Source organism: Sapajus apella, unplaced genomic scaffold, assembly GCF_009761245.1.
Source record: "Sapajus apella isolate SASKATOON/1434 unplaced genomic scaffold, GSC_monkey_1.0 scaffold47, whole genome shotgun sequence".
NCBI lineage: Eukaryota > Metazoa > Chordata > Mammalia > Primates > Cebidae > Sapajus > Sapajus apella.
Window position 1 is genome coordinate 16,955,145 of NW_022436987.1, and position 72,089 is coordinate 17,027,233.

At 36.0% G+C, this 72,089-nt stretch overlaps 1 protein-coding gene across 1 annotated transcript; it reads left to right on the forward strand.

Moving 5' to 3' along the window:
• The first annotated feature begins 4,050 nt into the window (after positions 1-4,050).
• SLC17A6 (solute carrier family 17 member 6) lies at positions 4,051-48,025 on the forward strand. The gene is made up of 12 exons (XM_032240995.1): positions 4,051-5,002; positions 7,804-8,056; positions 9,526-9,644; positions 27,077-27,191; positions 29,613-29,700; positions 31,421-31,507; positions 34,202-34,344; positions 38,787-38,936; positions 43,882-44,014; positions 44,456-44,566; positions 45,023-45,150; positions 45,883-48,025. Exons 1-12 carry the CDS (start codon positions 4,917-4,919, stop codon positions 46,216-46,218), a joined length of 1,749 nt encoding a protein of 582 aa, XP_032096886.1. The 5' UTR covers positions 4,051-4,916; the 3' UTR covers positions 46,219-48,025.
• Positions 48,026-72,089: the final 24,064 nt, after the last annotated feature.

Consider the following 72,089-nt stretch of genomic DNA (forward strand, 5'->3'; position numbering starts at 1 on the left):
TTTTTGAGGTGAGGTCTGGCTATGTTTCCCAGGCTAACTTCAAACTTCTGGGGTCCAGCAAATCCTCTTGCATCTGCCTTCCCAGTAACTGGAACTACAGAGGCACACCACCACCTTGAGTTATTTTTTGAAATCAATTTGCCCTAAAAATATTCCAGAAATAGTTTTCGAAAGACCTTAAAGATAATGCCTTTAGAATATATTTGTATTTTTGGTAATAGCGAAATATCAAATTTATATTACTATTTCAAAATATTTATAAAATTATCACAATTGATTCTACTGGGATTAGAAAATGTATGCCATTTTTACCTGTGTGATTATCATACCATTATTCAATCTTAACCTGTGTGATTATCATACCATTATTCAATCTTAATACATTAAAGCTTCCTTTAGTACTAGCTTTTTGGTTAACTGAGAGAGTCTCAGATAATCAACTTATTTCTAAATATATTTTGTAGTAAAACAATGGCAAATGTGTTGCCCACAAAAATACTTTATAGTTATAGATGTAGATTTAATTTAACAAATACTCAAAAGAGGAAAGAAAGAAAGAGAGAGAGAGAAAAGAAAGTGTAATTACGTAATTAAGGACCACAATTGTCTCTAAAATATTAACATATCCTTCCACCAGAGGGCAACATTTGCAAGATATTTAAATTATTTCTCAAAAGTATTTCCTCACACATTTGTTTATTTCCACACAGGGATATAAACAAATGGAAATCTATTACATTGCTGTTGGCTAATACCTTATGTGTATCTTAAAAAATACTATAACTTCAATTATTTAAACAATTGCATATAAAATTCAACATATACAGTAAAGCAACAAAGTTTTATTTAAATATGTAAGAAGGTAGAACTTTCAGAAATGAGTACATTTCTCTATATCAGTATTTTTTCAGTTTATTATTAACCATTTAACTCAAATATAATAGAAAAACCTTAGGATGGAAGAAACAAAAGAAAAGTAGTTTTACATCAGTTAATAAAGTTACGAAAAGGCATAAAATTTGACAAGCAGAACAGATGATAGAAATCACCCAATACAAGCCTTCATTTGTGCCAGTAAGAAAACTGGTTTATTAGTGTTTGATGATTGATACAAAATTGGAGAGATGATAATCAGTAGCATCAGGGCCCACTCAGGTAAACTGATTTCACATTTCATACTCTGAACTGTTGATGTTCAAAGTGTGATTCTTGGGCAAGTAGTCCTGGAAACATGTTACAATTGCTGAATCTTGGGCTTTCGTCTAGACCTACTGAATCAGAACCTGTATTTTAACAAGATCTTAAACTGTGAGAAGCTACTCTAACCTGTGCTGTTTTCTCATCACCAGTTACATTGCTTCAGACAATTATTAAATCTCACTTTCTTCCTCAGTAACATGGAAACACAACTATTTTAGTCTAAGGAATAATTATAAGGAATAAATGAGATTATCGTGTAAATAAAAGCTACTCATAAATTATAATATGCTACCCTACATTAGTTATATTCAGTGAAAACCTCTCCTTTTATTGTTCACAGTTCTTGGCAAGAGGGACATTTCTTCCTCTAGAAATGAAGTTGTCTAATGATGCAATTTAGAGTTTGTTAAAATTGGATATAAGGTATTGGGGATAAAGGAGGGTGTCAAGAGAAAGGAAGTCATTTTTGATATGCTTAAGTTAATATCCTACATATAACTACTAGTGTATCTTTACATAAAGATGAAACTGATTAATTTAGGGTTGCGAAAGTACATGTTCAGTGTTTCCAGTTTGTGTCCGCCCATGAAGAAAATCTGTTGTGTTAGCAAATGGTGTCTGAATATATGTTTCATACATTGGGAGCTGCTATGAGTTTAAAGATAGCGTAAATGGCATTTTTAAGTCCCAGGTGGCCTAGTAACATTTCTTGTAATTTTCCACATACAATATTTTTCAATTGTTTATGGAAATACCATTAAATATACCCCTCTGGCTGTAGTGCTATCCAAATAACACCCCTCCACCCTGCCAAACTCCACTGGGCTGCCATTGTCTTTGTAGAACTACATTTCTTTTAACTATTAAGACAGACAAGAAAACATTGTCTCCTGAAATACATTCTGTACATTTTAACTCCCAGGATGAGTTATTTAACTTGTATAATTTCATTCATAATTATTTGTAATTGTATTTATGTGTCTATTTCCCATGTAGCTTGTGAGATTTCAGGGAGAATTCCCAGATCTAGTATTATTCTTGGCACTCAATGAATATTTTTAGAATGAATAAATCAATATTAGCAGTTATTCTGATTCGGTTGCTCATGCTATTTATTATCAAGAGAGTGGAAGACAGAGGCAGATGACATTCATTTCAATAAAAGTGAATGTAATTGTTTTACCCTAGAAACAATGCTTTTATGTTGGATTTATATTTCTTAGTTTCCCCTCATATTTGCATAATTGCGACCTAGCTATCATACTTATTGATGGTTTAGATACATCTCCAGTTATCTGAGGTTCAACTTAAGATGGAATGTTTAGGAAAATCATTTCTGCATTATCACCTCAGCTTCACAAATATTTGTTGTAAATTCTATTTTTTAAATAACTTTCCAAAATTTCAAAATCATTAATATCCCTAAATAAATATAATTTAATGAACTTAGTTACTAAAAATTTGAAAAATATGGATATTTAGAAAACACCTAGATAAGTCAAGTCCTGAGTAGCTTGAATCTTTTAATCTTTTTGTTTGTTTGTTTTTTAGCAAGGAAGTAGTTTTGTCTCTTTATACTTGATCTTGAGAAATAGATATTATTCTAAGCCATTCCATAGTGCTAGAGAAAAACCAAATTCACTGTTTTACTGAGGATATATATTTTAGACAAATTTATCCAAAAAAAGAGAAAAATTTCTTTATTATCCTTTTCTTTATCATATTTCAAAATGGAATATAATTTGACAACTATCAAACTTAATAATGGTAGGTGGTTTTAGATATTTTTGAATTTTTTTTCCAGGTATCCATTCAGTGAATACAGAGCCATTATACCATTTGAACTATTCAGGGGAATATTCTTACTTGATTCTGAATTTAGATCCATACTTTTGAGATATTTTTCCAGCATCTTAATTAAAATCGACTCCCCCTGTTGACTTATATGACAGCCAAGGTTTTGACCTTGAAAATCTGCTTCAAGGCCAATCTGTTTTATAAGCATTGGCCTGAATCATACATGAGAAGTTTGTGATTCATGTAAAAGAGATTAATAGTTTACCTTAATCTAGCATAGTTTGCTTGCTTTGCTTAATGAAATAAATTCATTGATACTGTACTTATATACATAAAACCAAAAGTATTACATGAATGTCTTTCAAAACGTATGCTTTAGGAGAAGGTGATACAAAGAAAAAAATATATATAAGTTTTGAATGGAATATATGTAAATTAAAATAAATCTTTAAATCATCATCATCATAATTTGTCGGCAAGCACAAGGTATAGCCACATATTTCATCAGTATACTGGCATTTGAGTAGTGTACTGTAAATTCTTTAAACAAAGATGCTTAAAATTCCAAGGAATTTATCTTAAACTTCCTGTCTTTTATTTAACCTTGTTCACTGAGTTTACAGCTATTCTTTTATTTTCTCCTCTCCCTACCTCGCACCTCTTTTTCTTTATTCTTCCCTTCCTCCATTCTTCTTTTCTTCTCTCCCTTTCTTTTTTTATTTCTTTCATTCATCTTTTTCCTGTCAGGGGTTAAAACAAGCATATGAGTAATGTAATTATGCATTTTGTGTGCATAGATTTTACATTCAAGGGAGCCTAGGTGTCTTGAAACATTACAAGCATAAGTGAAATATGTTGAAATCTTTCTTCCCTGCAATATTGGCATCAGTGTGCTGGACAAAATGTAGCAAACTGGAAGTAACTTGTCAATTTTTAATAAAGTTGTCTTCCCTAGCAGAGTTAAATGCACCATTCTCCCTGCAAACTCTGGAGATGATGACATCTTCCCACATGGTTTCCATAGCATCCATTCCTGAAGAGCCCCAGTATGGTCCTTGGTCAGGGAGATCCGCCCAGCCCCCCTAGAAAGTTGGCAACCTAGCTAGCCAAAAGAAGCGTCCCCTTTTCCTGAAACTTACTCTGTCCGTGGTGCTGAACCATTCTATCGAGACCCGCCCAGACGGGTGCTGTCAGCCGCTGAAAAAAAATCTTGCCTGACGCTGCCCAAATCAGAACTGTGTATCTTTTATTTACTCACGTCCTCAAAGAGCAGCAAGCCTTCTCCATCTTAATTTGACTCTACCGCAGAGCACAGTTACGCTGGCGTGATGGGAGGAGATCATGGGCAAAGAGGAAAAACTAATAGCAGCACTGCTCACCTGAGACCTGAGGTGCTACCATGAGTTTTGAATATGCTCTGCTCTTTACAGCAAATACACCATTTTTAAAAGTACTATTCTTTTGACTTTGCTGTTACCCAAGGGTTCTGTGATATTCCGGCCTCTCCGTTTAAAAGCCAGCAGACTTGAGAGCAGTAAGTCTTCAAAACCGGGAATTTGCATTGTTTTTCAGCTGACCGACTTCCAGGACAAGGACTCAACCGCATCTACCCAAATACCATGGCACTGCTTGCACCCTTTGCCACCGGATCCTCCCCTTCCAATGAGACTTTCTGATTGTGTCTACCAACTCTCCTATTAGGAAACCCGTGGGTTGCATGCAGCTATTCTGTTGTATTCTCATTCTCACTCTCCCTCCCTTCTCTCACTCTCACTCTTGCTGGAGGCAAGCCACTACCATTCTGCTAAGAAGGAAAAGCCCACAACTGCCTTAAGAGATTAAGGCAGCATGCGCAATCCTCGCCTTTCCTAGCAATCACTGTTTAAATCTGGCAAGAGCTGACAACAGTCTTTGAAAGAATGGAATCGGTAAAACAAAGGATTTTGGCCCCAGGAAAAGAGGGGCTAAAGAATTTTGCTGGAAAATCCCTCGGCCAGATCTACAGGTAAGACAAAGCAAATCCTTGCTTACCTGGGGCTCAGCATGAAAAAACCTGCAGGGCCATTTCCGCAAACCATGGTGGCTCAGGAACATTGTAATATGATCGGAAAGTCTTTTTGTTGCCCATTGCTTGGAGCAGGGGTGCTCTGGAAACCTGCTTATTAATGCAGGAATGTTGCACTAAATGAACCTGTCTGGTGTGTGTGTGTGTGTGTGTGTGTGTGTGTGTGTGTAATTTTGGTATCTGCAGAGTTTTATTCTTTACTACATAGGATTTATCTTCTTTACAATTTAGAAATGACCAGCACCTGCTCAAACAGTCATTCTTTTAGTGCTTATATATAACCCGAATTAAACTCCTTTGATGCAGACAAACGAATATAAAGCACAACCCTCTGAAAATTAGCCAAGAAATTCCAAAGAATAATGGTTTTAATATATATACATACAAGTAAGAGAGAGAGATCTCAGCTTCAAAAGCATAGTAGAGAATCCCCTAGTGGAATCTTTCTTCTCTATTGAATAAAGAAGCATCAAAATATATCAATAATTGATAGTTGAAGCAATTCCTTTCTCTGAGCCTGAAACAATGTATATGCATTTTTAATTATTTTCAGTCTCCTAGAGTCTATTTCTTGCATAGGAAATGTCACAATGCCCGGAAGAACAGCCATAAAAATAACAAGCAACATTGCTTTGAAAGTCCTAGAAATGATTTAATTTTTTAATCCTTCTGTAGTCACTATACTAATTATGCTACAATCTGCAAAACTTTAAATCATTTCAGGTATGCTACATGGATACAGCTTTTTAAAAATAATTAGAGCAAAATAAAGAAGACAGGGAAGACATAAAAGAAAAAACAATTCCAAAGGAGCATTAATTTTAATATTTGGGAAATTGAGGTCTCTGTAAATGCATGAGAAATATAAGGAAAATGACCAAACCACTCCCAAATTTTCCAAATCTTTTTAGGTTTGGCGGGCTTTATGTAGGCACGATTATGCACCTATGCGGCAGTAGATACTGCAAGGGCCCTGCAGTCCCACAGCTACCCTGTAAAGGGCTGTTCTTTCCCGGTACAACTGCCATCCTGTGCAGAGTTCAACGTTGTATATTTGGGCACACAAAGCCAATGCAAAAAAAAAAAAAAAAAGAAAGAAAGAAAGAAAGAAAAGAAAGAGAGAAAGAAAAAACACATCAGCTGATTTTTTTCTCCCAGTGAAAATAAACTGCAATGTTTTCTAACATTATGATCAGACTTTAAGAATAAACATTAACCTAGCCACAAATACCTTTAAGTCCTATTGTCCAGGTACTATTTTATAGAATTCGGAAGTCTGACATTTTTTTCTGGTAGCCTCAAACTACTTGACAGCAATATCCCAAGCTATGCGTATTTGAAATTAAATTAAAATTTTCACTTGCTTCACCCTTGTGTGGTAAAACAATTGGGTGTGCACATAGCATTCAAAACGGCACAGGTCAAAATTACATGGTAGTTTGGAAAAATATTTGCGAATTGTAAACGGAGAGGCTTTTTGTTTAAATATCAAAAGTATCAATCCCAAGGGGCTCCATACAGAGATGTTACCGTATGCATTCCTTTTGTTTGTTTGTTTGGTTTTTGTTAATAGAAATTTCATGAACATGTTGTAGACTAGAACACCACCACCTTTTAGTGAAATCATTCCTTTTCTCCGCGTTCCCCTTTCCGTTTGGCCCTTCTCCCAAGGACAAAAGCCAGAAATGAATTGATTCAAATGGGTGAAATCTTATGAAACACTATGCAAAAACAAATTTTTACATGAGATCTTCCACTTTGATGTGGAATATCTTACAAAAGTTGATTTGGGGACTCGTTTGTATATCTGGGAGTCACATTTTGTGTCTCGGGAAATGGACTCTTGACATTTTTCGGTGTTTGTAAGAGAGATAGTAATGACGCAAGATTGTGAATAATTAATTATTCATGTTCTGTCAGTAGGAAGCTTAGGTGTCGCCCATATGCTGTGGAGGTCTTTGTCTCCAACTCGAGTAAAAAGAAAAAAAAAATAGTATGAGGTGTAACGGGGTTAAGCATTGAACCAGAGCCCTGGGGGCGGGATGAAGGGGAAGGAGAGTGTTTGACACTCTCAGCGAGAGTTCTCAGGCCTTCTCTTCAGGCACAGGCAATGGCCTAGAGAGGCCTTAGTCTCAGGGGTGCCCCAGGCTCAGCTGGGGGTGGGGTGGGGAGGGGGTTTGGAATACTAGCATCCTCAACCTGCAAAGCTTCCGCTTGCCAAAAACGGAAAAGGCAGCACGGGTGGAAAAGGCTCTCTGGTTGGGCCCGCCTGCAGCGGAGCAGCCCTCGGGCGCTGGATTGCAGGAGCACAGGGTAGCCAGGGGAAAGCCCTGGGGAGCGCAGGTCGGCAGGGGAGGCGCCTACACAGGTGCGGAGGAGGCTCTGGTAACCCCTGTCCTCACAAAATGCAGACCCTGCAAGAAAGTTAGACCCAAGCAGCCCGTGTTTCTGAATCAAAGCTTTCAGAGGTGGATCCCGAGATGGGGACTCGCTGCCTTAGGCCTAAAGGTGTTAAAGTTGAAGGGACGCTGCCTCTGAGGCGAGGAGCAAGGGCAGAATGCGTGAGAGCCTGGGAAGTCTTGCAGTTTGGTGTCATGCCACCAGCCTAATCCCTGAGGGAGGGCTGAGGTCGACGGCCCTCCTCCCAACCCCTATGGATCCTGAAATATGGGAATGGGTCAGAGTCAGGGGTGCCTGAGCTGCCACGCACGTCCTTGACTGGCCCCTGCTCTGCCGCGCAGGGTGCTGGAGAAGAAGCAAGACACCGGGGAGACTATCGAGCTGACAGAAGATGGGAAGCCCCTAGAGGTGCCTGAGAGGAAGGCGCCGCTGTGCGACTGCACGTGCTTTGGTCTGCCGCGCCGCTACATCATCGCCATCATGAGCGGCCTGGGCTTCTGCATCTCCTTCGGCATCCGCTGCAACCTGGGCGTGGCCATCGTGGACATGGTCAACAACAGCACCATCCACCGCGGGGGCAAGGTCATCAAGGAGGTGGGCAACGGGTGGCCACCCTGGCTCCCGCCCTTCAGCCATGTGGGCTTGCAAAGCTGCATCTCCTGTTTGAGCCCCATTTCCCCCCTCAATGGAAAGGAAGGCTTGGATGCTCCCTAAGTTCCTCTCTAGCTCTGCCCTTCTAGAATGGACTCCAATAGTGTTATCACCTCCTTTTTCGCTCTGCGGTCCAGGCCTTCCCTTCCCCATCTGCAAAGTGGAAAAGAGCGTCTAGCTCACTAGGCTTTGTGAACTGTTGGTGACTGGCAATATCCACTAAATCTAAATAGAAATGTATTTGTTTTATTTGAATGAATAGTGTAGCATATTAATTATAGTTTTCCCGGGACTTTATTCGGTCCCTCCGAAACATTCTTAATAATCAAAATGAAACAAACTAGAAAACAAATAAAATCAGCTGTGTCCATATTAGCAGGTTTGGCTGAGGAGTCTATCGGAAGGTTTATGTCTCCACAGGAGGAGCTGCAACGCTGGAGGGTCCCAGGGTGGCAGGGAATCGAGCTCAGAGAGGGGAGGGTCACGTCAAGGTCACAGAACCCCTGGGTCCCTACTTAGAAACTCCAGCTGCGGTAGAGGAGACAAAGCAGGAATTGAGAGAAGAAACTGGGGAAGGATCTTGGAATCCGGGAGACCTTGAAAAAGTCCGCTGTGTGTCAAAATATTATTCGAAGGAGAAAACGGGTTCCCAGTTACCTGACAGGAAAAGTACACTCCTATCTTTCGGAACTTAATATTTGCGCCCCAGTTTACTTTGAGGCTCCCTTGGGGAGTCACCCAGGCTGACCAGGGCAGAATTGGACCTCTACCTTCAGAAATACCCCTGCCCCATTTTATTGCAACCCCTGAGCAATGCCTCCCACTCCCTTTACTCCCCCCAATTCACGGATGACTCCAAACCCTTCAGGCCCATATCCGTCTCCATTTGTGAGGACACCCTTTCTCCTGGCCACTCTGAGCCCTGCACCTTTCATCCTTCGCTCCCCACCTTCCTTTCCCAGAACTTCCCTATTTATGTCTCCAGGGTTGGATTCCGTTCTTAAAGTCACTACACTACTGCATTCGCATTGGCCGGATCCGTTAAGTGGATCCCTGCCAGGAGTCTCCATCTGGCTAACAAATCTCTTCATGGGGAGTTCGAATTTCCAAGACTGGGGCCCTCTAGATTCCTAGTTCATTCAGAGGATCCGATCTGCCTACCAGCAGTCGAGGAGGAAAGCCAGTGCTCCCGGTCTCACTGTTAATCACAATATATTTCGTTAATGAGCAAGGTTTTTCCGTTGCAAGAGGCAATTTTGTTAGGAAACGAAAATGAAGCCACCCTTATCCCCAGAATGCGTGAAGTGTCCAAGCACTGGGGGCTGTTTGGCTTGTGAACCACTGAAAGTGAGCCTTTGGCACTGACTCTATCTACTCTTTCCCTTCACCCCTTTTTTTCCTACCCCCCATAGAAAGCCAAATTCAACTGGGACCCGGAAACCGTGGGGATGATCCACGGTTCCTTCTTTTGGGGCTACATCATCACCCAGATTCCGGGAGGCTACATCGCATCTCGGCTGGCAGCCAACAGGTAAAGCGCCAGGAGGGACTGGGGCTCGGGGAGTGGTGTTGGTTCCCTCCGAAGGGGCGGCAGAAGCTGGGAGCAGAGACGACAGCCCCAGGGGGTTTGAGGGCTCCCGGGAGAGATCTTCTAGTCCCTTGACACTCCGTCTTAGGGCTGGAGCTGCTGGTGACTCCTTCCAGAATTAGTCGCCTAAATGGATGTAGGCTCTCTGGGACTGGCGCACGCGGCCTCCTTCCCTCTGCAGTGGCTGAACCGGCTTTCGGAGAAATGATCGACGTGCCTTTTGGCCTGACGGGAGCTGAGGGCAGGCGGGGAGCAGGCAGAGCAGGGAAAGTGCGGCAGTGTGCACAAAGGGGTGGTCGGCGGCAGATGCTGCGCTCTCCCCTGCACTCCCCGCGGGCGCCCAGGCTCCCCGAGGGTCTGCCCCGACCCTGCCCAGATGGTGCTCTGGGTCTAAAGGATTTGTTTCTAGAGGGGCTGGCACAAGGGAGGCAATTCCACCTGTTAATGAACTGCGCAGAGGCGGAGGTTGGGGAGCCCTCAGCTGCTTTCAGTGGCCTCCGGCCTCTCTGTGGAGTCCACAACCAAGGTCCTAGCGCCAGTTCCCAGAAGCGCCACCAGCAAAACCTGCAGAGACACCCCTAAAGCAAAAGACGTAAGGACTGATGGGATGGGGTGTCGAGGGTGACGGCCTGTCCACCAGAGGGTGAGGGGCAGTTTCCTTTGCTTCATTGTGTGTATACTGAGAAACAAAACTAAATGTTCTTTACATCTGAATTGTTGAGCCGACATAGAACACAAGCACCATCTCTTCCTGTTCTTTCTGCTTAGATACCGCGAATAAAGATTTCCAGTCTTTATTCAGATCTTGTACCTAAAACTTCACTTCTCTTCCTACACTCAAAAGTCATATTTTAACGAAAGAAGACTAGAACTTGTCACCTCCATAATCATGGTCATATGCAACTTAGCCCTTTGTAATTTGGGCACAGCTCATCTCTCAGGCCCCATCCGGGGGCTTTTGTCAATTACAATCCCTTTCACTAGCGGTGTCTTTTCTGCCCAAAGCTTCTCAGAGTCCTCAGAGCCTGGGGAGGAATTCTTGGAAATGTATTTTTGGCTTAAGAATCTCTAGAGTGAGGATTTGGGGACAGTGTTTTAAAACGTCGAGAGGAGAGTGCCATACATTAGGAATAATGCCTTTCGAGTATTGTCTTTACTTGACAACACGGATGGTCGACACTAAGACCAAGTAGTAGACAATAATTCCTTTAAAAAATCAATTTATTGCTTATATGTAGCACATTATTTTTATCCATTCATCTGCTGATGGACACTTGATGAAACTCACTATGTAGAGAACTCTTTTTTATAGATGTGATAAAGAAAACATTGATATTAGACAAAACATTAAATATTCTGTTAAATATTATTGATAATGAACACGTTACATTTTTTTTGATTTTCAGATCCCCAATATATACAGTCTTCACTCCTTTTTTGTTTGTTTGTTTTCCTAAAAAGTATTTCCTAAAATAAAGCAACGTATTTAGAAAGATACTCCAAACATACATGCATGAAATGTTTGCACTGCAGGGGGGGAAATATTCAACAATTCACCAAAAAGCAAAAATGATACAAGAACTTAATATGATGTCAAATGAAAATATAATGGTGGTGACTTTAAGGTTATTTTCGGAGTCAAAATATTCACCTTGCCAAATATGAAAATGCTAGCATTTGTCTGCCAGGAAAAACCACCAGGGATGCTCCAGCTTTTCCTCTGTAACACTAGGAGGTCAGTAACTGGTTTTTCTGATTTAAAAACTGCAAACTCATGAATATCTGTGACACGTTTAGCAATGAAAACAGTGATGCTGACTCAGGTTCTAACTGACTCAGGTTCTAATTTATTTGGCAGATTTTCCTCAAAGAAAATTAATAAAATTTTTTTTTTTTTTTTTTGAGACGGAGTCTGGCTTCCTCTCCCAGGCTGGAGTGCAATGGCGCCATCTCGGCTCACTGCAACCTTGGCCTCTGGGTTCAAGTGATTTTGCTGCCTCAGTTTCCCCAGTAGCTGGGACTACAGGCATGCACCATCATGCCCAGCTAAGTTTCATAGAGAAAAAGTTTTAAATTCTGGAATTCTTATTTGGATCCAAATTTAATCTTGCCATTAAATGGGTATTCAAGAGAGAGGGCTTAATGTTTTCATATATAATATGCTATGTTCTATGAGACTCAGAAAATTAAAAATGTATTGTAAAATATCATGGCCCTATAGAAAATTATATAGATCAACTTGCTTATCATGCCTGAAGATTCTGACATATTTGCTTCATTTTTAAAATATAGCAAAACATTGCAAAATGTAATTGAAGCCTTGCGTGAAAATGGTTTTTAAACATGTATAATATTTTCTTTTGAGATTATAACAGTATTGCATATTAATTTAAAAATCATAAAAACAACAAATAATTTAATCATCTTGATATCCCTACTATTAACATGGTAAATGTCCAACTTGTAATACAAATGCTACATAAAATTTTACCTTAGAAGGCTTTTAATAAATATAAAATGAGAGATTTTTATAAGTTGTTTGAAAGATATTCTTATTACGATCTCTTTTTCAAAAACAGTAAAAACAAAGCAGCAAGACCAATCTTTCACTTATAAGCATCGTGTACCCATTCAAATCAGCTTGTCTATATTGATCACTTAATAGTAGAATGAGATTTCCCTTGGGTAGGAGATTGGGGACAGATTCCTTTCCCTCCAGTGCAAAGGAGGCTTATTTTGGAAAGTGTTTGCCATCACTGTTGTGGGTGGAACTGAGGAAGAAAAACTGAGGTGTGTGGAGACAGAGTCTCAAGAGAGAAAGACTTCTGGCTACACCTCCTGGCAAATTTCTCAATGAAAAACAAAGAACAACTACTTGGCTTCTTCATTTTATTGATTAAGCAAAGAGAGCCCCACTCTTGGTCACAATGCAGACTCTTGGTTCTTATACCAGTCAGATTCTAAGTACATGTACTTTCCTGATCATGGAGAGGAGGAGTTGGAAGAGTCAGTGGGGGAGCATATCCAGTCTCAGAGGAGGGAGGGCTCTTGCATCACTTTTTCCTTTGTCTTCCCTTAAAGAGCTATTGCACATTATGGGTGGGAGAATTTAGTCTCCACCAGGAAAGGCCTTTGTGTGGGGGGGGGCGGGGTGTCAAAGGAGGATTTCTTACAAAATATTTAATGTTTTAAGATGAGAACGTATTAATATAGTAATAAAAATATGTGGGGAGTGCAAATTATTTTTGTCTTTAAATAATACAGGATATGGACTTATAGTAATCCATGTGTTTACAAATATGAAATTTCTAAGGACTGGTTTTACCCTGTATTTAAATTGCTCTGAGGTACTTGAAATGTTTAATAGCATAAATAACATGCATATGTGAAATATATAAAAGTATATATATGAAATATGTAAAAGTATAAATATGAAATATATAAATATGTAATTTTTTTGGAAAAGACGTTACCATGGAAGATCAGATACAGCAAAGGGAGTTTGATGAACCTTATATCTTTAATGTATAGCACTCTATCACAAAAACTGTTTTTGCCTTTATTTAGGTGGTGATATTATTTAAACTCTATTTAATATTTTTAATACCCTGATCCTTTCCTCTAGATTTCTCAATGCTGCTTTAATTTTAATTTTTTACATACTACTTATCACCACCTGTCATACCAATATTTTATTTATTTATCTGTTTGTCTAACATCTTCCGTTCTACCACAAAATGCAAGCTCCCCGAGTGATGGTAGTTTTGCCCATGTTTTTTTTTTTTTTTGCTGTTGTATTACCAGAATCTCAGAGAGTACCTGACTCATGATGCGTATTTGTTGAATAAATGAAATAAATATCACAACAAGGCGTTTGGGAAAAGCAAACAAACAAACAAAAGCCAGCAGTAAGATTTAGGCTATAAAGCCAAACTGTAGGTACAGGCTCTCGAATGTGTTATTTAGTAACTGAATAATATACATTGGTATTTAACCCACCTCAGTATTTCTGTAAAAGAGGGCTAATTAAAGTACCTACCTCATATGGGTTGTAACAGCTAAATATATGTAAAGGTTTTCGAAGCGCCTGGAACCAGGTAATTGCTGGCTATCATTTATTATTTAAAAAATAATAAATGATATTTATTAAAACTTCTGTGACTATTCAGTTTATTTTTGTCTAAATTTACCTTAAACATTAGTAATTCAAATGGTTTATTTCCAATGTGATAAAAATGCCTCTTTTCATGAGTCACATTTCTACATTTAAAATTGTTTTCCCATGTACATTATTCAAATTGAAATTATTGTTCAGTAAAAATTCCATAAATATTACTTGAAGGCTTTTAAAGAGCTGTCCTAAAAAATATTTTTAGCCAAGTGTATAAAGTGCTAGTAATTCAGTGTAGGCAGTCTTTGAATTCTAGCCAAGCATAAATACACTTAGAGAAATCCATTTAAGCTTTAGGTTAGCCTTCTGTATTCAGAGTTATAGTTTATCTTCCCCTACAGTAATCCTGTATTTTTGTCTTTTCAGGTATTTCTTTAATTTCTAACTTGGCTTTTTCTAAGGAAAAATACTTCTTTATTTGAATAAGACACTTAGGATCACCCTTGGTTGCAGCATAGAGTGAACCCCCTATAACAGAAAGAACCCATATTATTGGTGGACAGAGCTCATCTAATCCAGCCCTTTCATTTTACAGAGCAGGAAATGAAATAGAGAATGAGGGAATAGTGATTTATCTGAGGTCACAAAGGGATTGTGACTAGAACTCAGGTGTCTGGTAATATATGATGGCAAGGTACCTCTACAATGAAATTGAACATCTCTGTCTGATGCTATGTGCTTCCTTGCAAAGTTAGCTTTCAGCAGTAGGTTGAGCCTTCTGCTATCAGAATGAATGATTACAATCTATCATGCCCCAAATCCAGGGAAGAATTCCACGAATTAGAGAGAGAAGCCTTTAGCTGGCCCAAGGGATCCTTAGATTTTATTTTGGCAGGAGAAACATATTGTATATTTTGTGTGTGTGTACTGGCTCCCAAGCTGTTTGGCTGCAACATAGGCGATCCAGCCCTTTTCTCTGCAAAAGGCAAGCTTCACACTTGAGAATGACTAAAACAAAGAATGTGATATTCTACACCAGAAAACATGGCATTTATAACTTTTTCTGCCACTCAGACACTTTGGCAGTTTGGGCTCTTAGAACTAAGATTCCAGAGATTTGAACATGACTGGCTGTAGGTTAGACTTTGGTCTGCAAAAACAAAGGGATTTATCCTTGGGGTTTTGACTGATGCAACTCAATTTATATGCTGTATAAAATAGAAAGTAATTTATACTTAAAAGTGAGCAAATCCAAAAGCTTGGTTTTAAAATTTGCTAGTGCACATTTATATTTATAAAAATAAAATTTTATAAACTTTAGGTAAATATTCTGGCTGGCATAATTATAAAAAAACTCTTGTTAGAGTAATTTTCTAAAAGAGAAGAAGACAGACATTTTAAACATAATATCTTCATGTGGTAAGCCCAGAAAGGAGCAATTTTACTGGTGCTATTCTTTTTTCTTCAGAAAGATAAAACAATAAGGATGTTATTTATTTATTTGTTGGAATAAGCATTTGAAATGAATTTCTAAGCACAATCACACACACGCACACACATATACACAGTTACACACAAACACACTGTTGGTCTGTCTATATAATTTTTTTTCCTCTCTACTTACCTATCCATTGCAACATCCATTGCAAGGAGGAGTTCCTCAACCCTTGTAGTGAGAAATAATTTGTGACTTCCTTATGTGTGAGAAAATAATTCAGACTATGAACTTAAATCCTGATGAAAGGGACCACCATCCCTTTCCGGTGGAAATGGTTTATAAGCATCCAGTCTTTTAGGGCCAGAGGTGACTTTCTCTAGCTCATGCATCTAGCTGCCAATCAAACATCTAGCCGCCTTCCTATTGTGTGTCCTATATGTTAGGTATCTGGGGTAATGCAGGAGAAGTCTGCACTCTCCTGACAAAAGAAAATACCCTTTACGATAAGATGTATAGACAGATTGAGGAGGGAGGGGTCTCCAAGGGCTTGCAGGTGTTTTCATGATATGAGTTTCTCTTTCTCTCCTTTTTCATTCTCCAATCCCCTTACCCCTCACTAGCTCTGGCTTTTCCTGCTGCTACAGCATTCTGCTACTGCAGTGCAGAGGCAGCTTCTGGAGGGGAGGGACATGATTTGAGAAAGGAGAGAGTCAGGTGGGCAGCTGGTAGAGTGATGCTCTCGCTGCCATATGCTACCACTGGGGCTGTGTAATCTCTCTGTCATGAGTGATGAAGTCATTTTTACAACTTAATGATGTATCAAGGGACCCAGAGGGTTGGCTCGTGCCTGTGTATTCCCTTTTTAATATGGGAGTGGGGGCATCAGATGTGACAAAGGGAGGCATCCAAGCCCTGATTTGATTAGATTAAATAGATTAAACAGCCTGAGTCAGTCTACTCCTGCAGACCCTCCAGGAAAGAATTAGTCCCACACCTGGAGTGAGGAACACTAGTTTCCTGTGAAGTGACAATCCACTGCCCAAATGGAAGTGGATTGATTGATTCAGGGAAAACGAACATCATCTATAGAAGTGACAAGTCACCAGTGTTCCTGTTACCTCTTCTGGGCAAATCATTTTGGGGTGGACTTGATATATGAGGGTGTTTGTGGCTGTGGGTCATAGAAAATATGACTAGCAATATCAAAGCTAACTCATTATGGGCCCTATTGAATGCTAATCATCAGGCAGTTTGTGATGCAGGTTTTCAGCAGCTGCATTTGCCTTTCCAAACATTTCTATGTCATGATTACTATTACACCTCTTGATCCTGGCAATCTCTATAGTGGTATAGAGATTCCTGCCATTTAAGAACATTAGTGTTTATAAAATAATGGTACACGATCCTTTCATACTGTAAAAGAGGAAAGCGTACGTGTGTGACAAGTAGAAGAAAAATAGAAATTAGGCTTTAATCTGAAAATAACCAGTAAATTTATTTAAGAATGTTATTTGCTGCAGAGGAAATCATGAAGAAAACAATTTTAACTGGTTTTCAAATGGTTTATTATTTTGAAAACAACTTTAATAAGCAAATGGGCCTTATTTTATTTCAGAGACTGTAACACTGTTCTTTGAAAAATTAGAAACACCCATCAATTTCTATGTCTTTTCTTAAGAAATTATAAAATTATTATTTTACACAGTAATTTGCACATTTCTTTCATTTTTTCCCCACCCCGATTATTAATGGCCTATCTCTGACTTATATTCACGCTAGGAGTGGGTTTTAAAATTAGCACCTTAGGTGTCAATTATAAGAAGGAAGACATTAAATGAAATGAAATACCAGATTGCTTGAGATTCAGCTTACTATTTAGCACTTTACATATATTTAGAACTATATATATGTATATAGCTAAAAATGATATATATATGTGTTTATTAGTATCTACAACATGATTATTTCTTCTGAGAAAGTCATGTTTTACTGAGTTTATTGCTAAAAATTGTGTAATTTGCTAGAGTATTTCACTGATAGTTTTAATATGTAGTAATGACATAAATATACTGCCTGATATTATACAAAACTAACTTTTACAATTTAAAAAATCAAAAAATTCAAAATATAAACAAGTATTTAGTTTGAAGAAATACATTTCTAGAAAATGCTTTTTCTAGAGTGGAAAGAGAGAAGATATGAATTATACTATAAAATTGTCTTCATAATTGCCTTAGTTTTCCATTTTGGGAGGGAGGTGAAATTAGAATTGAATAATATGCATACATATAAATAAATAAATATATATATATATATATATATATCACAAAATGTATAATGTACATTATCTTTATCCCTCACAGTGACTCTATAAGGCAGGCATTCTTTTTTAAAATTTTCTTTATTATACATTAAGTTCTGGGGTACATGTGTAGAACTTGTAGGTTTGTTACATAAATATACACTTGCCATGGTGGTTTGCTGCACCCACCAACTCATCATCTACATTTAGCATTTCTCCTAATGCTTTCCCTCCCCTACCCCCCTACCCACAAACAGACCCCAGTGTGTGATGTTCTCCTCCCTGTGTCCATGTGGTCTCATTGTTCAACTCACACTTATCAGTGAGAGCATGTGGTGCTTGGTTTTCTGTTCCTGTGTTAGTTAGCTGAGAATGATGGTTTCCAGCTTTATCCATGTCCCTGCAAAGGACATGAACTCATCATTTTTTATGGCTGCATAGTATTCCATGGTATATATGTGCCACATTTTCTTTATCCATTCTGTCATTGATGGACATTTGAGTTGGTTTCAAATCTTTGCTATTGTGAACAGTGCCACCATAAACGTGTGTGTGTGTATGTGTCTTTATAGTAGAATGAATTATAATACTTAGGGTATATACCCAGTAATGGGATTGCTGGGTCAAATGGTATTTCTGGTTCTAGATCCTTGAATAATTGCCACATTGTCTTCCACAATGGTGGAACTAATTTACACTCCCATCAACAGTGTAAAAGCATTCCTATTTCTCCACATCCTTTCCAGCATCTGTTGTTTCCTGACTTTTTATTGATCACCATTCTAACTGGCGTGAGACGGTATCACACTGTGGTTTTGATTTGCATTTCTCTAATGACCAGTGATGATGAGCTTTTGTTCACATGTTTGTTGGCTGCATAAATGTCTTCTTTTGAGAAGTGTCTGTTCATATCCTTCTCCCACTTTTTGATGAGGTTGTTTGTTTTTTTCTTGTAAACTTATTTAAGTTATTTGTAGATTCTGGGTATTAGCCTTTTGTCAGATGGATAGATTGCAAAAATTTTTCTCCCATGCTGTAGGTTGCCTTTTCACTCGGATGATAGTTTCTTTTGCTGTGAAGAAGCTCTTTAGTTTAATTACATCCCATTTGTCAATTTTGGCTTCTGTTGCCATTGCTTTCAGTGTTTTAGTCAGGAAGTCTTTGCCCACGACTATGTCCTGAATGGTATTGCCTAGGTTTTCCTCTAAGGTTTTTATGTTTTAAGTCTTACATTTAATTCTTCTTCCATCTTGAGCTATTTTTTGTATAAGATGTAAGGAAAGGGTCCAGTTTCAGTTTTCTGTGTATGGATAGCCAGTTTTCCCAATTCCTTTTATTAAGTAGGGAATCCTTTCCCTATCGCTTGTTTTTGTCAGGTTTGTCAAAGACTAGATTGTTGCAGATGTGTGGCATTATTTCTGAGGCCTCTGTTCTGTTCCATTGGTCTATGTATCTGTTTTGGTACCAGTACTGTGCTGTTTTGATTACTGTAGTACAGTTTGTAGTATAGTTTGAAGTCAGGTAGCGTGATGCCTCCAGTTTTTTTTTTTTTTTTTTTTTTTTTTTTTTTTCTTAGGATTGTCTTGGCTATGCATGCTCCTTTTTGGTTCCATATGAAATTTAGAGTAGTTTTCCTAATTCTGTGAAGAAAGTCAATGGTAGCTTGACGGGGATAGCATTGAATGTATAGATTACTTTGGGCAATATGGCCATTTTCATGATGTTGATTCTTCCTATCCATGAGCATGGAATGTTTCTCTATTTGTTTGTGTCCTCTCTTATTTTCTGGAGCAGTGGTTTGTAGTTCTCCTTGAAGAGGTCCTTCACATCCCTTATAAGGTGTACTTTTAGATATTTTATTCTCTTTGTAGCAATTGTGAATAGGAGTTCACTCATAATTTCGCTCTCTGTTATTGGTGTATAGGAATGCTTGTGATTTTGGCACATTGATTTTTTTATCTGGAGACTTTGCTGAAGCTGCTTATCAGCTTAAGGAGATTTGGGGCTGAAACGATGGGGTTTTCTAAATATATGATCATGTTATCTGCAAACAGAGACAATTTGACCTGTACAGGCTTGTCATGTAGATATATTGTGTAATGGTGAGGTTTAGGCTTCTACTGTACCCATCACCTAAATAGATAATTATACCTAAGAGATAATTTTTCAGCCTCACTCCCCCCACCCAGCACTTTCACACTCCTCTCTTTAGAGTCCCCAGTGTCTATTATTTTTGTCTTTATGTCCAGGAAGGCAAGCAGACTGATGCTTCTTTTATTCATGAAGAAACTGAATACAGAATTGTTTTCCCAAATACCACTAGATGGTATTAGGCAGAACTGGGTTATAGACCCCAGGCTGTCTGATTTCAAATTATATCATTCTTTACTAAACACATTTCTTCTGTTAAATATCTTTACTTTTTTAAAATCGTATTTTACAGCTTTGTAAAAAAATCACTATATTATTTAGTGCTGGGCTAGGTCAATAGGAAAAGAACTTGCCTGTGGAACAATTTTAAGAATTGATTTACTTGTGTGGTTTTCATTGCTAGACAAGTCTTTCAATCAGAGAATAACTTTAAAAAGTTTTAATGATGACCATCATTTTCAGGGCAGTAGTGCTGTGAAACTCAATTATAAGTGTCAAAGTTAAGAGCAATCCTAGGGACAATAAAACTCACTTGAACATTAAATGTTTTTTGTTATATACTCTATTTCCTTCTGTCTGTTAATATACTGAAAATATATTTAATGCTTCTGAATTCTAGCATCAGACCAAACAAAAATGATGACTGTCAAGCATAATATAATATATATGACTACATTAAATATTAATAAATGATGAGGTTCTTTAAGATGACACTATATCACCTCTGAAGCATTATTTCCTAATTTAATTTTAAAAGCAGAGCTTCAGAGGCAGTAGTTTCAGAGGCTGATGAGGATGCAGTGATGGACAGACACTGTGATGACTATTAGTTTCAGGGGAATCCAGTGTTCTTTGTAAGGCATAAGAATGAGGCCAGACTGGGCCATGTACTTGAACTCAGCAAGTATCTCAAGTGAGGATTTATCTACAGGAGTATTCTAAGTTATTGTCCGTAGCTGTCAACCTACAGTTATTCTATGAAAATAACTCAGCTTCCTAGGATTGATAGGATACCCAGAACAGCAGTCTGTCCCCATTAAAAGCTCAAGAACAAATAAATTGTCAGTTGCTTGAAATAAATATTAAAAGAAGAAATATCTGTTATCACCTACATATACATCAGAAAAGGAAGTTATGATTACCCTCAGTTGAGAGTCTTTACACAAAAGAATTGGATGCTCATTCCTAAGAACATGCCATATCAAAAGCATTCCGTTAGTGCCATGAGGTTTAAAGAAGTGGAGACCTGGACCCAATTCTCCAAGAGAAAAAACACTGGGAGGGCTTGGAGAACATATGACTTCATGATTTAAGTCTTATAAAAGTGATCTACAGTAGTTCAGCAATATCCGAGAGAGGAGACTAGTTGAAAAAGAGGTATATTTTTGAGGGTGGGGACGTAAGTGAGTATTGAAAGATAATGTGGAAGGATACTGTGACAGTTATTGATTTAAAGAAGACTGTGAATTTTCTTTTCTGGTTGTTTCCCATCAGATATTTTAGATGGACTATTGAGACACAGGTTAAGAGACTGATGCATTTCAATCAATTCTGTGTGAATTCAGAGTGGGAGATAAAATTCCCACTACATGTATTCATGCACTTCACGAAAGCTGCTAGAATTTCAGCCTGATATGGAACAACCGTGTGTTCATGGGAACAGAATTAACACTATTTAATCAGTGCAAAATCACTCTGGAGAAAGAGATGAAGAATAACCATTCTTTAAAAAGCCTATTAAAAGTTAGGAAATTTCTGTATAATAATAGCTAATCTTGACAAGCCGTTTATTATGAACTAGACAGTGTCCCCTTTCATAATCGATTTAACCTTCATGATACTTTTTTTTTTTGAAGTATGGAAAGATTATTTCCATTATACAGACCAAGAAATGAGGCTAAGAGAACTTAGGGAATGACAACTTGCCCAAAGTTATACTTTGCAAGAAATTGGAATTTGGATTTTTCACAGTGTAATTAAAAAAACCCTCTAATTCTCATTCTTAACTAATGCTGTATCATACTATTTAAATGTCTGCAAGAAACAGACAAATAAATGAGGCTAAAAGAAGTTTAGTAATGACACCTTGCTCAAAGTCACACTGAGCAAGAAACTGGAGTTGAAATTTGGATTTTCACAGTGTAATTAAAAATATTCTCATATTCTTAACTAATACTATATCATGCTATTTAAATGTCCCGAAGAAAAATATGTCAGCTGCTCAGTCAACTTCGTCAATAAGAATGGTCAAAAGTGGGACAGAGAACTTCGGTTTCATTTTTGAACTAACAATCTAATATAAAATTGTGTTTTTTAAAGGACATCTTCCCTTTTAGCAGTGGTTCTATTCTATCCTTGCCTCTCCTCTCTGTAATAAAAGGTAAACCCTTTGTTTCCACTATGTCCAGCTTATTCTCAGTCTGGTCTTCACCCCATATCTGTCTCTTTTGTGATGTCCTGGGGGAATACCTGGCATGGTACTGCTAAGCCAATGATTCTCAAAGCAGGACAAGCAATACCAGCACCACCTGGGAACTAGTTAGAAATACAAATTCTCAGGCCCCAAACATGTCTACTGAGTGAGAAACTCCAACACCTACCAATCTGTATTTCAAAAAGCCCCTGGTTTACATGATGCATGTGAAAGTCAACAAACTACTGTGCTAAATGATTTTATATTCTTAAATTTCTTTTTCATATTTAGTTCCACTACTTCTTTCATTTCTTTATAGAAACCTAGACTTTGTTCAAGAAAATACAAAACTTTCATAAGTGAACCTCTCCTTTTAATTACTTACTTCAAAACATATGAGAGAGATAGGGTAGAATTCTGGTTTCACTTCCCACTGCTGCTACCATCCATCTTTTTATAACATTTTCATCTTTCAAAGTTTACGTTATTTTATATATTGCTGTTGGTATTGTTAATGCCAATACTAGTGTTGCTGCTATTGCAGTAAGTAGATCTTAGTGGCGAGACATCCAGGATCTACACCAGATAAGTAATAGAAACTGTAGTTCTCTACCTACTATCTTTATGACCTTGACAAGTTATTTTAATTCATTTGGACATAGTTACATCATCTGTGAAGTAAGGATAGCAGTAAGAGCTTTCTAATATTGTTGTTCTCTAAAAATGAGAATCTGGAAGTAATCTCCACACTAACAATTCCATAACCATTGACTAATGCTGTCTTTATCTGACCGGCTCACAGTTATGAATTTATTTTCATGTGTCAAGCATCAGACTAAGTCTTTTAGATTATTTTGTTTAGCCTTATAGCAGTCGTAAGAGAGAAAATACATTAGTACTGTTATCGTGCAAGTTCTAACATTCTTTAAATGCTTGAAGTGTGACAGTCATTCTTCTGGGTTTTTTACTTCTAATAACTCATAGGTTCCCGTTAATACTCCCATTGCTTAGATGAGAAATGAGGCACAGAAAGCTACATAAAATGCTCAAGGTTACTCAAGTAATAAGTGACAGATGAACCGTGAACCCAGGCAGTCTGGCTGAAGAATCCATGCTCTGAATCGTTACCTACTGATGTCCTTTTTACAGACAAGGAAGTAGAAGTTTAGGGAAGTTAAACAACTTACCAGTTACATAATTATTAAGTGACAAAGCTGGGGTCCTACAAAAATTACTGTAGCATATTTATGTCAGCCTTTTCCCCCTCTCCTACCATCAGTGACTTTGACCCCTTGCTCCTCTGCAAGCCATCATCCTGCCTGAACTTACATGCATTTTAACCACCTCCTGCTTCCTGCCTTTTAGATCCCTTTCTCCTCAATCCCAGTCAGCTTTATATTTACTTCACTTGAAGAGCATAATTGTCACTTACCCTCTGTGTTCACCCCAGACTCGATTGTCTCCAAGATGTCACAAACAGATGAATTTCAACCTTCAGCTTTTTGGATTATCTACACTTCCTCAAAGAGGCTTTGATGTTTTTCCTTCTCCTAAGCACTTGAGCCACTATGTTCAGCCATTTTCAATACTGCCATAGTTTCTGGTACATAAGGTAACCCCTTCCATTTGTGAAGCTTTGCTGAGCCATTCCTTCTTTTTGGAAAGTCTTTCTTCTTTTTGATATTAATCGTTCAAAGTTTCCCTACCAAAGGTTTGTGACTTGGTCAACTCAGCTGAAATGAGGATTTTTCTCCACTGTTTTCGATTTGTGCTTCTGCTGTGGCCTTTGGCGTACATTGTTCCTGGACTACTTGTCTCTCTTTCCCTCTCCTACTACACTGAGACCCATCCTCTTTTTTTTTCTAAGTGCCTGCTGACATCATGTGAATGAAAGAGCACAGATTTTTAGGTCAGAGAGCACTGGATTTAAATCTGAGCTCTACTACTTGATTTTTTTCTTGGCCATACCACTTTATTTCCGTTTCCTTATTTATGAAATGAGAGGAAAGTCTAACAACTCAGAGAGTTGTTGTGAGGATTAAATGAGTCAATATAAATGGAGAAGCTACAGTAAGTGATCTCTAACTCTTACCTTCTCCGCCACACAAGACTCTCCTCTGAATACAGTCTAACAGGGGTTCGAAGTGTGAATGCATGAATGGATACTGAATGCGGAGGCTGCTTCAGTTTTGGCTGTGTGGCAAGACAAAGTATAAAGGCTTTCCATTTAGGGCAAGAATTTTGATAATCAGAATTTTAATTACTTAGATATTAATTAGGATAACAATTCTATAAAATTAAGAAGGTGAGATTTCTAAAGTTTGATAGATTCTATTCTCAACTAGATACAAGAAAAATCAGTGGATTTTGAGGTGCAGTGGTCACTAATAATAATAATAATAAAAGGGATAGATAAAGAAATTAAGAGGTCAGGCACGGTGGCTTACATCTCTAATCCCAGTACTTTTGGAGGCTGAAACAGGCAGCTCACTTGAGGGCAGGAGTTCAAGACCAGCCTGGTCTACATGACAAAACCCCATCTCTACTAAAAATACAAAAAAATTAGCCGGGCATGGTGGCACAGGCCTGTAGCCCCAGCTACTCAGGAGGCTGAGGCCTGAGAATTGCTTGAACCCAGGAGGCAGAAGTGAACAAAGATAGTGCCACTGCACTGCAGCCTGGGTGACAGAGTGAGACTCTAGAAATTAAGGAACTTAAAATTAAAACCATTTCAATTATGCCATGATACTGTATAATTAGAAACATTATTCAGGGCAAGAATGAAAAGTAAAAATTGAAGTGATCTATTGGCATTTTATTTCAGAAATCATAGTGTAATTTCAAGTGGCTTTTTAAAGATTATTATTTAAATTTACAGTTAGAATGCTGAAGCATATTACTAACTACCTAATATATGTATAATCAGGTATAAATCCTTGTGGCAAAACTCAATGGGTTTTAAATAAAACAGAACTGTATCTGAAAAAGGTATCCTCTATTTAAAACTAAACAACCTGAACTTGTGATTTTTCTTACCTTAGGTTTAGTTTCTTCATCTATAACATTGGTATATGGATAATACCCATGTCTCTGGGTTGTTAGGTGCTTGTGGAGTTTATGGCATGGGAGGTGTTAATGTAGCAAGTCGAAAACACTCATTAAATTTAGTTCTGACTATAGTGTGCACTCAACAAATAGTTCATACTTGATTCAGCTTTACTAAGGGAGTGATTTTTCTCACAGGGAACATTCAGCAATTGCTGGAGACATTTTTTGTTGTCGTAACTTAGAGGAGGGGTGTGTGCTACTGGCATCTAGCAAATAAATGCCAGAGATGGTGCTAATCATCATGTAGTACACAGGACAGCACCCCACAACAAAGGGTTATCTAGCCCCAAATCTCAATCATGAACAGGTTGAAAAACTCTAAGCTAAAGAGTGGATAATATTCATCTTTCACCAGCTTATCACAAGATAATCATATTTGCAAACCCTTTAAAAAGGGAGAGAAAGTGATGATATAATGTTACATTAATAGAAAATAAAATTTATGGGTCATACCTCTAAAATAATTATAAGAAAATAAGACACACATATTACATAAACCTGGATTAAAAAGTTTTTCCTCAAACCTTAGCATACAAAATTATCTTTGGCTTACAACAAAAGAACATCTATTTTGAGCAAACAGCACAGAGGAAAAATGGAGCAGAATATTCACTTCATGAGTGACAGCTTACCTCAGTGGAGAGAAGCCACCAAGGGAGGGCAGGTACAGGCTACATATACTTTTGCACAAAATTATTTGACCAGTATATGATCTATAGAAAAAGAGTTGTTTTAATTAGCTCCTTTTGTGATATCATTTCTCACCTTTCTGTAGCAGATTAATAATTGTCATAGATGGCCCTTTGCAGAAATCCAGGTCTTAAACAGTAACATTTAAAAGTGCCCACAAGAAAGATCAGAACTTCTATGAGGGAACCAACATTGACTGAATTCAAGGCTCAGGTTTGACTTGATAAAATTTGCATAAAACACATAGATTAGTTCATTGGAGATAGCATGTTCCAAAACATCTTTGCAAGAGAATAGTTATAAAGTAACCCAGTTAAAGGAATATTTTTCTTCCTCAGTATAAACATTATAGAAGTTTTTTTTTTTTTAACTATAGAATGGAATGGAATGGAATTTTTACTTGTACATGGATAAAAGCTTTAGCATTGTATTTCCAGCAATTTTTTCTTGAATTGTTGTGTGTAGGTGTGCTGCTAGAGATGTGTCTCAAACAGAATCTGCCCATTTACCCACTGGAAAAAAAGGAAAATAGTGAAAAACTTGACAGCAATATATTAAGTATAGTTATTTTCATTATTTCAAGAACATGTGCTAAGTGATCTAATCATGAAGTTTTTGGGGACATTCAAAATACAAGTTTGTTTATAAAATTTCTATGTATGTGCAGCTTCTAGGGAGGTTACAAATAGCTGCAAAATGTGAGGAACAAGTTCATTTATGCGTTCATTATTTTTAACAACTCTTCAGTTATTACCAACCGTGTGCCAGGCACTGTGCTAAGTGTCAAGGATACAATGGATGTGAAAAACAACTCTTACACTAAGCAGTTTACATTGTAGGCTGAAATAGAGTCCAAAACATATATTGATTTATTAAATATTTATGATTTGTAATTAAGTCTATAAAGAAAGTAACAGTATAACAAAATATATTGGCTCCTTTTATTTTCTGTGCATCAAATGTAGAATTTCTAGATGGCTCATGTATGTATTTACAATGGGTAGCCAGTTAAGTCCAGAAGACGTTTTAGAAAAAACAATCTATCCTAAAATTACTCGTAATTTTTTATTACTTTAAATGTTTAACTTCACATGATAAATTTAAATGTATATATGTAAGATGCTGAATCGTTTAAACAGTGTTCCCATCTTTTCTATTTCAGGGTGTTTGGAGCTGCCATACTTCTTACCTCTACCTTAAATATGCTAATTCCGTCAGCAGCCAGAGTACACTATGGATGTGTCATATTTGTTAGAATACTGCAGGGACTTGTTGAGGTATGAAACTTCAGGTTGATGTCATTTTAAGATTGGCATGTAGTTGAGAACGCCAGTTTATCTTTGTCTTTATCTAGAAATAAACATATTGTATTAGGTTGTATCTAAATAGAGTTAAAATAAAAAATGAAACTCTGGAAATGTTAGGCAATCATATATTTTGTCTATGAATGATACGAAACTATAAATGTCACTGCTTACCTCCTTCTCTGTAGAATTGAGCAGGATTGAAGAAATACTTTAATGCCTATTTGACTTTAAAAAAGAAAAAAAGCAAGAATTTTTGTTAACATACCACGGTAAGTATTTTAGAATCTGTCTTTTGCTGGTAATATCATGAATTAATATCTTGAAAGTTTTATAGTAAGTAAGTTCCTTTTGGCCTTGAATCATGACATGAGTTTTCACTGAAATATTTCATTGAATACATTTTTGGGGCATCTAATTCTAATGATCAACTCTTGCTCCATCAGTCTGCAAACTTTGCAAGAATTCCACTTAAAAACTTGAGTTTGGCTTACACATTTCCCCTTCTCTTTCCATGGAGTATAATGGAAATAGACAAATAACAAAATATTAAGGCACTAAAAAAAAAAAAAAAAAACTTTTCTCATACTATGCAGCCATAAAAAGGAATAAGATCATGTCCTTTGCAGGGACATAGATGGAGCTGGAAGCCATCATTCTCAACAAACTAACGTGGAAACAGAAAACCAAACACTGCATATTCTCAGTTATGAGTGGGAGCTGAACAATGAGAACACGTGGACACAGGGAGAGGAACAACCCACACTGCAGCCGAGTGGGGAAGGGTGGGGTGGGGAAAGCATGAGGGAAAAGGGCTAATGAATGCTGGGCTTAATACCTAGGTGACGAGTTGATAGGTCCAGTTAACCACCATGGCACACGTCTACCTATGTAACAAACCTGCACATCCTGCACATGTTCCCCAGAACTTAAAAAATAAAATAATAAAAAACAAAAACAAAAATCCCTCTCTCCCTCCAAAAATAAAAAAATATGTATAGGCTCAAAATAATAGAAAAAGACCAATTATTTTAAAGGTCTTAAATTCTACACATTGCTTTAAGGAAGTGTGGGCTCCAAGGATCTAAACTTGACTTTTCTCTGAATAGATATTTATTTTGGGGATTTATTGAATTTAATGGCCTACAAAAAGATCTCCCTAATTTTTCAAACTGTTCAGAATTACAGATAAATTGATTAATATACAGTCTTTTCTTTTACCTTAATCAGAAAAAAAAAAAAATGAGATGGAAAGATGTCTGAAGGGCGGGGAGGATTTGAACAGGATACTAAAAAGACTCTTTTTTTAAATTGCATTTTAGGTTTTGGGGTACATGTGAAGAACATGCAAGATTGTTGCATAGGTACACATGTGGCAGTGTGATTTGCTGCCTTCCTCCCCCTCACCTATATCTGGCATTTGTCCCCATGCCATCCCCCCCAACTCCCCACCCCCCACTGTCCCTCCCCTATTTCCCTCCAACAGACCCCAGTGTGTGATGCTCCCCTCCTTGTGTCCATGTGTTCTCATTGTTCAACATCCGCCTATGAGTGAGAACATGCAGTGTTGATTTTCTGCTCCTGTGTCAGTTTGCTGAGAATGATGGCGTCCAGGTTCATCCATGTCCCTACAAAGGATACAAACTCCTCATTTTTGATGACTGTGTAATATTCCATGGTGTATATGTGCCACATTTTCCCTGTCCAGCCTATCATCGATGGGCATTTGGGTAGGTTCCAGGTCTTTGCTATTGTAAACTGTGCTGCAATGAACATTTGTGTACATGTGTACTTATAGTAGAACGATTTATAATCCTTTGGATATATAACCAGTAATGGGATTCCTGGGTCAAATGGAATTTCTATTTCTAGGTCCTTGAGGAATCGCCACACTGTCTTCCACAATGGTTGAACTAATTTACACTCCCACCAACAGTGTAAAAGCGTTCCTATTTCTCCACATCCTCTCAAGCATCTGTTGTCTCCAGATTTTTTAATGATCACCATTCTAACTGGCGTGAGATGGTATCTCAATGTAGTTTTGATTTGCATTTCTCTAATGACCAGTGATGATGAGCATTTTTTCATATGTTTGTTGGCCTCATGTATGTCTTCTTTTGTAAAGTGTCTGTTCATATCTTTTGCCCACCTTTGAATGGGCTTGTTTGTTTTTTTCTTGTAAATGTGTTTCAGTTCTTTGTAAATTCTGGATATTAGCCCTTTGTCAGATGAGTAAACTGCAATAATTTTTTCCCATTCTGTTGGTTGCCGATTCACTCTAATGAATGTTTCTTTTGCTGTGCAGAAGCTGTGGAGTTTGATTAGGTCCCATTTGTCTATTTTGGCTTTTTAAAAAGACTCTTGATCCTAAATGAATATCTTCCCCCAACACAGGGTGTTACCTACCCAGCATGTCATGGGATATGGAGCAAATGGGCCCCACCTCTAGAGAGGAGTAGACTGGCAACCACCTCCTTTTGTGGTGAGTACTGTGTGCAGATGCAGTTATGGTGGGTAAAAGTTTAGGAACAACTTAATTAGAAGTGAAAGTTTGGTCAACTCATCTGTAAAACCATCTGGGTTTTGTATGTGCATCTATGAGTGGTAAGGTTTTTGACCACCATTTCCATTTCTTTTGTTTTATTATTTTGCTTAATTATATTTATTATTATGTTTGTATTTTTCTAGGAATTGATCCATTTCATCTAGAATTTCAAATATATTCATGGGTGGTGGTGTTTTTTATAATACTCATACTGCAGTACATATTTTTGAGAGCCTAAATGTTTTCTTTTTACTATACCTAGACACAGAGATATAAAAATACAAATTTTAAATACATTTACAGAGATTTAAAAAATATTATGTAATTATGTTTACAAATAAATATTACATTTACTTTGAATTCTGTCTGGTGTTAAAATCTAACAGTTTCTCAGAACTTGTATTTGATACAGCTATATGTTTGAATTATAGTGAATAAAATGCCTATAGAAAATAACTATTATAATTTAAATCAACAAGATCTTTAAGTATTCTCCTAAGTACTATGGCTATAATTTCCCATTCATTAGAATTTTTATTTTAGGTATCATAACTGACCTTACTGCTATTTTGGGAAATAGAATTAATGAACATGTATTAAAGCTTCAGCCCCAACTTTTAAAGTGTAGAGCTATTTCTGCTAATCTAAAGCTACTTTTTGTTCACTGCTAACTTTTAAAACATTTTAAGACAATCACTGTGATTTAAGATCATTTAATGCCTGCAGAATGCTCATGTTATTCTCTTTCTACCAAAGCAGTAAGGCAAAAAAGCAATTCCTTTTCCAAATCAGCTATTAGAACTGCTATGAATCATCCTAATAATAGGAAATTAAGGCTGCTGTGATTTTGCTGTATATTTAAGCCATAAGATTAACAGTATTATTACCTATAGAGGTTGAATTTACATGCATTTGGGTCTAAATCACAGGGCATAAATATTGCCATTTCTGTCAATATGTCTAAGGATTTTTTTTTTACAATTGCCTTTAATAATCCACTATATAAAAATCAAAGGGATATAAATTAGGTGATACTCACTAGAAAAGCTAATGAATGCTACCTATTATCATGAGAATTGCCAGTATGTTTTAAACTGTTTTATGGGACAGAAAAGAGAACAAATTTGCCATAGTGGAAAAACGTGATAACTTACCATGATGACATCTTCTGGCCATGCGTTGAGAACTGAAGCAATATGCCCTCAATCATGGATACTAATAAAGAGACCTTTGGCAGAAAAATAAAATAAAATGAAGTCAGAGAAAACTACACAAACTTGAAACCGCATGATTTTGAACATGCTTGTGGTAGCAAGAATAGATTTCGGGTGTCTGGTTTGTGTTGGCACACTCTGTCCCAAGTCCAGCACACACACCTGCACAACACATGTTAGTCAGCATGGCTCCATTGTTATCTTTCAATCTCTATTGTGTCTTGGGTTGGAAGTAGATGGTATCCATTTGTGTAATCCTGTGTTCCTGTGTATGTATGTAGACATATATGTGTTTGGTGGTGGTGGGTATGTGTATGGGTGTGAGGCACATGTACGTGAATGTGCAAGTGTCTGTCTGTGTGAATCAACCAAGGAACATGAGATGAAATCAAGAATTTCTACTGATTTCACTCACCTTTCTCCCATTCTTCCTTGTTCCTTAGGTTCCTATGCCGGAGCTGTGATTGCAATGCCTTTAGCTGGCATTCTTGTACAGTATACTGGCTGGTCTTCAGTATTTTATGTCTATGGTATGTTACATTTCTATACAATAGAGTTAAGTGAAATGTGCATAGGCTAAAAGAAAAGTGGTTGAAGACAATGAGATCAATCACTAAATATATTTCTGTGTTTACTTACTTATTTTCTTCTCTTATGAATCATTTCATTGTATTCTGAAGATTAGGAAAATATTTAATCTCTGTTATTTTTCTTAGATTGCCATTTCTTGTTTTAAAAAGCAAACACATTGCTGACAGGAACTTTGTCATGTAGTAAATCTATGTCCTTGATTATGAAAAAATATTAAATTAGCTCTTGATTAAAAGCTAATGAATAGGAAAGAGTAGGCTGCACCCACCTTTCTTTGCTATTACCTTCTTGGTCATTTTGCTGATTCTGCATCTTCACGACTGAATGGGGGTGTGAAGCTGAAAGGCGGTGGTGCTGCTAGTGCAACGATTCAATTCTTTGATGAAATATCAGCAGTTAGCTGCTGTGGCAGCACATCTGAGTCCTCATTTCCCCTGAAATAAAGGCAAGTAAGCCCCCACGTTGAAACAAAATATGTAATCCTAAGTCTAAAACACTCTTGATATTCACTTTCTAACCATTTCAAAATATCCCTACAGTCTTCCTTTCTAAGATGCACTTTTTAATAATGAGGAAAGGAAAAATATAAGAGAGCTGGATTCCAACCGATATTGTCACTGATTAATATCATCTTTGAACATTGCCATGAGAATCTGAAATATTAATGAAGTCATGTGGTAGAACAGTATCTGGCTGCTTCCAAATTTGCACTGATTCATTCCCATTTTGAAATGTTCTCATCAGAACAAATTATTCAGCCTGTAGAATGTCATTAAATGTCACTTATCGTAGGGATTCTTTTTGTGGTTCAAAAGTCATGAATGGGTTTTGGACCCATGAATGTCCTAAATTGCAAGCCATGTATATATTTGTGAGTATTTTCCTCCTTAGGGAGATTTTTTGAAATCAGATTTTAATTTATACCCTTCATTAGATTTTCAAAAGAGTGCATAATTCAACGAAGTTTAACAGCACTTGATTTACAGGGTGTATTGTTCAAGCTGATATAGCTATCCGTTAAATACTTTAATTTGTGCCTTAGTCCATTACTTCATTGAAGATGTGTGACATTAAAGTAAGAATACAAATTTAAACAAGGCACTCATAAACAACTAGTATCATTATTTCAAGTTACATCTCGTTTGATATTTATCATTGTATGATACAAAGTGTAAACAGATAGTCTGAAAATATCCTATCATAATACTTGCTTACTTGCTGTGTGAAACAATAATTTGGTCTGGAGTCACATATTCAGTTTTCATATTTCAAATATTAAAGAGATAAGATCAGTATAGTGGAGTAAGTTAATAATACACATGAAGTAATTAGCAGTGTGTCTGGCACTTTGGGTGAATTCAGTTAGCAGTAATGATAATTATTACAAAATTACAAGATTTCTCATTTTTGAGTGCTTATTTTGCACCATCCACTGTGTTTGTCGGTTTATACATTACCTCCTTTAACTTTTCCACAATTCCATAAAAATGAATTATTACATCATTTTATAGTGGAGGTTTAGCGAGATTCAGTTACTGATTGGATCACATAGCGTATGAGTTACACAGTCAGGATTTGAATCTAGGAGTTATATTCTGTAACCACTATATTATACTAAATTTTTAAGCCCTATCTGAACCTAAATCATGTTTGCTGCAATATTTGGTAATTAAAAGGAACACAGCCCATCAGAAGCTATGTATGGTGTTAAGGATCACTTCTTAGAGATTGAATAGGCAAAAGAGAAAGTGTTGTAGGGATCAGTAGCATTTAGGTTGTTACCCAAGTGAAAGAGAACAGTGTGAGGGAAAAATGAAACGGCCAACTGCTGGGAAACCAGAATAAATCACTTGAAATTCTTGCTATTATTAATGCTTACAGATTTATATTGCACAAAAAGGACATGTTTTAATGGTGTGAGTGTTAAATGAAGAAGAGGATGAAAAAGAATTTAGCTTATGGCCTTGGAATTTATAATTTTCGTCTTCCCAAAGAACAATCAATAGGCAATAGTATGTGCTGAAAATAATATCATATACAGTCATGTAAACATTAAGTACAGAGGCCCACTTTTTATGTAATATAGCCACTGAAGCTAAAATAAGTAGGTTTTCTTTAATAGTCTGTTTACTAGATCTGGAAGTGCTAACAGGAGAGGGAAATGAGCAATTATTTTCTCTGGAAATGCAACCAATTTTATATATTACAGGCAGGGAAGAAGGAAAGGGATTCAATCCCAGAAAAATTCTTTGACAGCAGGAATTTTGTTTTGTTCATTATATTTCTCTACCTTAACTAGAGTACCTAGAATACTAACTGCTCAGTATTGTTGGATGAATGAATACCTTCCAAACTACACCATTCAATAATTATTTACGGCTTGTTGTGTATCAGTGCTATTTAATATAGACAAAGAGATAAAACCACAGGACTAGCCTTTAAGAAGTTTGAAGCTTAATGGCAAAAGAGAAGAAAAGATGGCCAATGTCAGTTGAAGAAACATAAGCTTGAATTCTTCTTTCTAATAGAATATGTTTGTCATGAGATGATTGCAGTTTTATTCCAGCACATCACTGTTAAATTGAAGTATTTGTGGTAGATTTGACTTTCTCCTTCTGAACTGTTGCTTGCAGGAAGCTTTGGAATGGTCTGGTACATGTTTTGGCTTTTGGTGTCTTATGAAAGTCCTGCAAAGCATCCTACTATTACAGATGAAGAACGTAGGTACATAGAAGAAAGCATTGGAGAGAGTGCAAATCTTTTAGGTGCAATGGAAGTAAGAACTTTATTATGGTGTATATTCCTATCTTATTCCCACCTTGTTCCCCCTTGACCAACCAAACTATCTTACAACTTCTTCCTCAACAAAACTAATTTTATATCAATCATAACTTTTTTTGTGTCCATCCATATTCTCTGACTTAGGAATAATAGCTATTTCCTCCATCTGTCATTTAATTTTTCCTTTACCCTTTCTTAAGCCTTTTAAAATGTACACTGGATTATAACCATGACTGTAAATCTAAACAAGATTTTTAAACAGCTCAATATGGTCTATAATTTAAACAAATACAATAAATAGTTGTCAATTTTAAATTTAAAAAAAATCCAAAACAGTCCATGAAAAGGGCAATTTTTGGTTTATTGAATACTGTAGTACCCCCTCATCCTCAACAGATCTATTACAAGACCCCCAGTGTTGCTTAAAACTGTGGCTAGTACTGAACCCTATATATAAGGTTTTTCCTATACACACATACCTATGATAAAATTTAATGCATACATACACATACATACACATCCTATACACACATACCTATGATAAAATTTAATAAACTAGATATAGTAATGACTAACCACAGTGACTAATACAAAAACAGAAGAATTATAACAGTATACTGTAAGGAAACTTAACTGAATGTGCCCCTCCCTGCAAAATATCTTATTATACTGTTTAAGGAGTAACCAAAACCTCAGAAAATGAAACCGTGGTTAAGGGGGATCTACTATATTCTAAATGTAGGTTTAATACATGTGTATTTACGTTATATATGGTTTAGGAGATACTGAAGCATTAGAACACCAATAGTAGCTGACATAAAATAATTATTAACAACATTTATTTTATTCATGAAATGTCATTATCTTTCAGGATTATTATTATGAATATCAAGTATTATAAAGACAATGTTGTGAAGCCTTTTTTTTTCTGATGATTTGATTTCTTAGGATTTATCTAAAGAGAGAGAAAACGTAGTTCTATTCCAATAATCCGAATATTTTATTCCACGTAACATTGATATGTTGTACATATTAATTAATACAAAGCCACCTTATATTATGTTTAAAAAAGCAGGCCAGGCGTGGTGGCTCACGCCTGTAATCTCAGCACTTTGGGAGGCCAAGGTGGGTGCATTGTCTGAGCTCAGGAGTTTGAGACCAGTCTGGCCAACATGGTGAAACACCTTCTCTACTAAGAAAACAAAATAATATTAACCAGGCATGGTGGCCTATGCCGATAATCCTAGCTACTCCGGAGGCTGAGGCAGGGAAATGGCTTGAACCAGGGAGATGGAGGTTACAGTGAGCCGAGATTGCACTGCAGCCTGGGAGACAGAGTGAGATTCAATCTAAAAAAAAAAAAAAAAAAAAAAAAAAACGGAAAACACTGGTTAGTAAAAGCAGTGTATTCAGAAAGATTCAGTCATTTGGTGATCTGAACTATGAATGCATTTTCCTTATGCTAAGAGTTGGAAAGTGTCAGACACTAGTTGTAGAATCAATGACTCTTGCATATTATGCATGTGTTCTTTTAAAACAAACACCTCCCTCTCCTTATTCGAGGTGTGTTTGATTCCAGCTTAGATTCTCTGCTTCATTTGTTAAAGAATGCCTTTCTTTGACATCTCATCCTAAGTTAAAAATAAAAAATTCTATCACCCATTATTACTGAGCTATATTGGCCCTTAATGAATAAGAAAAATCCCATATCATGTATAATTTCAGAAGTTAAACTTTCAAAGTTTAAAAAATCTTTACATTGTAGTGGTTCCATGAGTTAACTTGGTATTAGAATCTTCCCCTTCGTGTTTCCTTCTGTAAATATACGAATAATTTCTTATGGTGGCTATTGAGAAATGAGAGGTGATATGGGAGTGGGTGGAATATTGGTAGTATGCACTGGTGCCCATTAGCTGCAGTTATTTTGAGCAGAAGGTAATAGAGGCTGATTTATGGCAAATTCTGAGGTTAGCCTGGATTTCTAGTTCCAACATAATCTGATCAGCCTATATCCTATTTATTCATTATGTTCTATTATTTGCCAGTTCTTGAGAGGTCATATGTCGAGATTAGAAATAAATTCAAAACAAAATCAGAAATTATGTCTAAGTAAAAACTAATTCCAACAAATGACCCCAGAAAGAACAACAGGAGGATGGAAAAAAACAGCATAATCTTCAGCTCCCCACTTCCTATACCTCACTGCTTTTCTAAACACAGTATTTTACTTTTTACTGATGTTTCACATGTTCCTGTAGCTTCAAAGTAAATTTAAAAATGAGATTATGTGGGAATAGAATTTGTATTTTAGCTAATTTGAACTTTTTTATTGTGAAAGAAATTTAATATATGGCAAAAGAGGAAGAATCAGGAATATCATATACCCACCACATAGGTGTAACAATTTTCATCTTGCCATATTTATTTCACTTTTGTCTTGATGAACTATTTCAAAGTAAATGAAACCTCAAAACAATTTATCCATGAATACTTCATATGTATCTCTAGAAAACTAATATTCTTCTTCACATTCTCAGGGCTACTATTATACCTAATTACAAACAATTCTCTATTATCATTTAACACCCACATCATATTCAAATTTCTGTTACCATCTATATTCTAATATCTAACCTATATTCAAATTTACTTCTAACTATTTGTTTTGAATCTGAATCTGATTAAGAATCACACATTGCAACTGATTGCAATGTCTTTTAAATGTCTTTTTTAAAATATATATATTTAAATATAATGTATGTACAGAAAAATTTGCAAATAATAAATATTCTGCTTCTTTAATTTGTATAAACTAAACATAAACAGCCAATTCAATAAATAGAACATTATCAAATTACCATAAACTCCCCTTTAATACCTCAGCAATTTTTTAAAGATATGAAATGAGATATTTCTCTCTTGCATTTGATGAAGTATTTTAGCATCAGAATAAAGAATAAAGTTCTTAGTAAAGATGATCCTGGTATGAATGAAAGGATCTTTGCCCAGCAGGGAAAAGTTTTTTTTTTTTTTTTTTTTTTTTTTACTTCTAATAATATTCTGGAGTCATTTCTTATGCTAACATAACACCATAATGCAGACATTTCTGTCTTCTGGCATTTTTATTATCTGTGAAATAACTGTACTCATCTAGAATCATTTTCCTAGAACATATTGATTACTTTTTAAAAACTGCATTTTTAAACCCATTTATGATGCCGCCACTAAATTTTTTTGTCCAAAGCCACAGTATTCATTACATATTATCAGGGCAGATTTTTGTTTTCGTTTTCTTTCTTTTTTGTCTTTCATATATTTATGATCACCACATCATAACTTCCTACTGTGTTGCATTTAAAGTGATCTTTAAAAGGCTTAATTACAGCCACAACCAATACTAGCAATTATGAGGTTTTACACTCAGGAATAATTGCTAAATCCATGTGAAATATGTTTGCCTTCTCTTTCAGTAATTTAGTTAGGTCAAGGATCCCAAGTTAGCTTTTAACAAAGTTATTTTAGGCTACTGTTTCCTCACCAAGCAGTATTTTGGTGTTCCAAACAACGTAATTGAGAAATAATTGGAGAATATGAGGGCTATTTTAAGGTCTAAAAATATTAGTCTTGAGGGTGAATACATACTTGGTTACATTTGGGCATATACAGAAACTTTAAGTACAATTAGGTTTAATTTTTTAAAGGGGTCATATACACAGCTGATCATATTTATGTTGTTAATTTTGAATGCTTTAAATATTGTAAGTAGCTAGTTGTATGCCTAAGGTATGCTAGGGGAATGGACAAATGCTTTCACCCAGCTGTTCTGAGTTTCATAGAACCTTGAACTCCAATGTCACAGAATTCATAGTTATAGCTACTATCTCTCAAGAGAATTTATAGATTGATTGATAGCAGAATAATTGACTTAGATTGATTAATAGTAGAATAATTGACATCAGGTAGGGTCTAGAATACTGTACTCTTCCCTTTTTGTATCTTTCTCTTCATGAATACATTGAATTTTCAATGTTGTAAATAAAATATTTTGGCTATCACAAGCCCACTGATGTGGTAGAGAGTTTTAGCTGAGATATGATCTATCACCACTAAAAAGGAAAAGAAAAAAACCTTAAAAGTAGGATCTATGCTTTTTGAATCAATTTTCTATAATTGATTCAAAAATTATTGAAATTTTTGTATATTCCTAAAGCTATAATAATTGAATCAGTAGCAGCGATTGAGATCTTTCATTTTCTCTTTCAATGATTATTTATGTAGTTAAGGTAAACTTTGTGGTTATAATTAATGCTTCACTACATCTTCCTACATCCAACTTATGACCTGTTATATACATCCTTAAAATGCAAAGCACTGGTTATTCCCATTTAAGTTTGAAAATATGTAAAATGGTCATAATATCTGTTTTTGAAATTTCAGAAATTCAAGACTCCATGGAGGAAATTTTTTACATCCATGCCAGTCTATGCAATAATTGTTGCAAACTTCTGCAGAAGCTGGACTTTTTATTTATTGCTCATTAGTCAGCCAGCATATTTCGAGGAAGTCTTTGGATTTGAAATTAGCAAGGTACGTGAAATTTATTCTTATATAAATTGTGGATTACCTATGTATTTAAGTGAATATTAACTTCATTTGCAAAAATTGTTACCTTTGAATTTTCAGAGCTTATTCATTTATTCATTAAAGAAATAACTGCCAGGGATTAGAAGAAAATTAAAATGTTTCAGTATCTACTGTATTCTATTGCCAGCTAGAATTGCTCTCTGGTACTGAGAATACAAGCAAAACAAACCTAGTATCTGCCTTCATGGAACTTACAGCCCAATTGGGGCAAGCAGCAGTGTAATCTTTTCCCTGTAAATATGCATAATTTGCTGTAAGGGTCAGGTCACAGACAATGTAAATGCGAAAAAAAAGGTATTCCATTCAAATAGGATTCTACTTACTAATTGCCTATCTAATTATTCTTCAGTGATCCTAGAACTCTTGAACAGCTAAAATATATGAGAATTGTAAAAAGAAAATCTGCAAACACCCTTGTATTTTGTCCATACAATTTATTAATTTAACTATTTATTGCACACAATGTGCAGAACTTTATGTTAGATGCAGAAATAAAAATATGATTTTGAGCCTCAAAGTGTTCACAGCTTAGTGGTATAAACATGAAAGTAAGTTACCAATTACAACACAGCATGCTAAATTCCACAGACATTTGTTCATAGTTATGGGAATATAATCATTTTGAGATTTTCTATAAGAGTAAAATGAACACAAAAATACTATACTATATTTATATAGGAACTCAAAATTTAGAAAATATTCTCATATTCATTAACAACCTTTGCTGGTTGACCTTTTGAACAACAACCGTCATTTCTGTTGAAACAATGGGAAGGCCAGGTACAGTGGCTCACGCCTGTAACCCTAGCACTTTGGGAGGCCGAGATGGGTGGATCACTTGAGGTCAGGAGTTTGAGACCAGCTTGGCCAAAATGGTGAAACCCCATCTTTACTAAAAATACAAAAATTAGCTACTCAGGAGGCTGAGACAGGAGAATTACTTGAACCTGGGAGGCTGAGGTTGCAGTGAGCCAAAATCACACCGTGGCACTCCAGCCTGGGTGACAGAGGCAAGACTCCGTCTAAAAAAAGTAATAATAAAATAAAATAAAATTTTAAAATCATGGGAAAACAGAAACTAGGGAAAATATTTAAATTGCTTAAAGCCATGCTAGTAATACATAACAAAATCAAGTTCAGACAAAGACTCTTTGATTTCCGTTCAATTATCTTTACTATGCCATTCAAATTCAGGTAAATCATGTATCCATTCAAGCATTTAGTGAGTATCTGCTCAATGCCATCTCTATGCCAAGCCCTTTGCTGAGTCCTGAATGCATTGTCTGTGCTGGCAATGGTCTTGCTATCTCTCTTCATGTCATTACATAAGTCCAGCTGGGCTCGCTATTCATATTCTGTCTCTACTTGAAAGACTATCTGAGACCTGGGACTTAAGAAAACCTCAGTTTAGGAGTAGCTATTCTAAGAGCTCTTTTGTAATTCCTGTTTCTAAGGAAACTGTTTCCTCCATCCCTGAGAAGAATGGCTGCTTTAGTCAGAGCTCTTGTCTCTGGAGCTGATCAAATATTCCAGGGTAGCCTTTGGGAACTCTGAGAGGTGTTATACATCTCAACAAAGACTGCTGGAGGTGTGAGTCCATTTTCATAATCTAGGACAAATATGACACTGAGAGGCTATTAATAAAGCCAGGTCTCAGAGGGGAGAGCGAGGAAGCCAACTGATGTTAATGAAACTGTGATCATTTTGCTCCTGTACGTCCGATAATTGAGAATGCTTAAGTAAAAGCAATGGTATTTTGCAAAAACTAATTATAAATTAACCAGATGGGTTGATTTATTTTCTTTATTAGTTATATTTTTAACTAAAATTGTGGATAAATTCACACACCACAGATTGGTCCTCAGATATGAATTAGATTGGTTTAAAAAATTCTGACTTAGCTGAAAAATTTGTATAGGAGATGCTGGAGAACAGAGAGAATTTGCTTTGGGTCTAGGCTGACATGGTTTCAAATACAAGCTCTACAGCAAAGTATTGGTATATAATCTTGAGCAGACTTTTGAATAATTATCAGCTGCAATTTTCTCATCTCTAAATAATGGTATTAATACCATCTTTAAGAAGTGCAGCCAAATTTAGGTAAAGTAAATAAAATATTTACATGGAAGGTCATTCTCTGCAACTTTAGTTAAATTGGGTATCCTACAAAAAAAAAAAAAACACAAGTGCAATGGCTTCATCTTCGTTCTGAGTATACTGACTTAGTTAAGATAGTAACATATATATAAATAAAATTATAACATATATTTTATATCAAAGTATATAAGTTAATTATATTAGTTAACTGATACATATATGTATAGTAATATATATTTATATTAGCATAGGCCAATACAATATATGTCAAGTATATATATTATTTATTTATTTTTTTAATCAAGTGTGTGTGTGTGTATATATATATATATATAATTTAATATATTATATTAGCCTGTGCTTATATGCAACATTTTCAGGACCTCGAAAATGGCATATCAGTAGGTCAGTGCTAGGGTTAACCAGCACTTTGAAAGGTGAGGTTATGGGGACAAGCCAAATGAGAATAGATATCCATTCCTTTTGAGTTTCCTACTTAGGGGAGGAGAATAATACTGTTGGCGGGCTGTGCTTTGCTGCTATTTCTGAACAGAACATGGATCAGATAGGAAGAGATACGATCTAGACTGTGACCCAGAAAAGCAAAAAGAAGGATGGGCAAAAATCTAGTTACCTGGAGTTTCTATGAAGATTAAAGCAGTACTAATCTCAAAAACATTTAGCCTATCCTGCAAAACCTTAAAATAATAAGCAAACTTTTATGCGATTGACATAAATGATCCTTAGGAAGGTTCTGATCATTTTGATCATGTGGCAAGTTATTACTCATGATAAGTCACCAAAAGCCAAGAAGATCGCTGAATAACTCATAAACTTTTGAAACCTCTTTGGCCCTTTTGAGGTCAAATACAGAGAATATCTACATATTGTTTAAGAAGCTAGGATATTCAATACCGTCAGCTGTTAAATAATATGCCAAAATAGTCTAAAACTTCTGTCTCATTAACCCTCTAGATTGTTAACACCTTGCATTTTCCATAGAGCTTTGCACACCCTTTGCTGAAAGTGTTAAAAAATAACCATAGCTTTGTTCTTTCCTTATCCAAAGTAATCAAGATGATTGTTTGAATAGATAGCAAATAACAGAGAATTTTCAATTAAAAAACTTTTCAGGTGTATCAAATACTGCGTCAAAATGCAAGTTGTTTATGTGGACTTAGGCAATGTGGTTACTCCCAAGCTTTTAGCCTGCCTTTAAAAATGCCAAACCATGCCATGTAATTCTATACAAATCCTAACATAGAGTGTTCCATAATTTTTTTTAATTCAAAGCTTTCTTTCTATACATTGACTGCTTGAAATATATCTACTCCCTATGAAGAATAAAAATCCCTGTACTTTTCTCAAGATGCTGGTCTCAAAGCAATAATTTTTTTTCTAATGTCAGTTTATCTGACATCTTTATTTAGCTCACTGTTGAACCCCTGCTACATACCAAGTTTTGTACTAGACTAAGTGCATTAACATATATTGTCTGATTGTATTTGATTTTTCCTTCTAGCGGTAGTGGTGCTAAACATAGTGGCTAAGATCCCAGTGTTTGGACTCAGGTAGAACTGATTTAATATTTAGCTCTCATGATCGCTTAAGACTTCTGAGTCTCAATTTCTTTATTTAAGAAGAATATTAAAATCTTCCATATGGGATGGGAGAGATCATTAAATAGCCTGAACGGTTAAGCTATCATGGAATATTTACTCTCACAAGTAATCATTATGACAACTCAAATCCGTGATTGTGATACCATACTATATACCAGTAAAATAAAATAGAATCTTTGTCTCAAACCTTCAATAATCTAATTGAAAAGACATACTTAAACATAAATAATAAACACTATCTGCCAGGAATTGTTCTTCAATATATACTTAGTAAGAAAATAAACAAAACAAAAAACAAAAAATCTTCCTTATATGTTTCCATTCAAAGTTTATTAAGTCCACGTATGTGGTAATACATAATTTAAATGCATTTTATTTATACTTCTGGTCCCCAAAATGCTTAGAACACAGTGCTTTGTGTGTAATTAATACTTAAAAATGTGTGTTTAACTGATCCTGGTGGGTAAAGTTTTAAATTAGGCACGAAAGTAATGAAAAAACTATATGCAATTACTAAGTGTGATAATATCAATACCTGATCACATTTTTGTATGGTCAAATGTATTTTTTTTCATTAATTTCATATAAAAATGTGATCAAGTATTGATATTTGATGTAGAAAATACTTAAACCTGAAGAACTTATCTGCATTATCTGGGATCTTACTCTATAGAAATTATGTCTGTGCTATAAAACTCATAAGAGATATATATTTAAAATGCAAATATGCATTTGTCCCATATGAATTAAAAATGAATTTTAAATACAGGCTCTTTGAGATGTGTCAAATGTATTTTTCCTTACTCTGTCTCTCTCTCTATTGCCACTTTCCCTCTCTTTCACTAAGGATGTATTTGTGCCAACACATTTAATGATGTCAGAATAGTTGATTCATACTCAAAATTTACTGACTCGTAACATAGCAAAAAAAAAAAAAATTACCTTCTCATAGAAGGTAGAAAGGGGTCAAAGTAAATTCACTTAGCTTTTCTCATTTATTCTGTGGAAGGCATTACTTATTCTAGAAATGAGTAAGTGGTCATTTGGAAACAGCATTTTCCTTCCTTTGTTAGTAAAGATTTGATGACAGATTCAGAAAACCAAGGCCATTAAACTGCTCACATTATTCATGGCTATGTCTATTTCTCCCCTTTCTTGTTTTTCATCAGGTTGGCATGCTATCTGCTGTGCCACACTTAGTAATGACAATTATTGTGCCTATTGGAGGGCAAATTGCAGATTTTCTAAGAAGCAAGCAGATTCTTTCAACTACTACAGTGAGAAAGATCATGAATTGTGGTGGTAAGTACATAAGTGGCACTAAGATCATATTTTTAGTTCAATCAGTTTAGCCTACATGAGTGAATAACTTTTTCTACATGTATCAAATTACTCAGATGCAGTTACATTTGTGCCTTCATTGTTCATTTAAAACAACTTTTTCATCTTCAAACTTTTTGTAACTCCTAGTTTTAAGTAATTGCTTAATAATACCATTTGTAGTTTTTGTAACTAACTTACCTCTTCCCATTATTGAAACTATAGGATGTTTTGGATGTCTTAACTAAAACGTAAGGAAAGCTTCACAAATCTCTATGATAAATTATTACTATTATTATTTTTGAAGATAGGCTCTCTGAAGTGGAATTTCTAGGTCAACAAGTTGGAACATTTTTAGCAATTTTGGCTCATTGGTAAAATTTCAAAAATTTCTGAAGAATTTCTATGTGTTTGCTTCTAAAGGTTTTGGCATGGAAGCCACACTGCTCCTGGTCGTTGGCTATTCTCATACTAGAGGGGTAGCAATCTCATTCTTGGTACTTGCAGTGGGGTTCAGTGGATTTGCTATATCTGGTAAGATATAATTTTGTTTTTCTTTGTTCTTGTGGCATTCTGATCTTGACTGCTGATAACAGATACATACGTGTATCTTTTTATAGACATCTTCATATACATCTTTGATACATTGAATAATAGTCAAATATTTCCACTGGAAAATGAAGACAATAAAATATTTAGAAAACATTTAGATTTGTTAATACTCAATTTCCTCCTGACCTGCCTTTTTTGTTGTTGTTGTTAAGAGAACATTACCTCCTCTCTGTGGACTTAGCATCACATATTAAGGATTGGATAATAATTCAGACATCATTCCATTCTCATTATATCCCCAAGAGAAAATATCACAAAGTAATTAAGGGCGTCCTCTGTACCCAATATATTTTAAGGAGCCGTGATCTGTGGTTCTGTAGGTTCTTACTTCTAAGAAGTTTAGAATTCCCTGATTCAAAACTTATGTGTGTATTTCAGGTTTCAATGTTAACCACTTGGATATTGCTCCAAGATATGCCAGTATCTTAATGGGCATTTCGAATGGTGTCGGCACATTGTCAGGAATGGTTTGTCCTATCATTGTTGGTGCAATGACAAAGAATAAGGTAAGATGGTCAAAACAGGTGTTTGGTCAGAGAAGACAGTTTCTCAAAATGATAAATTTTTTTTGGAAAAAGAGTTAAAATATTATCCTTGGCATTCTCTTTCTGGACCACTCATCACTTCTCTGAGTGGGAAAGATAAATGAGGCTCAGAATAAAATACCTTTTTGGGAATTCCAAGAAAGTCCATTTCCCAAACCATAAACAATATGTTTCTCAACACTTTTTGATAGTTCTAATATCCCTGATGTGACAAAAACCCCTTTTGTCTCTAGCTTTTTAAAATAGTCAAGCAGATGTCTTCTTAGGTTTGTTTGTAAACCTCAATTCAGAGTCCTCTGCAGTTGTCCAAGGAAGAATATTATCATCAGCTATTTGTACTTATATGTTTATGCAGAGCTTCAAAAATCAGGTTTACTAGAAGTAAAGAAACAAAAGAAATGAAATAAAAAGACAAGTAGATCAACGGACATGAAAAGAGATTATGAATATTTTAAAAATCATCAGGCTGTAGATATATTTGGAATTTTATTTCTAAACTTTTAGATGTAAAAAATTAAATAATAAAAGTAATAGTATTACAGAAGTGTTATATCGAGTGTTTGCTTTACATAATCAGGACATGGACCAAAGATAGTGTTTTATGAAGTCTAAGTAGTGGTGCATTCAGAAAAGTTGTTAGGCGCTTAAATCATGGGGAGTCTCTTCTCACAGTGCTGCTTTTTGTCACTGCAGTCACGTGAAGAGTGGCAGTATGTCTTCCTGATCGCTGCCCTAGTCCACTATGGTGGAGTTATATTTTATGCAATATTTGCCTCGGGAGAGAAGCAACCCTGGGCAGACCCTGAGGAAACAAGTGAAGAAAAATGTGGATTTATTCATGAAGATGAACTTGATGAAGAAACAGGGGACATTACTCAAAATTATATAAATTATGGTACCACCAAGTCTTATGGTGCCACAACACAGGCCAATGGAGGTTGGCCCAATGGTTGGGAAAAGAAAGAGGAATTTGTACAAGGAGAAGTACAAGACTCATACAGCTATAAGGACCGAGATGATTATTCATAACAAAACCAATTACTGGATTTATTTTTAGTGTTTGTGATTAAATTCATTGTGATTGCACAAAAAAAAAAAAAAAAAAAAAAACACATGATGTAAACATGTAAGCATAACAACCAGGCAAGTCTTGCTGTAAAAATGAAATGAAAACAAACTCATGAGGCTACCATCAAGTGCAATCTGTAAAATTGTGAAGTTCCATCATTTCCATTCAAGTCATTCATTCTTGCGTTTGTGACTTACAGGTTAACTGGTCAAAATTGTAGAAACAAGTAGTTACCCATTGGATTTGTATGAGCTAAAACTCATCACTGTTTAATAAAGCACAACTAAAACAGTTGGCACATCTCATCCTACAAAAGTTAGGAAGCCAAAGCTACTTGATCATGCAAAATGCACTTATATATTTGTTACACTGCATTGCAAGATAGCACAAAGAAGTCCTGTTTTTTGAAAAAAAATGGGAAACTGTCAAGTTGGCTGCATCAGGTTGTAGCAACATTTATTAAGGAAAATCATGGAGTTGGGATATCTCTCAATTAAAGAAGTACATTGTGAACCAGCAGCTACAGTTGTACTGAATAATTGTTAGAATTGCATAATGTGGGATATTTTGTTATCCCTCAAGAGGAATATCTTGCAATGTTTTCTATGAAATGCTTGGGCATGAACACTTATTTCTGTGAAAGAGAACATGTAAATTGAGGGGTATGCTTCATGTTCTTCCATCCATTTACCTAACAGTATGAAAAACTTCGCATTTCAATAAAATCAAACTTTTCATGTAGCATATCACATAACTATTTTGCAAAAAATATAAAAAGAAATAAACTTCAATGTATTTTTTATTACAACTTTGTACTGGTTGTAACTTAGAAAAAAAGAGATATATACACCATAAAGAATCTAATAAGAAATTTACTATGGAGATGTAGCCCTTAAAATGCAATATTAACAACAAAGAAATAGAGAATCGTTTAGATATCCTTCTTCCTTCATAATTAAATACTATATGAAACTTGTGCCACAGAGCTATATATAATATGGAAAGATAAACTTCATAGAGATATTGTAAGTAGAAAATTTTATTATTTAAAGTCCTATTAAGAAATATTTGTCTTAAATATATAGGACAATAAATTATATTAAAATTGTCTCTCTATATATATCTGTATATCTTACACATATCCATACACAGAAACATAACAAAAAAATCACACAAAACCAAAAATAGCATACACCTAATGTTGGGTTAGGGAATTGCAATTTCTACTTTCATAGAGTCATAGAATTTTAGATGGGGAAGAGGCATTTTGCTTGTCGTTTCTTAATATAACTCAACAAGAATTGTAACATTTGTGTACCAAGCAATAAGTGCAATGCATAAAATTTCCTGTCTATATATTACCTTCATTTTGCTTGTAGTAGCTGTTTGGGTGGTTCGAATGATTTTTTTTTTCTCTTAAAAAGCTAACATCAGACCTCTTTATGATGCCCTAAAATTATGACAATTCATTTCCCAATTCAACTCAAAATATTCTTGGTGTATTTTGTCTATTCTGGATATTTGATCTGTTCATTGTATTGTGCTAGTGACTGGAGGCCGTGCTACTGCGAATATAAAACATAAAGGTTGTTTAAAAAATGCAAATTATTCTTTACCTTAAGAAAATAAAAATACCCTTTGCTTTGTGCCTCAAAGTGATGTAATGTGATCACAGCTTTTGTTGTGTTGAATGAAAATCTGTGGACTGTCATTTTGTTGCAGCAAAAAAAGTGTTAATAAAATGCTCTATTTATCCTTTTCTAAAAAGCAGTGCATTAATCATATATTAGTTTGGATTTGTTTTGTTTAGTTTTTAGCTTTAATGTGAATTTAGCTGGTGGAGGTTCCAATGAAGCCAAACCTAGGCTCAAGAACAACAAACTTTTAGCCACTGGAGACTTAAAGAATATGGCATTGTTTTATTTTTTAATTGTACTTTACATTCTGGGGTACATGTGCAGATCATGGAAGATTGTTGCATAGGTACGTTCATGGCAAGGTGGTTTGTTGCCACCATCCCCCAATCACCTATACCTGACATTTCTCCCCACGTTATCCCTCCCTCATCCTCCCTCCCATTATCCCTCCCGTAGCCACCCCCAAGGGAGGCCAGTGTGCGATGCTCCCCTCTTTGTGTCCAAGTGTTTTCATTGTTCAACACCCACCTACGAGTGAGAACATGCAGTGTTTGATTGTCTGTTCTTGTGTCAGTTTGCTGAGAATGATGGTTTCCAGGTTCATCCATGTCCCTACAAAGGACACAAACTCATGGTTTTTATGGCTGCATAGTATTCCATGGTGTATATGTGCCACATTTTCTTTGTCCAGTCTATCATCAAGTGGCACTTGGGTTGGTTCCAGGTCTTTGCTATTGTGAAGAGTGCCACAGTGAACATGCCTGTGCTTGTGTCTTTATAATAGAACAATTCATAGTCCTTTGGGTATATACCCAGTAATGGGATTGCTGGGTCAAATGGAATTTCTATTTCTAGATCTTTGTGGAATTGCCACACTGTCTTCCACAATTGTTGCACTAATTTACACTCTTACCAACAGTGTAAAAGTGTTCCTATTTCTCCACATCCTTTCTAGTATCTGTTGTCTCCATATTTTTTAATAATCACCATTCTAACTGGTAGATGGTATATCAATGTGGTTTTGATTTGCATTTCTCTAATGACCAGTGATGATGAGCATTTTTTCATATGTTTGTTGGCTTCATATATGTCTTCTTTTGAAAAGTGTCTGTTCATATCCTTGGCCCACTTTTGGTTGGGTTTGTTTTTTTCTTGTAAGTCTATTTTAGTTCTTTGTAGATTCTGGATATTAGCCCTTTGTCAGATGGGTAGATTGCAAAATTTTTTTCCCATTCTGTTGGTTGCCTGTTCGTTCTAATGATTGTTTCCTTTGCTGTACAGAAGCTCTGGAGTTTAATTAGATCATATTTGTCTGTTTTGGCTTTTGCTGCCATTGCTTTTGGTGTTTTAGTCATGAAGTCCTTGTCTATGCCTATGTCCTGAATGGTTTTACCTAGGTTTTCTTCTAGGATTTTTATGATGTTAGGTCTTATGTTTAAGTCTTTAAATTAACTCTGGAGTTAATTTTATTGTAAGGTGTCAGGAAGGGGCCCAGTTTCTACTTCTGCACATTACCAGCCAATTTTCCCAACACCATTTATTAAACAGGGGATCCTTTCCCCATTGCTTGTTTTTGTCAGGTTTGTCAAAGATCAGATGGTTGTAGATGTGTGGTGTTGCTCCGGAGGCCTCTGTTCTGTTCCATTGGTCTATGTCTCTGTTTTGATACCAGTACCATGCTGTTTTGATTACTGTTGCCTTGTAGTATAGCTTGAAGTCTGGCAGCATGATGCTGCCAGCTTTGTTCTTTTTGCTTAGGACTGTCTTGGCTATGAAGGCTATTTTTTGGTTCCATATGAAGCTTAAAGTGTTTTTTTCCAGTTCTGTGAAAAAGGTCATTGGTAGTTTGATGGGGCTAGTGTTAAGTCTATAAATTACTTTGGGCAGTATGGCCATTTTCACAATATTGAGTCTTCCTAACCATGAGCATGGAATGTTTTTCCATCTGTTTGTGTCTTCTCTTATTTCCTTGAGTAGTGGTTTGTAGTTCTCCTTGAAGAGGTCCTTTACCTCCTTTGTTAGTTGTATTCCTAGGTATTTTTTATTCTTGTAGCAATTGTGAGTGGGAGTTCACTCTTAATTTGGCTCTCTGTTTGTCTGTTATTGGAGTATAGGAATACTTGTGATTTCTGCACATTGATTTTGTATCCTGAGACTTTGCTGAAATTGCTTATCAGCTTAAGGAGAGTTTTGGCTGAGGTGATAGGGTCTTCTAAATATACAGTCATGTCATCTGCGAATAGGCAAAATTTGACTTCCTCCTTTCCTAATTGAATACCCTTTATTTCTTTTTCTTGCCTGATTGCTCTGGCTAAAACTCCCCATACTATATTGAATAAGAGTGGAGGGAGAGTGCATCCTTGTCTAGTGCCAGATTTCAAAGGGAATCTTTCCAGTTTTTGCCTGTTCAGTATGATATTGGAAGTGGGTTTGTCATAAATAGCTTTTATTATTTTGTGATTGATTCCATCAATATCTAGTTTATTGAGAGTTTTTAACATAAAACACTGTTGAATTTTGTCAAAGGCCCTCTCTGCATCTATTGAGATAGTCATGTGGTTTTTGTCTTTGGTTCTATTTATATGGTGGATTACGTTTATGGACTTGCACATGTTGAGCCTACCTTGCATCCCCTGGATGAAGCCTACTTGATCATGATAGATAAGCTTTTTGAAGTGCTGTTGCAACCATTTGCCACTATGTTATTGAAGATTTTGTATCTATGTTCATCATGGAGATTGGCCTGAAGTTTTCTTTTTTTGTTGCATCTCTTCCGGGTTTTGGTATCAGGATGATGTTGGTCTCATAAAATGAGTTGGGGAGGATTCTCTCTTTTTGTATTGCTTGAAATAGTTTCAGAATGATCGGTACCATCTCCTCTTTGTATGTCAGGTAGAATTCAGCTGTGAACCCTTCTGGACCTGGACTTTTTTTGGTTGGTAGGCTGTTAATTGCTGCCTCAACTTAAGTCCTTGTTATTGGCCTATTCAGGGTTTCAACTTCTTGGTTTAGTTTCGGGAGGGTGCAAGTGTCCGTGAATTTATCCATTTCTTCCAGGTTTACTGGTTTCTATACATAGAGTTGTTTGTAGTAATCCCTGATGGTAGTTTGTATTTCTGTGGGATTGGTGTTGATATCCTGTTTATTGTTTTTTATTGCATCTATTTGATTATTCTCTCTTTTCTTTTTTATTAATCTGGCTAACATTCTATTTTGTTGATCTTTTCAAAAAACCAGCTCCTGGATTTACTGATTTTTTGAAGGGTTTTTGTCTCTTTCTCCTTCAGTTCTGCTATGATCTTAGTTATTTCTTGTCTTCTGCTAGCTTTTGAGTTTTTTGTTTGTTTGTTTGTTTTATCTTGCTTCTCTAGCTCTTTCAATTTTGATAACAGAGTGTCGATTTTAGATCTTTCCTCGTTTCTCATGTGGGCATTTATTGCTATAAATTTCCCTCTAGACACTGCTTTAAATGTGTCCCAGGGATTCTGGTATGTTGTGTCCTCGTTCTCATTTGTTTCAAAGAACATCTTTATTCCTGCCTTCATTTAATCGTTTATCCAGTCAACACTCAGGAGCCAGTTAGAACGTGATATTCTTTAGATTATGCAGGATTTGGTTCTATAGAGTTTTAAACCAAGAAATGGGTCTCCGAGTCAAACTCCAGATTTCAGTGAGTATTCTCATAACTGCTACTAAGTTTAAAGAAATATCCAGGAAAAACTCAAAATATGTTGCCTCAATATTACAGCATAACTTTAATTGCACACCTACCCTGTATGAAACTGTCTTAGTCATTTTTTGGTATTGTATCTCATGTAACTACACAGTGACCATTCAAAGTAGGTACTCTTTTTATTCCCAGCTTGAAAATAAAGAAGTAGAAATGCAGGTTTGGATAGCTTTATCAAGCTAAAATGGTATAATGAGATTATATTATAATGTTTTAGCCAAACCAATTAGTAGTAAGCAAGGTTAATCAAGGAAGCCAAAAGAATGTCTTTGTCACTAGAATGACAATAGTTTAGCTCAATTTCTCTACCTTACAGATAAGTAAAAGATGCGAGGGATAAATACATATGGAATCTACGTATGGTATCCATAAAGTCTAAGACTCATAGAACTTTACTGCTCAGAGGACTTAGGAGATGATTTATCTGATACCTGTAGTTTAATGAATGAGAACACTGAAGGCCAGTAAAGGAAACAGACTTGATCAAGGAGACACAGAGACTGTTATGAAATTGGAGAGAAATTGTGATCATTAGCTGTGCATTTATTTTTATTTTCTCTTTAAGGCAGGTATCTATTTGAGTTAATTAAATGACTATTTATTGCTTCCCCCACTACTCTCATGTCCACCACTCACATCTTCCAATCTTTCGCATAAAGAACAATGGTCAGAGACCCAACCTAATTTTTAAGGAGACTCACAGGCCATTCTCTCCAGAACTTGATAGCAGTAATAAAAGTGACTTGAATTTAATTATTTAGTATACGATTTCTTGAATTCCGTAATAAAAAGTTTACATTTCTCATTAGAAAACTATTCTTACCTGTTAACAGAGGTGTAACATGCCTGTACTTCCAGCTACTCCTGAGGCTGAGATAGAAGAATCACTGGAGCCCAGGAAGTGGAGACTTTAGTTCACTGTGATTGTGTCTGTGAATAGCCACTGCACTCCAGCCTGTATATCAGAGTGACAGCCATCTCTAAAAAAATTATTCTAATGATGTCTCCAAATATTACCACTAGCCACATTCATTTTCTCATCTCTCAACCCTAAAAAGTCATTGTCTCCTTCGCCTCTTTCTCTGCCCTTTTTTTCTCATTTTCATCTTCATTATCATATGTGTCTTTTTTTGCAGTTTGCAAAATGCTTTCCCATGCATTGCCACAATTTTTTTTACATCTGTCTTGTAAAATTAAAAGGCTAAGAATCATTATTGGTATTTCTGTTTTCCAGGTAAGGAGAGCAGGTCTAAGAGACTGCAGTAAACTTCCTAAAGATTCCCCAGGCAGAGGTAGAACTAGAATACAGACTACCTGGCCACAGCAAGAGAGCATTTTATTTTTACTTTTAAACCATTTTATTACCTTTCTGATTATAAATGTAGTACTTGGGGACTAGCGGAGCTTCATTAGGTGTTAGACAGAATTAAAAACAATGAAAATATAGGTAATCAATAATTATTCTACCCAGGGATAAGCACTGTTAACATTTCAAGAGTTCTTTCTATGAAAAACCCACAAAAACTTGCATTCTATTAATTAAATAATATGTAATTATTTATAAATTATTTATAAACTATATATAAATTAAATAATTTACAAGTTCAAAATTATACTTGATTTACTATTGCTACCTAATACTTCTTTAACAGTAAAGCATGTATATTTTTCTGAATAATAAAGTTCTATAATCTAATATTCTATTATATAATATGAACTATATTTCATCTATGTATCCCACACCTTATTTATGAACATTTTAGTTATTTCCAATATTTGGCTGCTATAATCATTGATGCAATGAATATCTTTGTGTTTTCATCTTTGCATCCTTTCCCTTTATCTTTATAATATGTGAACCCTTTTGGCAAATGCAAGTGACATATACACATCTTCAACCTCTATAACCATGATGGATAATCAAGTTACCATCCATGGTTTATTATTTCCTTGTTTATCTACAGGAAATACTACTGGCAAATTGTATTTTCTGGGTTTCATTTACTAACTCATTTGTTCAACTCAATAAATATTTATTAATCACTCATACTATGTGAGGCACTGAGGATTCACAGGTGAGAAGACAGATCCAGTCCTTGAGGTATTTATTTACATGACCCCCAGTTGCCCAGCAAGATCACACAAATGAGACTGAGAGAAGCTTCTGCACGCAGGTCCCTAAGTAACAACTCTGAAGAAAAGGAATTTTGTTAAACTTCCAAACACCTGCAGATGAAATGCCTTCAAGTTGCTCCCCATATCAAACTGACTGACTGATTGATTGATTGTTGTTTCAAGTGAGGAAGCTTCTCTTAGCCTCAGAAAGCCTCATGCTACAGGGAGTCTAGGTCCTGGGAAATATTAGCATCTAATGTCTCCAATACCTGAATCTCTGTGGAAGAGATGGTCTAAACTTTTAAGTGCGTTTTCCAGTTCACCTTCAAATTTCTTTCTGTTGCACTCCTTTTCTGGGCTTCTCGTGAGCTGTAAATCTTCGCTTTCCATTTTTTCCTTCATCTGCTCTCAGCTTTAACCACAAATAGAGATTATTAAGATTCAATTCTTTTGGTAGTGATATGATTAGCAAGGTTTAATTTTTTTCTCTTTCTATCTTTATTCAAGAACTCCAACCTAAATTTTCATTCAGCTACTGTCAAAAACACTTTATTTGTAAAGGTTTGTCTAACACTGTTCACTCCCTTAAAGTGTTCAAGCTTCTCCAACATTTTCCCTAAATACAGCCAGGCAACTACAAATTGCATTATCTGGATATATCATCCTGACCTCTGCCCATATTCAGCATCATTATTGAATGAAACCCTCAGCTTTCACCAAGAACTAGCAAAATAAAGAAACCTCTCTAGTTTTGTTAAACTACGTTTGAGGACGTGTTTTATTATTTTGGTCAATATGCATTAGATAAAGATCCTTGCTTTTCTAAGAGTTTGAGGAATGCTTTTTGTGATGCACTCATGTGCTGTCAACAATCAGACATAAAAGACATGAAGCCCACCATGTTTCCTTCTTTGTCTCCTCTAGGGAGCTCCAAGACACACTTTTTGACTCAGCTATTATTTGTTATGGCCCTTCCTCATTTACGTTTGGTTTCTGTCTTTTACAGTTTGCTTGTTTAGGTGGTATTTACCTTTGGTTTGATTTTAAAAGACCAAGTGAATGAGGGATTCAAGAATGATTATAATAATAATAATAGAAATAATTGTATAGGGCTTTTGAACTGCTAGCCACTGTTCTCAGTTACACACACACACACACACACACACACACACACACACACACACACTCACTCATATATATACTCGCTTACTCTTTACAAAAACCCTTTGTGGTAGGTATTAGTGTAAACTTCATTTTCTAAATAAGGGAACTTAGGCACAGAGAAGTTAAGGTACTTGGTCAAGGTCACAGAGCTAAAATGTAAAGTTGGAATGTGAACCCAAGCCATCTAGCTCATATCCTAAACTCTTTATCACTACAGTCCATTGCCTCTGAATAGTTGTGTGCCTTTTAGAAATTCCTTAATTTATCTGAGCCTTGCTTTTTCATCTATAATATGGTACTTTAATACCTAATTAGTAGTCAGTTTGTGATTAAAGCAAAAGGTATGAAATGCTTAACACAGTACCCTATGTATTAATACAGTGTAACAAATGTTTAATGTATATAAACATGTAAATGTTTAACCAAGGTCATTTATTTCTCTGCACCCTTTCCTTGTGATGCTAAGTAAATATAGGGTATTAACTCTTTAAGTATGACTACAATATCAGATCCATCACAATGGACCATTTTGAAAATTATCTTGATGTATTTTTTTTTATTTTTAACACTACTAACTTATTCAGATTGGTTACATAAATTGCTTTTCTATTTATATTTTATCAATATTATATGACATAAAACATATTGAACAATAGACACTATAAAACACTACACTGATTTTACACTAACACTATAAAATGCTACATTAATTTTGCGTGTGTGTGGCTGAAAAAAGAAAGCATGAAAGAAATTTCAAATTTGGCCTTTTTTCAATTTGAAAGAAAATCTGAAGCAAAGAATAAAATATCAACATTTCTTCATTCTGGGAATCCACATATCTATTTTTATTATATTTTATACTGCTTTTATGTATTTAAAATACAAAAACCAGCTAACCAGATATAATCTTATTGCTCTTCAGTCTTTTTTTTTAAACTCTATGTTGTCAATGAAGACATTGCCATGATCTTTAAAGACATTTGACAGTTTTCTGAAGTCATAAATTTTAAAGCATTGGCAGAATGTTTTCATTTTATTTTTTTAAAAAGGTTAAAAAAAGGAATTATACAAATTTATGAACAGGTTTATGAATCCAAATGAAGTTCTTTTGCACAAAGCCAACAAAAGTGTGCATAAGAATAAATGTCATTGATAAAAGCCATCTTTGTCACAGATCTCATCAGAGTCTACTGGACTGCTTCTTGAGGATTAAATAAAAAAGGCGTATTGTGAGTGGGGGGGTGGGGAGAATGTGTCTCTCTCCACGAGTGGAAGATGGAAATTAGTATGTCACCGTTAGGCTAAAGGTGCATTAATTGTCTCAATTCCAGTTGCAATCGGGAGAGCAGAAGAAACAGAACTGTTTGGGTTTGAACCCTGAAGCTGCCATTTCCCTTCTGTAAATACAAAGCATGTCATACCAGATCTCCGAGCCTCAGCTTCTCCATCTGAAAAATAAGGAATTGATCTGCTTCAATGGTTCATAAAATTTCAGTTCCAAAATTTTCTGACTTTAATCTCTTTGACAAATTACTGAGCTCCTCAGGTCAATTTGAAGAAATACAATAAATTGTTCTCAGAATTCCATCAAATATGAAACTGAACATTTACTTTCTGCTTATATTTCTACCAACTGTTTTAAAAAATTAGCCACTCATTTTGATAACTAATAAGACAGACATTATGAAAGAGAGAGGCTTTGTTCCACCTGACAGGCTTCTTTGTGTAATCTCCCTACTCCCTGACTTGTCTGGGGATATCTTATATGTTTTTACAGAATTTTGAATTTTAGAATTTCGGTAAACTCTTTACTAATTAAATCTGTTCCTAGGAGTTGGAATGTTTGTGCAAAAATCATGAGTCTAAGTTCCAATAACTGGTCACACTCAACTTTTACTAGTTTAGTGTTATATAATATAGCACACTAGCTTGCTGGAAAGAATGAAAATAATGGCTGGGCATGGTGGCTCACTCCAGTAATCCCAGCACCTTGGGAGGCTGAGGTGGGCGGATCAAGAGGTCAAGATATTGAGACCATCCTGGCCAACATGGTGAAACATTGTCTCTACTAAAAATGCAAAAGTTAGATGGGCATTGTGGCGCATGCCTGTGGTTCCAGCTACTTGGGAGGCTGAGGCAGGAGAATCACTTGAACCTGGGAAGCTGAAGTTGCAGTGAACTGAGATCATGTCACTGAACTGCAGCCTGGTGACAGAGTGAGAGTACATCTCAAAAAAAAAATCCTTTATTTTATAAATGGAAAGGCTGAAGTCAGAAAGGTGAAGTGATTGTTCAAATCATCCAGCTAGTTAGTTAGTGACAGAAGGATAATTCAAATCTACATTGCAGGATTCACAACAGTGGTTCTGATATAACTAAAATCCAATTTTTTTATTCAGTAAGTCCATCAGTTTGCCAAACAACAAATATTTTTTAAGAATGCATTATGTGACATGTACCAGTAATATGCTGGAGGGAAAAGACTAAGTGGACCCTGCCTCCACAGAACTCTTGATGCAGTGTAGGTTACAGATAATAAAGAAATAACCAGAAAAAAATCTATTATGATTCTGGTAGATTCTATAAAAGAGAAGTTAGATGCTTTAAGAAGGTTAAACAGGACACTTGACCCAGTCTATAAGTTGAGAAAAATCTCCTCAGGGATGTGACACATACCATGAGACCTCAAAGATAGATATGAGTAAGCCTGGCGTAGCATGACAGGAAGAGAGCTTCAGAATCAAGAAATGGCATATGAAAAACACCCAAAGGTGTCAAGAGTTTGGTATGTATTTGGTATTTTAGTGTTAGCACTACTCAAATGATAGCGAGTGTGTATATAGAAAAAGTAGCATTTATTTAATAGGTAGAAATGCCAAACAACTGAACTTAAAACACTATTTCTAGAGCTCTACACTCTGCCTAGTCATTACTTCATTCAACATCTATTGAGCTATATGCTGGCCTGTTACTGTACTATGGGGATACAAAAATGAATGAAACATGGTTTTTGTTCTTGAAAAGTTCATAATTTAGGGGAGAAGAATGTAAACAGTGGTAGGAATAGAATGTCATCAGCACAAATGTAAGAGAACTTTTTTATACAGTATCTCCTATTTGGGCAGCAAATTTCACATATCAACAGATAAATAATTTCTTATATGACTGTACCAGTGTACAGTTTTCAGAGTATTTTAACACACTGTTTATCATAATATGCAACTAGGTATTTGTTTGTTTGGAATTTAACATCTTTGTCCTACTAACCCATAAAACTCATATGGCAGATCTTTTATTCTCAATGATGTATACAGGGCCTAACATAGATTAGGAGCTCAACAAAAACATTATGAATGAAATAATACATGGTTATGTTTGATTTGGCCAGCAAATTATAGAGGTAGAGAGAATGATATTATCTTCCTCATTAAATTAATTTTTAGGAAAAAAGAAACATTAAGTTGGACTTTGAAAGTGAAATAGATGTTTGTCCATCTTATAAGTGGAGGAAAGCCATAAAGGTAGAGACCACATCATTAACAAATTGTGGAGGCGTGTCAACCATACTGTTGGGAGATAAGTGAGAAGATGGTGTGGTTGGAAAATCAGGTATGGTTAGGAGCAAAAGTGAGGCTGGATAGGACTATTAAGCTGCTTGTACAGTGCTTTAGATGCCAGACTAAGTTGTTCAAATTTTACCTTATAATTGAAGGGATTTTAGGTGGGCACTAAGATGATCAGATGTGTCATAGAACATTACATAGAGGTGAAGAGAGACTGGAGGCGGCTTCTGTATTACAGTGCCAAGGAAGACATGGAGGGGGAAGATGGTGTATCCTGGGGATGCTGGCATGTTTCCAGATGTCAAGACAAAACTTGACATATTTATTCCTTCCTTATTCACCCACTTGTGACTCAAATCCCAGAGCAGGATGTAGATAACTGAAATAGACTTACAAAGGCATAATTCATGCTTTCTGCATCTTGCATCATGATTCAAAGGCAGAGTGATCCACCTGTTCCTGACTTCCATAACTCTGGACAAAAAGAACCACACACAATATTTGTTATGAAAATACTTCTATTTTTCTCTTTCTCGTCTCTGAAATCTGGTCTCATACATTAAGACTATACACAAGGAGAAGAGAAAGTATATCAGTATCGTCTTTGTTTTCTGTCTCATACCTAGAGACATATTTATGCTAATGGTATCTCCAGCTTAGTCTCTTTACAAAAAAAAAAAAAAAAAAAAAGAACCACACACACACAAAAAAAAACAATGTCTCAACCCAGGGAACAATAAACTCATCTTAATGCTAGATTCAACTTAAGCTTCTGACCGTATCCCCATTATTTTTGTGCTTTCAAAACAATTTCTTTCTTTCTTTACTCCTGACAGCATAGTTCTTTATGATGTGCCTAAAAACATCTATAAAAACTTTATGTATCATTGGAGGGCTTTCAAAGTCAAAATCTCATTCTTCATCTGTAATAATGAACATTACTCTTGCCTTTATTACGGATTTATTCTAAAAAACATAGAAAGGATGGGATAATACAAAATACCCTCTCACTAGGGGTTCCAAATGCAATATGAAGAGCATTGTATTTGACTTCACATCACAACCTCTGGGCACTTATGAACAAGCTACATAATGCCTCTGAGATCCATTACACTCATCTGCAAAACAGGTGTAACAATGCATAACTCACTGAATTGTGGAAAAAATTAAATAAGATTATTTGGCTTTCAAGCTTTGTAAATCTTTTTAAGGTACCAAACAAATGCAGAAATTTCAAATTATTCCATTTGGTTGAAGGTGGTAGGTCTCCCAGAGACTTCAGTAAGACAGAAATGTTTAATTGTATGTTAACATATTAAGATAATTGCAACTATGAATATTTTATAATATATTTCGGGTTTTCATAATACCTTCAGACTTTCTTTTTTATTTGATCCTTGTTCCAATGCCTTGACATATAATGGAGAAGAGTCATTATTTTCCCTTTTCCAAATGAAAAAGGAAATCGAGATGCAGGGAGATTCTATGATTTGTACAATTTGGGACTAGAAAACAATACTAGTGCTAATTCAGATACAACACAGTACTCAGTAGGTGTCCTAGGAACACCCTTTGTGGAGGGCAGGAGCAGTCACATGACTGCATGGAAACCCTGGGTAGGGTAGGGAGAAAGGCAACACTAAGAAGGAGGGGAATGGGTCTGGAGGGCCTGTCTGTCATGCTTTTTTTCTGTTCACTGACAGCAAGTTCTTATTTTTATTTCCATATAGCTCTTACTTATTATTGCTTTATTATTTTTGCTCCCCAGCAAATTTAGTGAAGGTAGGAACCATGTTTTATGTCTCTCATAATTTTCCCATGGTTCCCAAAACTGTAACTCCTATGCAATTAATACACAATTGTGTAAAAGAGAATAGTGTCCAATCCAAAATCCTCAAACTCAGAATACCTCTCTATTAGTTTCCTAGAGCTATTTTAACAAAATACCAGAGCCTAGATGTCCTAGAACAACAGAAATTTACTGTCCTAAAGCCCTGGAGGCCAGAAGTCTGGAATGAAGATGCCAACAGGGTTGTTCTCCTGCTGAAGGTGCTGCAGAAGGACGTGTTCCAGGCTTGACTCCTAGCTTCTGGTAGTCCCTTGGCTTATGGAAACATAACTCTAATCTTGATATGTGTTCTGCCTGTGTGTATGTCTGTCTCTTCACATGAATTTCTTTTTATAAGGTTACCAGTCATATTGAATTAGTTATCACTCTACTTCAGTATGACCCCATCTTAACTAATTACATCTGCAATGACCTTATTCCAGATAAGGTAACATTCTGAGGTGGTAGGAGTAAAGACTTAATATATGAGGTTTTAAGGATGCAGTCCAACACATAGAAACCTCCTCCTGGTCTTAGGAGAATCTATCACGCTCTCAGTTTTTAAGATCTTGTTCAATTAGTGACCACAAACAGCTACTCTTTGTAATCTCTTTATTTCTCTCTCCTCTACTACGGGTAATAAGATTCTTGACCAATACTCTTATACTTGGGGTAGTATGGGCATTGGTTTTCTAGCATTGTCTCCAAGATATGCATGAGTGTGAACATTCTGATTTCACCATTAATACCATCTGGAATGCAGAATGTGGAATGCTAGTCAGCAATGGAAAAGCTAACATGAATGCTTGATGGTAAGGAAGACATCATAGAGACACTGCACTGCCATTCTTCTGACAAGAAGTCTGTCTGACAAGACACGTTTGGTTCCCTAAGGATCAAATGGCAGAAGTGCTATGTCAAAGGGCAATAAATAAAATGAGCACTGGAGACAAGGGCATAAAGCAAATGTACTTGGCTGTGTGACTGGCATCTTAAATGACTCAAGAGTCTGCTTTCTTTCACTTGGCAATTTGTGTCATAGTCTACACTTAACTTCACTCAGAAAATTCAGTAAAACTATTCAGTATAATAGCAACATCAGTCATGCAGAAGCCAGAGCTATTATTTGGGGTAATGTATTTATTTGAAAACAAATAACTGTATATACCTCAATGTGAGATCTGCAGAGTATATGAAACTGAAAAGTTTCCTGAAAAGCAAAACCAGAATCCCCGTGAATCATTCTGCTTCTGGGATCTAATGTGGTTACTTAACAGTTTAACCTGAAGTCTACCCCTATTCAATGTCCAGCTTTCCTTTAGGGAAGCTTCCCTTGGGCTTTCATGTCTATCTGAGCCACTGCCTGGGCCTTTGCTGCACTAGGTACTTGAGAGCTGATCCCCAGCCACAGGCCACTTTTTGTACAACTACTAAGGGTTTCAGCAGGGATACTTTGTGCTACTCTTATGCTGTCCTAAGGGGTCATTGGTCCTTTCCTGCTACACAGGACTCACAATTGGCCAATGAATTACAAAGAGGCAGATGATTTTTGAAAAGGACATTCCTTCTGGTTGAGGCTGTCTCATGCTGGGGTACATGTCTTGGCATGTGGAATTCCAGCTGAGTTTACACTCTCAACAGACCTCTTCTCCTAGTCCCTTTTGCAGGGTACACCTTACCTCAAGATACGGCGTACTTCTATAATCTCCTGTTTAGCACTCAAATTTTCCCTTTTGTTACTCACAGTATAGTTTAAGCTTTAAACATAGGTTATTCCCCAAAAGAATACGGGATTGAAGAAGATTTAAATACAGTGATTTTTAACTGTCACCATGAGGATTACAAACTTAGAGGCCTACAGGGACCAAGTATATTATGCCATAAAACAAGAAGAATGGCTTGCACTCCAGCCTGGGCAATAAGAGCAAAACTCTGTCTCAGGAAGAAAAAAAAAAAAAAAAGAAAAAGAAGAATGGCTAGGGCTATGGTAACATTGAAAACACACACCCAGTAGAACAGGGGTAGTAGCACCTCAGTCCCAGCAGATTGTGCCCATGTGGGAATGATACCACTTATTTTCAAGAGAGGCTAAAAATCTAGATGTTTATATGACATTTCACATTTATTTAAATTTGGCATTTATTTAAATGCCTCCAGGCCAATTTCGCCCTCAGATTTGAACTCACTCTCTGGGCTGGTACATGATTTGGGCCCTCCTCAGGCATCTCATAGAATATGCCAGGCTGATTTCCTCACAAGGTTCAGGGCTAATATCATGCCTTCTTCTTGGTTTATGTCCCTGTTGTAGAGATCATCTTTTTCTTCTTTACCTGCAGCTATATTAAAAACATCTACCTACCTCAGAGACCAGGAAGAAGGGATTGAAGTCCAGGGAGAGAAAGCCTTTTGCTCTTCATCCATATTTAAAGTCTGCATTCCTTCCATTCAATAGACATTGACTGTGTGACCACAAATAAACAGGCACTATTCCAAACATATGTGTGTATGTCACTTATGTATGTATGTCAAGACATGCAAAGTTTATTGCATGTCTTGGAGGCAGATTTTTTAAAGTAAATAAATAAGAAAATGTCTCAAATGGTATATATTTGAGAAATAATAAAAGGATCATTTGATAGGATGGTAGTAGGTTGAGTTTAGATTGGGTTGTCAATAATGCCTCTCTAAGGAGGTATAATGATTAATATTGAATGTCAGCTTGATTGGGTTGAAGGATGCAAAATATTGTTCCTGGGTGTGTCTCTGAAGGTGTTGCCAAAGGAGATTAACATTTGAGTCAGTGGACTAACCTGGGTAGGCACTATTCCCTCAGCTGCCAACATGGCTAGAAAAAGCAGGCAGAAGAACCTGGAAGGAGCTGACTTGCTGAGTCTTCCAGCCTTCATCTTCCTCCTCTGCTGGATGCTTCCTACCTTCGAATGTCAGACTCCAAGTTCTTCAGCTTTTGGATTCTTGGACTTACAATAATGATTTGCCAGAAGCTCTCAGGCTTTCAGCCCTAGACTGAAGGCTGCACTGTCAGCTTCCTTGTTTTTGAGGTTTTGGAATTCAGGCTGCTTTCCTTGCTCCTCAGCTTGCAGAGGCCTATGGTGGGACCTCGCTTTGTAATCATGTGAATCAATACTTCTAATAAGCTTCCCTTCGTATATACATATATCCTATTAGTTCTATCCCTCTAGAGAACCCTGAGTAATACAGGAGGAATCTTGAGTTTCTGAGAAGCAGAGCCCAAGATGGGGATTCCTATGAGTGATTTGTTGAAGGTATGCTCTCAGGAGAAGGGCAACCAGGGAGAAAAGAGGGCAGGGGAAGAAAGAAAAGCAGGTATGTGGTCCCAGCTGTGGCTCCTTTCAGGCTGGTCCCACCAAGAGATCTAGAACATGATTGCACCACATGTTGGTCACCTGTGGCAAGAGGGCTGGCTTTTGTATATCCATATCAGTCATTGGCTGCATTCCATCTGTGGTCGGGGGATCACTACCTCTTAGGTAAAAGGGATGAGGACAACTCTTTGAAACAGGTGGCAGCTGTGAGCTGTTAATAACAATATACCCAACAGCAGGAGATGGGAACACCAGAGAGCAAAAGGGAAATGGATGGGAACCATATCCACTACAGGGGGTGGTGTTTGATCTGAGATATGAAAGTGAGAGTCAGCCATGCAAATATCTGGAGAAAAGGTGCTTCAAAAATAAGGGAAGGCAAGTGTTCCTATCTGTTAGGAATGATCTTGGCTAATGCTCATGAGGCTCAGTGGGAATGTGGAACATGAGATAAAATTTAACTGGAGGAGTAGATAGCAAACAAAGACTTGTACGGATTTTCTTATCAGTGTTATGCGAAGCCAGTATAAGCAGACTGTGATGATATATGAAATTTTAGAAACAGTTTTGAAGTTTCCTTGTTGGGGACCTATTATAAGGGAAGTAAGAATAGAAGCAGGAGGCCAGTTGTGTTACTGCAGTGTTCAGTTGACAGACAATAGAGACTGGACCAGGAAAGTAACCACAGAAAAGAAGAGAAGCTATCAGAGTCGCAAAATGTTTTGAATATGAAGCAGACAGGATTTCCCAATGAGCTGATTTATGAAGTAAGGGGAAAAGGGAATCAGGGATAATCATCAGAACTTTTGGCATTGTTAGGTGACAGTGTTATTAGCTAACTTGAGTTAATAGAGTAAGTGAGGGAAGGAGAAAACTTAATGTGGGGAAAGGAATACTTTTTGGACATGCTACATAGGAGATGCTTATTAGAATTCAAATATAAATGTTATGTAAAAAGTTGGATACATGAGTTTAAAGTTCAAGAGTCAGGTCAGGACTACAGTCATAAATTTGAGAGTCATTTACCAAATGATAATATTTAAAGTCAATGAAAAAGTGATATCAATCAAGGAAAAAGTACAGAGAAGAGAAGAGGGCCCAGATTCAAGCTCTGGAACATCTAGTATGTACAGCTTCAATGGAGGAGAGCCAGTCATGAGCACTATGAGAGAGATGTGTGGTTTTACCAAAATTTCAATACACCTTCTAATTCACTATCTTCTATTTAATTCCTTTTTCCTGGTGCGGTATCTGTGGAATTTGTATGGGATTGATCCTATTCCATCTACAAAAAATGTCCCAATTAGTGTGAATCTGTCAGGATAATATTATCCCCCTTGAATCATAGTTCTTTTTGGTAGCCCTGGCTTAACTCATATAATGCATATCATTAATCTTGACTATACAATTCTTTTCTAAGCTATTTAAATCAATATAAAACTCAGGGTTTTACTTTTCCACAATTAAAGAAAAGCTATCCTTTCTTCCAGTTGTAGGTGAGAAAGCAATTTGCCCTAGATTTGGCTGTAAGCTATCTTGAAATTATAAAGAACACAGTCATGGATGAAACTGACTCTTGGAGGAAGGGCAGAACTCAAAGGACAGTATGTAAATGAAGCTAGAGCCCAGAACAAATTCTATCTGAAGGCATTCCATTTTACTTCTGATCTTTCCATATTTGTGTTTTGTCAATTAACTGATAAAACCCCTTTATTTTTTAAGCCAGGTAGTCTAGAGCTCAGTAACTTGCAATCCAGGCCTTTCCATGGATGCAAAATTCAGGAAGAAAAGGGTGGCCACAGTGTCAAATGCTGCTGAGGCTTATTTTAAAGAAGAAAGAAATTAACGCTTGTATTTTACAACACGGATACTGCCAATGACATTGACAAATGGCATTTCTCTTGTGACAAAGTAGTTCAAAGGAAGCACATACAATTTTACAAGATACTTGGTATTTTGAAGGCAGATCACTCTAAATCCATATTTGGAAATTAGATGAGACCTTATCTGGAAGAAACACGGTATGAAGATATGTGGCTCTGCCCAACATCAACAAACATTCAGACTAGCACATCAAGCAGTTGAGCACCTGAATTTCACAGCTTCTGAGACACTTCATTTCTGATAATCATCTCCATAAAACACTTGCACAAGTAAATGCCTGATTTGTGTGATTTTCCAAGAAACTAGAATAATATCCCACAAAGGTATATTTAATTGTCATAATAATTTTTCAAGATTTTAACAGTGTCATTAAGATTTAAAGGGTCTAAGAGGTAGTACTGGTTAGATTTTAGGTGTAAGCTACCATGTATTCATCCAGAAATCTGTGTAAAAAGAAAACCTTTCTTGAGTTCATGATGCAGTAATGCCTCTAGCCTCTGAGATTACAGCAATGGAGAATCCATTTTGCCTTTCCAAATCTTTCTCTAGAGAATCACTGCCTTTTCCCTGGGTATTTGTTTGCTGACCTTTTTGCCAAGTTTATGCCCAATCTGTACTCAAGTTGAGCTAAAACACTGTTAAACTTTTTTTTTTTTCGTAACATGAGATATGAAATTTATTCCTTACAAAAATGGGCTACGTTAACTTGAAACTTTAGGCTACGCTCCTGTTTTTATTGGTGAAGCTTACCTAGCAATGTGAAAGAAGGGATACCAGGACAACCATGACAAACACTCAATATTCTTGGAACTAATTACTGAACCAGCTTTCAAACTTTATCTTTTCTACAATGGACTTGTTGTGACACTCTGTTTGTTATTTTATTCTTCTTTTGCTGTACTACTCTATTTCACTGATTTGTTCTTTAAGAGTCCTTTTTTTAATTTTAGATATGTTCTGTTGCTTCTTGGATATCACTTTTTTCCCCTGGGGTGATATTTCAATGAAGTGATAAAACCTGAATCACTCCCCACGTTTTCATGCTTATTATTAGTTAGAACTATTTGGTGAAAGAGAAAGAAGTCTAACCCAAATTAGAATGTAATTGTTTATATAAAACTGAAAAAAGAATCAATTGGTATACAGATGTCAGGAGAAGATGTATCTAATCTCTCAAATGTTGAAATTAGGTATGTATCAACTTTTCTTTCTTCTAAGTTTCAGCCACTCTCAGGGAGACTTTACTTTCCTTGAAATAATCTTGGAAAGGAAATTTGATATTTTAATCAACTGGACAGGGGTTTAATTCCTATCCCTGGAATTAAGGGTGGAGTCAGTTCCATTTGAAGTTCATGATCTGAGAGCAATGGAGGGGATGAATTCCCCTCCCTCTCCAAAATTGGGAGCTATTAACAGACAACTAAAAGTGAATGATTGGCAGTTTCCAAGTGTCATTTTTGCCACCTAGTATTCCACATACACATCAACTTTTGGGAAATAATTAGGTTTTTTAAGGCTCAAGTTTAGAGTGGAAAACTCCTCACTAACATTATAGTGAGATGCTGAAGGAACAAGAGAGAACAGAAGCAAGAAATGAATAGAAAAACAAATGGAAATTTAATGAGATCCTTCCAAAAACAGACATGGATGCTGGGCTATACAGTCAGGAATCAGAACCAGGGATGTGAATATTATAGTAGGCAAAAATCATCTATATAATCATTTAAAATTACATTTTCAAAGATATGTATTGACATGAGAACATGCAAAGATAATATAGACACTCCCCAAAACTGTTACATTTCAACTTGCTGAGCACACAGCTAAATTGCACTTCCCAGCCTCTTGCATTTAGGTGTCCCCATATGACTGAATGTTGGTCAATAGTGTGAAAACAGAGGTCATAGGTATCCCTTTCAAACATGACTTCTGAAATCTTCTATGATATTCTTCATGTCTCCATACTAAACCTTGTCTTATCTGTTAGCCAGATCCAGAGAATCCAATAATTGACTTAGAAGTACCAGAAGATGGCATTGCCACTTAGAAGGATCGAAGGTCTCTGAATGACTGAGCACAAAACAAAAATCCCTATTAAATTTTCTCCACTGTGGTTTCAATGAGAAATACATCTTAGTTATGTTAAGCACTGCAGCTGGAGTTGTTTGTTACAACAGTTGGCATTCACGTTTGATTATACATAATATAAAGTTGAGTTAGTTTTTAAAAGTGAAAAGTGTGTATTATAATGTTTATTTTAAAAAATAAAGCAAGAAAACACAAATCAAAACAGTAAAAATTGTTAACTCCAAGTGCTGGGCTTACTAGCAATTTAAAATGATTTTGTCTGAGAATTAAAGCAATTTTTAAAAGGAAAATAAACTAATATGCTGCAAACACAATTTTAAGAAAAAACTAAATGGGAACGGTGTTGAGAATTTGTTCAAATTTCATGTTCTGTATTGGCTTGATTTTGGGAGTGTAATCTAGAGCACAGAACGTAAGCTGGGTGATTAAGTTTTAAAGAGATTGCACAGACAAATACTTCCCAAAGAATCTCCATTTGAACATTCAGAGAACTTTTATCTCTGCAAGCTGCTCTCCCAGCAGATCTATAACAACAAAGAAAGATTATTCCCAATATATAAAAGATATTTCAGCAGGTGCATTGGAATGAAGAAAATCTTGTTTAAATATGGTTAATGGCAACTCTAAAGCACAAACTTTGGGTACTGACAAATCAAGAGCCTGATTAGTAGTAAAGAATGTTGGTATATAGAGTAACCAATCCAGTGAAAAGTGGTGTGGACAAGGATACAACACAGAACTTAGGATGCAGGCTTGCTTGTTTTAAGAGTAAGGCCTCCAAACATAATGGTTTGCTTGACTTAAATAGGATCAAAGTTTGTCTTATTCGTCTCCTAGAAGGGAGTCCAAGGTTGGTAGAATTATTTGACAGAACTGAAGACGAAAGCCTGCTCATTTTGTTGCTCTTCCATCTTGGGCGTGTTGCCCTAATCTGCATGTTTGTAAGTGGCTCTCCTCAACTTCCATATTCCAGTCTATGAAGAGAGGCATAATATAGAATTAAACACATTGCTCTGCTCATTTGCATTGACCCAAACCTAAACAAAGCTGTACATATCCTCGAGGGATGCTGAATAATCTTTACATGGTGACCATAAATACTACGAAAATTCTCTCATTTTAAAAAAGAAAGCAAGCCTGAGTATTGGGTGTTAACTAGCATTGTACAAAATACAGAGAAGAATCCTGTGCAGTTAGAGCAGAGGAAAAATTAGAAAGAATTAGGCCCAGAATTAAGAGTAGTGATGAAGAAAGAAAAATTGAAATTCAATCTGTACTGTTTATTACTAATATTTTATTGTATATAATTGTGTTAAAATGATCCTCTTTGTTATAAAAATGTTCACAGGGTGCATTAATAAGTTTTAAACTTCTGAGTGAGTGAAAGAAATCTTTGAAATCTTCAGGTTATTGCTGTACATTGATAAATAGGATCAACTGGAATACACTGACTTTCATCATGACTTCTAGGCTTGTTACTTATTAAGCAAAAAGAGTTTTGGACAAGTACAGAAGCTGACATGGTTCTGGTCAAAATCTCTGAGCTAGGAGATTCAGAGAAACAAATAAATAAAAGAAAAGGTAGCCAAGGAAGGTAAAATAAAGAAAAGAATCTGACACCAAGACTGCAGCTTCCCAGCCTCAGTGGTCTTTATTCAAATCCCCACACCCTGAAAAGATGCAATTCCCTCCAGATAAGACCTTGTCAGCTATGTGAGAGATAGGACTTGTGAGGAGGATTCAGACTGTTCTTAAGCCCTTTCCTCCACTCTAAGAAAAGCTGCTTTGGAGGGATTGGGCTTTGGATCTGCTTTTCTCACTCTTACAAATATGGGCATTTATAGAAATTAGATGACTTTCTTCCTCATATTCATCAACCTTGACTGTCCCTAACTGATCGAAGTATCTTCCTGCTGGGCCTGCTATTTCCCTCTGCTACAAATCTTTACTCCATTGCCATGCCATTTCTCCCCTTTTCCACTTATAATTTATCTTAGCGTGACCTTTGGATAAGCTTAAGAACCACAGCAATATGTGCTCTTTAAATACAAGAGAAGAGCATATACTTAAAAGAAAGGTTTGATTAAGACAGACAGTTTAAAATTCAGCTACTTCTATTTTTCAAACCCACTTGATGTGAATTGTATTGCCAGTAAAATCATGATCAAGAAAAATTTCACAATTTATTCTTTGGCTTACAGGGTGCTTTGGCTCTTTCTTACAAAGACACTGGAATGACAAAGAGATAACCAGGCCCATTGGTACAGAGTATTCTCTATCTGAACATGTCCACTGATTTCTCATTAGGATGAACTGGTAGTTGATATTCCAATTTATGTATTAAACAAACATGCATTGTACACCTTCTAATGACCACAAGGCAACCCAGAGCTTAAGTGAACAATCTATCACATTAAATAAGAGTGAGTACCTACATCATAGAGATTGTGATGATTAAATGTGAAAGCATGCATAAAGAATTTAGGGAAGGGCCTGGCATTTAGTAGGTATTCAATAAATAAAGATTATTAGTGTAAAACAGTGCTATGTTTTGGAGATTCAGTGATAATTGACAAGATTCTTGGCTTTGAAAGTCTTTGATGGATCAGCAAAAAAGGGATTCAAAGGCATTAGAGGAGAGTATTGAAATAAATTAAGTTGCAATTTCTAGCTTTATCAATTAATAAAATCTGAATGAAAATAAAATGCTTTATGACAGGGTTTCCTAAAAAATAGAGAAAAACTAGTAGGTAAGTGATGGAGAGTGGTTAAGTCCGAGCTGAGAAGACCTTGTCAAAATAACAACGTTGCTGAAGGCCAACGCTGAACCTGGATATGACAACTATTTACTTCACTTTCTTGTCATTTTCTTTCCCTCTTACTCTGCTAGGTTTTAGGTCTGCAGGCACTCTCAGTGGTAATACAATTCCACAATACCTCTATTTTTTGAATTTATGGAAAAAAAGTTTAATAAAAAATAGAAATTCTATAAATCAGAATTATATTCTGCACATGGTTATATAGTAAGATAAAATAAATATTTAAGCACCTGAGCATTTTTAATGTACAGAAGAATGCTTCTGATTGACACGATGTCCACTTTGTATTCTAGGGTTTAATCTCTTAAGATGTGAGGGCTAACCACAGAGTCGTTTACTATTTGACTTAGTTATAAATAGAAAGCATTTATAGACAGTTGAATAACCGATTTAGAAATTTAAGCTTATCTCACATAATGTGGAAAGTCAAAGTAACATTTGCTTATATTAAGCAAATATATATGCGTGTGTGTACAGAGCCAGGTTCTCATCAGGAAACCTCACACTGAAACAGAATAAAGGAAAACATTTTGATACTGGATCTGTTTACCAGGTGTGGGCTTAATTAAAGGAAACCACCAAGAGATAGTGAACCACTTTGGAGTTGTAACCACAGAAATCCAGGAATTTATTATCACCCTTAGACACAAAGAAGCAAGGTGAAAGGGCACTTCCTTGAACTGGAGATTTTATAGTTGTAACTGTAGCTGTAGCTGTAGAAGACTCAGCAAAAAGGGCCAGACTGCAGCTATGGCTTTGGTAGAGGGAACAACGAATCCATTAAGACCCTGTAGAGGGAAATTGAGGGTTATAATACCTTGCTTATTCCCCAGCTATTCTCTATCCACTGCTCTGTCTTCCTTTGGCCAAACCCAACCTGAAGTCAAATGGCAGAAGACAACAATGATGTAATCCAAGAAAGTAATAACTTCTTGTTCACTTGTACCTTTAGAAAATAATTGGTTTAAACACCTCATGTTCTCACTCATAAGTGGGTGTTGAACAATGAGAACACGTGGACACAGGGAGGGGAACATCACACACTGGGGTCTGTTGGGGGGTGGGGGTCTAGTGGAGGGATAGGGGGTGGGGAGATTGGTGAGGGATAACATTAAAAGAAATACCTAATGTAGGTGACGAGGGGATGGAGGCAGCAAACCCCACAGCATGTATATAACCTATGTAAAATTCCTGCAAGATCTGCACATGCACCCCAGAACTCAAAGTAAAATAAATTTTTTTTTAAAAGAAATTGAAAAAAATAAAAGAAAATAATTGGTTTATTTTATCTATTTTCCCTGTTGGATTATATTTTTGAGACATTAATATTGCCAGTTCCATTTTCTCTTTGTTAGCATTTACTTATCTCATTGCTCCATTCTTTATTTTAAACTTTGTTTTAGTTTGTTTTATTGCCTTTCCTAGATATATTCCTGACTTTTTTAAGGACAAGATTTGAGAGTTTGAGTTTAATTGGGAGATTATAACTCATTCAAATTTATTGTCATTCCTTGTATTTTTTATACACTATTACTGTATTTTTGTTTTCTACTCATTATGATTTCATATTATTATTTTTACTTTGTATCTTTTATTCTTCACCTTTGTTGTAATTAATTAATTATACGAGGAATTTTCTTTGTATGTTTTATCTCTATT

Bases quoted from the DNA above. Each gene is read 5' to 3' on its own strand.
- SLC17A6 (XM_032240995.1), top strand. From the start codon at position 4,917: ATGGAATCGGTAAAACAAAGGATTTTGGCCCCAGGAAAAGAGGGGCTA. The intron at 31,508-34,201 runs GTATGTTACATT...TGTTGCTTGCAG, and splicing joins TTCAGTATTTTATGTCTATG to GAAGCTTTGGAATGGTCTGG. The intron at 44,567-45,022 runs GTAAGATATAAT...TGTGTATTTCAG, and splicing joins CAGTGGATTTGCTATATCTG to GTTTCAATGTTAACCACTTG.